This window comes from Numida meleagris, chromosome 5, assembly GCF_002078875.1.
Source record: "Numida meleagris isolate 19003 breed g44 Domestic line chromosome 5, NumMel1.0, whole genome shotgun sequence".
Taxonomy (NCBI): Eukaryota; Metazoa; Chordata; class Aves; order Galliformes; family Numididae; genus Numida; species Numida meleagris.
Window position 1 is genome coordinate 8,228,455 of NC_034413.1, and position 60,948 is coordinate 8,289,402.

Consider the following 60,948-nt stretch of genomic DNA (forward strand, 5'->3'; position numbering starts at 1 on the left):
AAGAAAAGCATATGATGATTCTTTGAAATCCCTTAGTGAAAAACAACTGCAGTGCCCCCATCTTGCTATAAAACAGCCAGAAAATCTGAGACCTAACACCCAGCAACAAGGATGCGGCTCCCGTGAAGTGAGAGCCCATGTGCCATTCAGCAGGAAAAAAAACACATCATTTCCCTCTGCTTTTGTCTCATCTGGAACGAGACAAAAAGAACGCAAGTCAAATCTCAGATGAAACTTATACTGCGAAAACTGTTCTAGAAATGCACTATTTTATGGGTTTTTTTTGCATAGTTTTTAGCTCCCCTGAGTCTAAAACAACCCCCAGCCCCTTCCAGCAGACTTCTGAAAGAGCAACACTGAGATCTTCAGTGAGCTTGGCTTATAACGAAGAGCAGGGTTTTACCCAATCCTCCTAATATTGAAATCTTGATTCTGTCTGACAAGACACTGGGGTTCAGGGAGCAGCTTACCTTGGAGACACACAGTGGACATCCCACATCAGCATCTCTTACGCACTGGCTGTAGGACAATCAGAAACACATTCATCTACTATGGTTGAGCTGAACATTTTCCCTTTTGCCTGCACATCAGCTGATACTGGAATCAATGGAACACAATATAAATGCTCTTCTACTGAAGAGCTCCCTCATTTTCAAGTGCCATAGACATCCAAGTAAGACGTAGTGAATGCTGCGAGGTGCTGTCTCAAAGAAGTGACATTTTTACCCTCCCTGATGCTTGCTGAGCTCCATTTCTGCTTTATCCCACCTATTCCCACCAAAAAGGCAACTTTTTGTGCATTTGTTTTGATTATCAGAAGTGAAAGCTCACAGGCATTGCAATAAGCTCTCAGCCAGGCTGTTCACATGATTACTTTGTGCAAAGCTAAAAACATTTTTAGAATTTGGCAAGCAAAAGACCTCATGACTAAGACATGTATTTTAAGGCTACTCTGTGTTTGTTTGTTTTTTTGATGTCTATAGGAATAGATACTAAAGCACTCAGAATAGCTGAGAATCCTATCATTGCCTAATAATAGCACTTATTTTAACATCCTTGGATATATATAGGATCTTGAGGTTCACATCCAGGGAGAGTTTATTTTGTTTAAACCACAAATGTTGTCCAGTGGTCCAGACAGTCCTAATTTTATTTTGCTTAGGGGAAAAAAAAAAATGGAGACAAAGTGTTTTCATTTTCCAGCATCTTCAATAAAGCCACAGTTTATTGCTAATACCTGACTCAGTGAGTATTGTCTCCAGGCCCAGCGCTGCCATTGATTACTCCAAGGTTTTCAACAAGCTGCAGCCCGTGGTGCCTCCCGAGGATGAGAGCAGACCAAAACAAGGTGGGTGGGGTAAGGAGGAAGGGGATGTTTCAGTTCAGAGGATGCTGTACTACGTACAACTTGGCCTCAGAACATAAACGGCACACTGCCCTTGGCAATGAGAAAGTTAGCAAACAAAATACCGCAGGACTTTTTGCAACAGTTCCTGATAAATATCAGAACAGCTCTGGATTTCTTTTAACGTTAGAACTGAATTTGGATCTGAAAACAAAGGATAAATGTGTTTCTTCTGACATTTTATGTTGTCTGATGACATACTACTTCATTGCTTTTTCTTTATGATGTAATTTTTGTAAGTGATACCAGTTGTCATCAAACGTCATAAAAGCCAGACTTGCCTCAAGTCATCAGTATTTACTGCTCTCCTACAGCAGAGCCTGTTTTGAGTTTGGTGCGCATGGCTTTAATTGTTTAATGGAAGAGAGAGTTAAGCTCAGCTTTCCCTGGTATAAAATATCAGTCTGAGATGGACCTGTTGACATGATGCAATTGAGATATTCCGGCAGCTGGTGCAGCAAATGCTCTTTAAGAATAAACTGAAAAAAATAAGGGAGGGGGTGGGGAAGAGATGGGGATTAGGCTGGATGAGGGGATGAGCAACAGGATACCAAGCCTTTTGCCTTTGGGCCAGCGATTCAAATTCTCCTCAGGTCAGGAGCACCCACCGATGCAGGGTCACTTGGACTGAGGGGCCAGGCCAGCAGGTGTCCCCAGCACTGTGCGTGGCACTGATTCACACTGCAGGTAGTGGGTGAGGCCAGGAGAACCAGAGGGAAACAACCTGCCCTGAAAAGGCGAGTGCTGAGATCTGAGCGATGCCCATGGTGGTCAGCCAGCAGCTCCTGGGAAAAGCAGGCCCTCCAAGCAGACCTCTGCCCCTTCACAGGTTATTTTGCATCTCAAATCTTCTATCTGATGGAGTCATAAGGAAACAAGCAAAAAAAGAAACAAGCAAAACAACAGCAACAACAACAACAAAGACCCACATCCTTTCTTCACTACTTCTTGTTCTTCCTTGGTTTTCCAAACCCTACCTACCACAGAAAATCATGGCCCATGCTGTCACTGACTGTAGGGATACCACATCCCAAATGGAATATCAGCCTCACACAGACCTGTTCTTTCCATTTATTGTCTCCTTTCAGTCAATTTTTAAATCTTGGTGGCCACTCTCCCTTTGTTGAGGGGACGCAGTTTCACTACTTGGCTGGTTCAAGGCTGACTGGAAGAAAAATTTGGGCTATATACGGTCACTAAAACATACACAGAAGCTTCTTTGAAACAGATGGGGACTGGAGCAGCAGAAGTTTGACAGGGCAAGGAAAGTAACAGAGAGCAAACATGGCATTTTTGGAAAGAGCTCTCTGAGCTCATGAGTCTCTAGAGAGCTGCATATAACTCACTGAAACAGCTGAAAGCAAGGAATAAAATTCACCTGCCTTGTTAGGAGAGCATTCTTCACAAAACCCTGCTAATTTGGCTCTTAACATGCCCTCACTAGTGCACAGACACAGGCAGAAGCACTTCTGCTCACTTGCCACATTCACTTGGGCTGGGAGGGTTTATTTTATTTATTTCTTTGTTGCCCACACAGCTGGCAGAGGGAGCCTGTAGCAGCTTCAGCTCACATTTGTCTTTGTGAATATTTAACGCTGCCACCCAGGATACCAGCACTAGGTCACCACACCGCAGTGAAGCACAGGTGCTGTGCTTTTCAGATGTGCCTCAGATTGCATATCCTGAAACCTGCTAAAAATAAATAAATAACATTGAAATTCCAAGACTTTGCTTGCAGTTTTAGTCGGCTCTCCAGGTCTCCTCATACCTGGCATGAGGCAGACTGGATTTTGTGTTCACAGACATGAAATGTAGGGAAGTTTGTTCAGGGTCTATTAAAACCTGTTTTTATCACATGCTCAGCTTTCTTCGGCAGCACTCTGAGGCTGCATTTATTTATTTTGCATATATCTACCATGGGTCCTCTATGCAAATTCATTCATGAGATCTCATATCTTGTCTATGAAGTGTCACTGCACTTCACACGCAGGTAAACCAAGATGAGCAACCACTCTGGATGCTTGGGGAGATCTCTGAAAGCTGATCACAGCTCCTCCAAACGCAACCCAGTTAGGGGCAAGGTTTCAGTAACCAGCTCTCTCTGCACCTTCCAAGGTGAGACACATGTCTCTGTCTGGTTCCCCCCTCCTGTGCACTGAGTCATTTAAGAGGAAGCTGAGCTGCTGTCTCCACTGCCTTGTAGGCTGACAAAGCATCTTCCTGCCTGCAGCCAGAAATTTCAAATACTTGCACCTTGTTCGTGAAATAGATGTGCTTCTAACATAGCTTGATGAGCTGGATTCGATGTGCTTTGCCAGCTGGTCACAATAAGACCAAGACCTAACCTTTATGTAGCTGTATGATACGATCCTCCTCGTCACCTCTCTTTCCCCTCTAACTGGAAGCAGCCCTGCATATTTGCATAGGAACCAGACTGACAAATATAGGAATGAATGCTTTCCTCTGTTATTTGAGCAAAACACCCAATAGTTGATTGCACATAGCACTTTGGAGGGACTAACTTCAGCAAGAGCGAAGGGAGACTCCTCAGTTGCTGTCCCAAGATCAACACCTCAGTACACAGCTTAATATGATTCCAGCAAGGATGCACCATGATCTCCCAACTCCACACACCACTAGGCCCAAACTTCTTACCTTGAGGAGCAGGGTACCCTAAAGGCTGACTCCAACATCTCAGCTACCTGTCAAGCTCTCCTACACGCCTTCTCTGGAGCTCTGCCTCATCCCAGATGAGCAGCACCTGTTTGAGGGTGGAACCCAACTAAGAACCCATCTCAATCCTCACTTCAGCAGATGTAGTGCAGGTACATCCGTTGTGGTTGGAAAGGACCTTAAAGATCATCTAGTTCCAACCCCCTGCAATGGGGGGTAGATTGTGTTTCCAACATTTCAGATCTTCATATTTTAACAGAAATAAAAAACTGAGCAAATGATATGCCCTTTGCTAGATCATCTGGTCCAGAAGATACTGTAATGATAAGATTCTTTTCAAATACCAAAAACCTTAAATAGATTGCCAAGAGGAATGACGTTTGTTACAGCTTATTTTGAATTTTGGTTAGTTTTTGTTTCAATTTCCCATTGCATTGCCACAGAGAAACTCTGTTTTCCTAGTGGGAGAAAAAAGAAGCTTCTTTCTAGTGTGTAGAATTTTCCAGTTTTCAAACTCCAAACTTCCCTGAGTTGTCTGTCTGCATATCTATCACCTCAGAGAATGCATTATACATGATGCTAAAAGACATACCCTGTGGAGGGAAAGCTTAGTATTTAATTTGAAAGACACCACGTGAATAATGTGGGATGGCCTTAAATGTAAGTTTGAATAAAAGCAGTTGAATTAGAGGTGATCCGAAAACTGGCTGCTCTTTGATATTGGTCTGTCCTGTTGTCACTAGTCAGTCAGATTCCAGTCTGTTATTTCTAATGATGAAAAGTCATCAGATTTGTGGTAGCTACAGAAACATCATACAAGTAGAGGTGAAACAAGTCGAGGTGATAACTGGTCATCCAGCATGCAAATGTTTCTGAAACTCTGGGTGGACTAACCATGTGCAGAGAACAGCATGTTGATTTTTGTGTGAGCACTGCATGAAGGAAGGACTCCTTGATATGGTCTATGAATATTAATAGTGCAGGAAAATGCAGAGCACAGAGAGGAGCAAACTGCATCGACTGCTTTTATTTGTCAATATAAATCAATGTTTTCCTTCCTGTTAAGAGATTGCCTTAGTGGAGGAGAGATTAGAATGTGGCAATGTGAGGAATTGTTATATGTGTATCCTGCAGCCCCATAGGTGCACTCAGTCATTTGGAGAAAGAGTGTATGGCAAACCTTTTCTTCACAGAAAGAGAAGAAAACTCTTATCCACACAAATCTATTAAGATGCAAAGACCCTTGTTTACAAATAGGATTTTCTTCTTTTCAGGTAACAACCACCTTCATACAAGGAGAAAGGCTGCAGCATGCATGGGGAGCTGATGCTACATCTTAGAATGATAACTGGCCTTCAAAAAAGGATTTACCCAATGTCAGTTAGATCCTTGTTTAACAGAGCCTGCATATGACCAGTGGTGTTTAATCAGGCTAAGAGGCTTCTGAAGCATTCTTGTGATTGGAGCCCAGTGCAGCGTGGCCAGCCAGCATGGAGCAGGCAGGATTGTGCAGTACATCAGGTGGGCTGAGGAGGAAACAACCTCTTCTCCTGCTCTATGCCTGCAATCTGGGGCTCATCTGGTGCTCACTTAGTTCCCCATCTAGCAGTGCATTTGAAACTGGGTCCTATGGGCTAATTCCCAGCTGAGCCCTGGAAAGATTAGTTTGTACTGGCAGATGCTCGCTCCAAAAGGTAAACAGTGTGCACTGCCTGCTTCAATAAAACAGACCTGCCCATGTTCATGTAGCCCTCCCAGCCTCTTCAGATCATTTCCTTGGATGAGACTGGCTGAGTGCCAGACCTCTGCTGCCCATCAAGCCTGAGGCTAAACCACAGGAGGAGCACCTTGTAGTGCTGATAGAACCGGTTCTGCTGAAACACCCTGAGTCTGGACTTCATCCAGAGCATCACTGAGCTGGGCCAAAAATGCCATTAGGCTATTTCCTTCCACATCCCTCATGTGCACACAGTGAAACGGAGTGAAACACTGTGTTAAGAAGTGATTTTTGAGAGGAGATTTACCCTGAGCAGGACTTGTTCTTGTTGTCAGTTTGCGATATCCATTTCCTGTTTTGAGGAGTTGGTCCTGCAGAGCCCCTTGCTCATGTTCATCACCACGTTTGGCTGTCACATTTTAATTGTCTAATGAGGTTGCCACACTTGGTCCTTCTGATTTGGGCCTCTGCCAGGGAAAGGGAGAACACAGAAAGCATTTCCCATGCAGCCACATACACAAGTTACAGCTGTCCAAAGGAATGAGAGTGGAAAATTGCCTCAGATTGATCCAGGATGCACCCTTGGAAAGATCAGTTTGAGTAGAACTGTTGTTTTAACAACCAGATTTAAGAAGTTCTTATCACAGGTTTCTGATTATACATCTTCCTATTTTTCCCTCAAGGTCTTGCACCTGGGTTGCGGCAACCCTCACTAAAAGTACAAACTGGTGGATGTAAGGGTGGAACCCAGCCCTGCTGAAAAAGACTTGGGGGTACTGGTGGATGGGAAGCTGGAAGTGAGCCAGCAATGTGCCCTCGCAGCCCAGAAAGCCAATGGTATCATGGACTGCATCAACAGCAGTGTGACCAGCAGGGAAAGGGATGTGATCCTGCCCTTCTGCTCTGCACTGTGAGGCCTCACCTCATGTACTGTGTCCAAATGTGGAGTCCGCAGTGCAGAAGAGACACAGATCTGTTGGAATGCATCCAGAGGAGGCCACAAAAATAATCCAAGAGATGGAGTACCTCTCCTACAAGGACAGGATGAGAGCTGGGGCTGTGCACCCTGGAGAAGAGAAGGCTCTTGGAGAGACCTGAGAGCAGCTTTTCAGTATCTAAAGGGGGGCACCTGATGGAGCTGTAGGTGTTTCTATTCATTGCTGGGAAGTTGAACCAGATGGCCTTTAAGTGTCCCTTCCAACTCAAACAATTCTGTCATTCAGAATACTTAAATCCTGCTGTTCCAATAGCAAATACATTTATATAAGTTTTTGTAGTCTGGTATTAATGACTGCCATCATAACCCAAAGCAGCTGCACCTTCAGCAGTGTAACCACACATTCACATGTATTTATAGGTGCTTGCTTTGCCTGAAGAAGTAGCAAAGAGTCCATATGCGCTCATCAATACTGAGTGCAAAAATAGTTCCAAGTGAAATGAAAATGAGAAAAAAAAAGAAGAAAAGCAAGGACAGTGTCTCACAGGGCTGAGGATGAGAAGGGCAAACCAAGAAAAGTCAACAAAATCAATGCAGAACTGTTTCTGGACATTTAAAGTCAGCCAGCGTGTGTGGAAGTGAGCGGTGTGTCCTGTCAGAAGAGATGCAGGACAGAGTTTACAACGTGAATCCCAGGAGCACACAGCTTACCACTAATCATCATTAATCTCCTCTGTTCCTTCCGACAAAGTGTGGGGCGTTCTGGCTAAAAACACTCCGTGGCAGTCTCCGCCTAGGACCAACAATAAGCCATGCAGTGCAGCATTCCTGTAACCTCCTCGGCCAAATAATTACCAAGGTTTCCTGCCTGTAGTCAGAAGAGTGGGCAAAAGAGATCTTCCATGAAGAGAAAGAGGAGAGAGTGACCTTCATGCAAATACTCCTTTCTTCTGCTTTCTGTTTTAGAAAGCTGGGTAAGAGGTTGTTAGGGAATGGAGGTGCTGGGTTTTGTCTTTTGTGTTTTTTTTTAAGAAACGTCTATGTCATCTCACAATTAGCCTACAGCAATAATTAGCCCTTCATGTAGACTTATACAAAAACTGGGCTATTTTTGCAGGGACTGTAGTAAACATTTCTAAAACAGACGTAGCCTGAGGTGAAGCTGTTCTTGTATTTGTGTTTAGAAAAGTGAGGCATAAAAAATTATGAAACGAATGATTCCTGAGTGGTTTAAAAACTGTAAATTCTTGTTTTTAAAAAAAATCTCTGATCATATGGGCATATGTTGCATCCTACAATATCACGTTTCTACCTGGCAAAATAAAACATAATTTAATTGACAGACATTTTCAAATCCACTGTAATATACCTTATGAGGAGTGAGTCAGAGTCTGATGATGTAGCCCTTATTCTTGAGAACTGTCTTTACTCACCAGACAAGTCCACTCTTTCACCTTTTAGCAGCTTTAAACTGGGGGGGAATAAAAAAATTTCCATTGGATAAGTTTTTATCTTTGTTAAGTTGACACATTCTCTTCACCCATTCAAGAAATATCATCCTCTCTTATCACCCTCTCACGGTCTTCAAGTACCTACATGGGGAAGAGATTTCTGATGGAAGAGAGGTCTTTAATCTAGCAGAAAAAGGCATAATGAGATCCAGTGATTGAAAGCTGAAGTTAGACAAATTCAAACTATCTTATCTAGGAACTTGGTAGATTCCCCATCACTTTTGAAGTCTTTAAGAAGATATCCAGTCTTGATGTAAAAGATATGCTCTAGATCAAACAGAAGTTATGGGTTTGATGCGAAAATTATTGGGTGAGGTTCTGCAGTCTGTGTTATGCAGGAGGTCAGGCAAGGGAATCATAATAGTCCCTTCTGGCTTTAAAATCTGTGAAGCCCAAACACGACTTCAATAAGGAAAAAGCAAGCCACCCTCACGACCTCTTCTGCCCACAGAACTTTAATTTTGGAAACAGAGGCTGGTTAAAGCAGTTCATCAGCCTTACCTGGACTCTGCTTTGCACAGTACTCGTAACACCTCAGGTTCTTTCAAAGAAAGGAATTTGAAAACAGTCTAGTTTCACTTTAATAAAAGTAGCTGGAAAACGCTGACTGGTTTCTCAACCAGCATGCAGCTATTTCTTTACAAAGCATAACAATTTTAGTTTTTTCATTTGAAAGTTTCACAGCAAGTCTTTATTTTTTTTCTCATAGTTTTCTGCATCTATTTATTTGATGTAATATTTTCTTGCAAATGAAGAATCTGGGACACTTGAACCAAACAGACTCCTATTTATTTAGCAACATTTGTATAGTTGCTATGTGCAGAATAATTAATGTCCTGTAATCATATTATTTCTACAGCTTTTCTACCATGCAGATAAGTGAGGAAAAAACTTTCAATTTGAGTGCCAACCATACCAGCTTCCCTAGCTTTGTATTGAGCCTTTAATTGGCCATTTCTGGGAGTCATATGAATATATGAAAAATTTGATATTTATTTTTTTAAAAAAGATCACTCATGGTAGTTACCAATAAAGTTCCATAAACATGATACTTTCCCTCCCCCCCCCCCCCCAAAGATCTAAGCAAATGGCTAAATAAATAAACACTTCCACTTGTTTTTTCATCAGATCATTTTAAAGCAGGTCCTCTGCTCAGCCTGGTGAGCATACCTGGCTGGCCATTTCACAGCCATAGGGGGAAAGCGAGCCACCTGGCTTTCCCTTTGGATGGAAGAGGAGCATTCACATTGCTACAGCTGAGCAAGTCTTCAAGAAATCTGCCCCTCATCTTCTGTCTGGCTGGGTGAGATTTGCCATCACTCATGTACACCCTGTAGAGACAAGAGTTCCAAAATTTTCCAGAAGGATTTTACTGTCTCAATCCTCAAACTTTAATGCATTCATCTGAAGTGGAACAGTAAACATGGGCAGCAAAGTAAGCAGAAGCTCAGGGCTTAAGTGTGCTTAAGCATCCATGCAGCCTACTCACACCAGCAGCAGTGTCTGCACATAGGTTGTGGTGCAGAAGGTGTGTGAAAAAGGACAATCACAGCTAAAAGCCTCTTTAAAATCCCCAGTCCTTAAAGAGGCATGGAAACCCTGCAGGCTCTCCAGCTCTCCTCTGTTGTCATCTCACTCCAAACTGTCACAAGATGTCAGTGTTTTCAGATACTCCTGCTATAGCTGAGCAAATAACCTCTTTGTGCTGTCTGGCTGACTTTCAATGGCCTAAAATTCATCCATAAAATTGAGCCATAAGGTTCACAGCAGAGTGGCAATACTGCAAAGAAATTCTGGGCATAGGGACCACAACAGAGCTGCAGCCCTCTGTAGCAGGACCAAAGCACAGCTGCTGTTTCCCTTGGCCCTGAAGTAGTTCCATGGCCACCAGCACTCGAGTTGGGATGGCTGATGCTTATTTGGAATGTGGTGTCCCCAAGGCAGTCCTCAGAGCATTAACATAGCAGGGTAAAACAAGAGAAGGGAATATGGCAAAGATGCACTAAACTTCTCCTTTCCATGCATGTCTTGAAATGTGCTCAGGATTGCCCTTTTGGGGAGATCATTGAGACTCTGAGATGAGCCACGCTCTTGTCACAGCCCCCCATGCTGGTACTGGGACTGCTTTAGGTCCCAATTTGCTCCTACCGGGCATACTGCAGTAAGCAAAAAAAAGACACAAGTAGGAAAAGAGGTGGCTCAGGTTGTTCATGTGATGTTTTCTACCAAGATGGTTCTTAGTGCAATCCTAGCTTTGAAGCGGATTATTTAAAGTAATTCCTCCTGGGTCTCCTTTACGCAGCATGCCAGCCACAATGACCTCTCTAGAGGGTACTTCAGTGACATCCCTACTCATGTCTTCTAAGGTCATTTTACATCCAAAAATCTTAACCAAGTCCCCTCTTCACCCATGTACATGCAGGAGGATTTTCAGGGAACAGTACCATCCTTTCACCCCAGCAAACGCAGAATACACAACTTCCCATCCACAGCCAATCCTGTCACTGCAGGGGCTATAAGTCTTGTGCTGACAGCCCCAGATTTTATCCTCCCACTGATTTGGAATCCCTAATCATGGGAAAAGCCATTTCTTAAATTTAAGAATGGCACTTTCATGTGAAAGGAACCTACCTTTACAAGTTGTCTCTACCATCTGTATGAAATGAATACAGGGGTAATAAAGTAAGTCAGTATAGTCTCCTACTTCGGAAGCTTTGAATTGCCCTTTCATGGAGTTACTTATTGCCATTAACTAAATAACAAGAACAGGATCCTACTGGCAACAGATAGACTCTACATGTCACGCCCACTCCTCCCATAGTGCCTTCCTGCCAGTGTTAAGTGACCACTCCCACGGTGCTGTATAAGAAAATTACCCTATCTTTTTTACTGGTTTGTCCTGCTCAGTGGCTGAAGTGTTTGTGGATCGCACGTGGGAGGCCATGAAAATCAGCATGATTTCTGAAGGAGATGCATTACTGGGAAATAACTGTTCCCATCACAGAATACTCCTACAAAAAACAAATAAGTTACAGGAATGTTTGTAATTCAGACAAACCCATCCGAATGGAGGCTTTCATGTTCATTCCACACTATATATTTCAGAATGATGCTCCAGGTTGTAGGTGTGAGAGGACAGCTGATTTGTGCTGTAATTGCTGCCACCAGGCTGTCCTGCTGCCTTGCCAGCCACTCCCTTCACTGCCACCCCGAGCTTTGGGTTTGGTTTCCCTTGAGGGAGAAGCTTGTGTCCGCATTCCCCATCCACCTGTATTGCCTCAATACAGCATTGTACGTTTCCTTCTTTTCCCTCCCCCTGCCTCTCTCCCCCCCAAGATCTGCTCTCATTGAGTGGCACAGGAGAAAAAAAAGAAGCCCACCTCCTACTAAGAGGACTAAGACCTGGGGAGCCAGTGTAGAGGAGAGGCCGTTGCCTCTAAAGTTCAGAAATAAAAATGACTTGTTCTTTTGAGCTGGCTGTTCCCTGATGTGACACTGTGATCAGTATCAAATGCTTGGTGGCAAGGATTTTTGTCAAGCTTTCCCATCTAAAATAGATTTAACCTACCAGTTGCTCTTTGTGGGTTTAACAATGTGTGTGACAATAAAGGGCTGCTGCCGCTGCATTGTTAATACATGAATAGTCCCAGCTCTCTGTATTTACTATTGTGCGCTTCTGATTTCCAGGAAGGAGTGTTTGGCTCTGATGATGGATACAGGTCCTGTTTTGCAGTGGCAGCTGAATCAGCCCCTTGGTGATTAGCGGTGATGCAGCTGAGATTTAATTGAAATTAAGGCAAACACTGGACTCACTTTGTACTGCTAGCCATGCTTTCCCCTCTGTTTGGGGATAGTACATGGGGTTTGCACTTTGCCATCACTGCCTCTGGATGTAAGGAGCTCACCCTATGGGCAGAAAACTTGCCAAATGCCCAAATCAAGGAAGAAATCCACTCACTGATAGCCCTTCTGTGCTTTGCTATTGGCTAGGGTCAGCCAGCAGAGCTATGGGCCAGAAGAGCGGGGAACCAATCACAGAATCATTAAGGTTGGGAAAGACTCCTAAGATCATCTAGTCCAACTCCAAGCCACCCCCACCATGCCCACTATGTCCCTCAGTGCCAAATCTCCACAGTTCTTAATGCTTCCAGGGGCGGTGACTCCACCTCCCTGGGCAGCTTGTGCCATTGCATCACCACTCTTTCTGAGAAAAATTTTTTCCCAGTATTCAACCTGAACCTCCCCCGGAGGCATGCTCTGGCATCCTAGAAAAGCATGGTTGGGTGGGTCTGGATGTGAGCAGAACCCCTGCAGAGACACCTGCTGACTGCTGAGCATGTCCTTTATGGACTCCACATAGCATTGCCAGCCCCACCAGACATACCCTCAGCAGGAAATCTCAGCAATCTATGGGCAGCCAACTTGGCTCTGCTTGGATGGCCAAAGCTCCCGGGGGAGCTCTGGTGACCTGGAGCCAGCTGCCCAGGAGGGAAATGGAAGTTGCTTTCAGGTGATAAAAAAAAGAGAAAAAAAACAAAGTGTCAAATGGCCCTCCATCCTGGAAGCCTTCTTGGCTGGCATTTTTCTTGGTTTCCTTTCCGTAACAATCAGCCACTTATTATTAAATCAGAGCTGCTAGGGAAATGGAGTTAAATTAAGGGAGATCAGAGGCAGGAACGGAAGCAATGTCTATATAAATATCTGCCTATATTATATGGAGTACTGTAGTTAATCAATTCTGAGAACAAAGAGCTTGGCTTGAACTACGAAGCAGCCCAAGCCAAGTGAAGAAGCCCTGCTGCGGTAAGCAAGCAAACAGTGCTATTGACAAGGAAAATGTTTCTAACGGCTTCTCCCACTGAAGGAGTTGAAAACGAGGGTTTTCAGCCCCTGGGGCAAGCACAGTCCCCTGGCTCTTTGGGCTCCTGCTTCTCTGAAGGTTAGCGAGCGTGGGAGCCAGATGAGGGGACAGCAGCTTCTCTTAACTGAGGCAAAAAACTTATTGATTATACGTTCAATGAAAGGTCAAAACTCCCTTTGAGGGTCACCGCAGTTGCAGCAGAGCCCCAGCCCCTCTCTCTGTCTGCAGAGTGTTTCGTGCCAGTCTCTCCAGGTGGACACCTGGGGTAAAAGTGAGCTGCAAATGAGCTAATCATCATTAATGTGTCGGTAGAACCTGCCAGCCTGACATCCCTCCTAATGGCTGACAAATGTCAGGGTGACTTGTATGCTTTTTTTGTTAATTGAATTGGTTAATTAGGTCCCAGAGGCCTGGCTGCTAATTATTAGCTGCAGTGGAATATGGGTTTCTTTAAAAAAATAAAAAAAAAGAAGAAAAAAAACCCTAAAAACACAACAACAACAAAAAAACAAAATAAATAAAAAAATCCCATAAAATCCAAAGCAAGGAAGTTAAAACAAAAGGGAGAGCTGGGGGGGGGAGCACCCCCTCGCTCACAAACACGCACAAAACCTCCTTTGTGTTCTTTACAGTCTGCACAGTTACCTTTGCTTAATTTCTGACCTGCCACATGCTACTTCCTTCTTGATGTGTTTTTAAAAGGAGGGTTAGAGAAATTCCAAATCTGCCTTTTTTGACGGGAGCATCTGCTCAGTCAGAAACACAGTCATTAATTTTCTGCCAATTAGCAAAAAAAAAAAAAAAAAAAAAAAAAAAGAGAGAGAGAGAGAGAAAGGGAGAGAGGGAAAAAAGAAGAGTGAAAAAACCCCTCCAGATTTGCATCTTAATTTGTTACTTTGTAAAGATGTTGTTTTTTTTAAAAGTTAAATACTCCCTCCGGTTTGCCAGTCATAGAAAGTGAAGAGATGATAGCAACTTCCCACCAAGAAAAGGCAATTAATCATTATATTTTGCACTTCTATAGCAGCTTTCATCCCCTGATCTCAAAGCGCTTTGTGAAATTAATGTATTAAGTCTCCTGCCAAGCCCCAGCGAGGGTGGCAGTGTACCAGCAAACTCCTTGGGGCTAAGGTGGTCTTAATCTGCCTCTGCTGCAATGTGCCAAGGACACTAATAAACTTTATAACAAATAATTACCAGCCTACCTGTTTGGGGAGGGGTACGCCGAGGCACAGGGAGTGCTCAGGGGCTTCCTGCAGCAGCACAAAGCAGGAGCTGCAGGGAACATCTTAAACTACCTCCCTCTGTTCTCAGCCTTCCCTCTCCTTCTTTAATAGCAGCCTCAACCGGCGGCTGCAGGCAGGGAGATCTCTGGCATTAAATGTATTAGAGATGGAGTTTCCGGGAACCACCTTTTCCACTCTGCAGAATGCTCCACATACTGTAAAAAGTATATCCACTCTGTCCTGGAACAGACAAATTTCAGGAATTCAAACATTTCCTTCTATATAAAAGTTGAAAGATGTCTCATCATTGGAAACACCTTTTGCATAAGGCATACTGCTTTGCACCACCTCTTAGCATTGTGAACTTCTCCACCTTCATAAAAGAAAACCTATTTTGCTTCAAAAATGAAAACTATTCCTTCTGAATGAGTTGATTTGTGAATTCACCTTAAAAAAAAAAAAAAAAAAAAAAAGAAATGCAGATGCTTCTCTCCAGAACTTATTGGTGCATTTTTAAAGCAACATGCCAAGACCCATTCACTTCCAAAGAAAAGGAAAAAAAAACTCAACTATCCTTGAACGGCCATCACTACCTACAGCAGCCACTTCCCTAGCTGCTACGGCATTGTGAGGCTTCATCTCTTGCCCATTTCCATATGTACTGTGGATTGATGGAAATGTTTCTTTCCTTCACATCACAGAGGAATCCTATTGACCCAGAATCAGGAAACTCAGCTGGCTGTTCCTCGGTGTTATTTCTGCTGTGGACTTGTTGCATTACCAAGGGCAAACCTCCCAGCACAAGTCACCGTGCCTCAGTTTCCCTTTCTCCCCTTGGCTGGGGACTGCTCCCATCCCAAGGATGCACAACCCCCCTGCTGCCTACTGCCCAGCGGGACCCCCCTCTGCTCACCCCGCAGCCCAGGGCTGTCAGGAGGGGCAATGCATGGGTGCTGGCGGTAGACTTGCAGCCCTCAAGTGAAGATGAAACGCTGCGATTATCCTGCCTGCTTCCCCGCCCCCTTCCCGTCGGATGGCAAAGTTGCCTTACGAGTTAAAATAAATTGCCTCGCGCTCCCCACTGAAAGCATTTTGACTTTGTCTTGAATCGCGTATTCCAGTAGTCATTATACTTCAGCTGCTTCTTCTTCTTCTTCTTAGCATATGACATATATAGCAGTTCAAAAGTTGCAGCGAGCTGCTGCCAGGTCACATTCAAAGGGAAGTATCTGGGAAGCTGGCAGCTAAAAGTATCTGATAAGTTGGCACTGTTACTGCGCAGCAGGGGATGGGGGGAGATGTGGGGGGAGGGAGGGGGAGCCCGGCACCGGGAGCGGGGAAGGGGAGAGATTCAAAGGGCTTTTGTTTCTGGATCAGATTCTTCCAGACTCTGAAACTTTTGCGGAGATGCATGTGCCAGGGATTTTTCCCTCTCTCTCTTCCTTCTCTCCATAGCTTAATGTGTTAATACAACCTAATAAAAGGCTGACATATCTGCTTTCAAGCAGGCTCTGAAAGGCGTGCAAGATGTCACCATTAAAAATGACACTTTTCAGGCTGGGATCTGTGGCCAGGAGAATAGAGCAGAAGTGATCCTCTCCCATTCTGCCAGCATTACGAGGGCTATGGTGTGCCACAAGTAGTGAGAGAACAGAGTAGTAGCCTCATACAAGTGTGCGTTGCTTCAAAACCTGAGTGGAGCTTGTTTTCCCGAAGCCTGACGTTGTTCTGCTGTTCCCATGATGTCCCCACGAGTCCCCTTTCTCTGCATCCTACTTCTCCTCTCTGTGAGTCATTTGGAAAGAGTCAAAATTAAACCATCAGGAAATCATCTCTGAAGCCAAAGAACAAAACATCCTGCTGGGAGGGCATTCGATCCGAGGGGCCACGGGACCCCAGGGTGAACATTGCAGTTGTCGTCCCAGGAGGCTTGTTCCTGGCTACATAGCTGACAATGAATATCAGAAGAAAGGGATCAGCAAATGTCAGCAATTGCTGAAAATGGCCAAAAATATAAAGCCAAGGCACAAAGGTAAATGGAGGATTAGAGCCCTTGCACTCGGCATGGAAATGATCTACTCTGTACCTTTGAAATTAAGGAACCGAGTTAGTGTCATGCCGCGCATCAATCTGACAATCCACCCCTGAGTAGTCATTGTCATTATACCATGGGTCACATGTGTTACAACTCTATTAACGTGTATGAAGTTACTCCCAGTTTAACACTGATCTAAGAAAATCAGACTTAATTAGATTCTCCTTGTAATTAAATGTAATTTATTCTTATGCTTTGTGTCATGCTTCTGGCTTGCCCATACTATTGTCTGCTGATTATTAAAAATGTATTTACGGAAGGTGTAACAACTGTGTAAGAGCTGTGTTTATAGCAAACATTCAACTCCCTATGATTGTACCATTCCCAGGATAGCCAGGGCTTGGTCCCTGAAAACAACTCATGGTGGGAATACTCAAACACAGAGTATGTAGAGGCAAGCCAGATCTCATTTGCCTTGACTTTACCAGAGACTACATCTAGAGCAGTGTGGGAAGCATGCGTCTGCCTCAGGACCCTGTGTTATCCATACCTGAACAACACAGGTGGAAACATCCTATTATCCCTGCACAACCATACCGACAGCTGCACAAGGACCAGCAGAAAAGCAGGTCCAAGGAGAGACAAGGCTATAGGAGTGGGCCCGCATTCTCCTTCCTTGCTGGTCCCTATGCACCTATCTGCTCACCGATGACTGCCAAACCTCTGTTTTTCATGCCTTGTTTTTAAAGAAGTGTTTTCCAAATGTTTCACCCATTCTCCCATGTACTGCTCTTCTTATATACTGAAGCCAATAGAACAAGTGGAAAATAATCCAGTACCTTCAGTAATTTCAATTTAAATCAATGGTAGACTAGGTGCAGAGAAAAAGCTAGGTCTACCTTGTTATATCATAAAATATTTTAGTAGAGGGTGACGCCCCACTGCAGGTGAGTTGGTTCAAAGCAGATTGTGGGGATGGTTTTTCCCTCCACGATGCATGTTCCTGAATAACATGATTCTACTCATTAGTGCTCCATTCAGATGGCTGCAACTAAACAAGACAAAGCAAGGGTGGGAGCGCATAGTAAATCCTCCATATATGAATGCGATGAGGAATTTAGGCAGCTCCCTCCCACTGCCACTAAAAAAAGTTTTAATCTTGGCTTCTCCATGAATATCAACTGGCTGCATATTGACATGCCACCTGCTGGGGCTGCTTCAGCTATTGATAACCAATGCCATCACGTCTAAAGTTCAAAAACCGGCAGGGGGCTTTCATGTTTGTAAACAGTATTGATCTGCATATATAAGCTTGCCATTAGACTGCTGGATTAAACAAGGACGAAGACAGAACATTTGTGAGATTAAATCCGGAAACAGTTAATTAAAAGCTGAGCTATAAACCCAGGCTGTAAACAGCAGCCAATTAATTCGAGCATTTGTAGATCTATGAGCATCCCTCCCCGTTCTCCCGGCCGTGTCCCGTGCTGTGTGCCCAGCCCTCTGCCACCCCACCTGCCACCCACAGCAGTCCGTGATTTGCCTGCTCTAGGTGCAGGTGCCACGTTTTCCAGTGAAGAACAACCCATTTCATGAGATAGAAATGTGCTTTGTGCACGTTTTCATTTTTGAAACAACAACAAAATATTATGACCCAAAAGAACAACCAGTGAGGTTTGAAGATATTCAGTATTTTGCACCTCTTCCCTCTCTGCATCCCCTTCCTTCCTTCTGTTTTTCTAATGGCAAAATGAGAAAGAATAAAGAAAGAAAAAACAAACACTGCTGAAGGGAATAAAGAAAAGTTTTCTTAACTAACTAAAAACAAGCCATCAAATTCATTGAATAAATGCAAAAGTTATTTTAAATTTTGCCTTAAAAACATTCCTATATTTCCTAATAAGTTCTATTAGCTACTTGTACTAAATCCGTGCCTTTTGAAATTACAGTTAAGTTGGCCACATTCGGGATGATTTCATGGTTATTTTATACTGCATGTGGAGGACTTGTAGGCCCTAGAAGTCGGTGCAGTGCCCCTGGATCTGTAACTGTGTGGGATTTATATGGCCTGCATTGTGTTACTCTTACCATGTTCAAGAACGCTCTGCAAACTCCTACCCGACTCCACCTGTGGGAAGTGGGGCACCAAAATCTTGGAGAAAAGCAGAAAACAAACCCAAGCCTCTTGAAACCTTGCCCAGCACTTGAAACGTTCCCCTGTACCATAACTACTGAACTATTGCTGGCCAGGGATTTCTTTGTAAGCAGGGCTAGCTTTCAACAGACCTGCACTACCCCAGGGGCCACTCTGCTTGGCTTTTTTTGGTCCTATTGCTCCCTCCAGAGTCTCGTGATGATCTTCTCCAGGGGAACTGGATCCTGTATTTGTAGACAGATGGGCTTTATGGTTTCGTGGATATAACCTTACACTAGATGGCTGTTCTCATAGGAGTGGTCCAAGTGGATTACAACTGACAACAGACAATGACAGAAACACCTTGACTACCCTGAAGATGGCTTTATGACAGTGCCAAAGCCAAGGCTTCAGCCCTCCCAAGGTTCCAGGAATGTGGCATGTTCTGTTAGGTAAAATACCATGTCTGGAACCTGTGTCTTAGGTTCTCCATTTGATTTTAAAGCATAATCATAAGTAAAAACAAGTTTCTCTCCTTGGGGTATTCCATTTACATCATTTTCTCTCTCATGGGAAGAGTGCAAGAATAAATATCCAATAAACAGCTCTGGAAATTAAGTGCTTGGCAGTCATCTTTCTGCAACAGTGCTGTGAAAATATTAAGACAAATGTTTTGTGTGTTGGCGCTTTCTAAGGATAATGGTTGCCTATCAGTTGTATAAGCAAATAACATGCAGAAGGAAGATTGTACAGAGGATGGATGAAAGTATTTTGTTTGAAGCTCAGCATCAGGAATTATCATTACCTTATCAGCAGTTTCAAACTGGTGAATGGCAGACTTCAAGAAGAGCAAGGGTCACTGTAGGAGGTTGATGCTTACAATACATTTAAGATTTTTCCTGCTTAACTCCTTTTACTGCCCTATATGCAGAAATCACCTCACTTTAACACATAATGTTTGTGCTACCAAGCTTTCCCCAGGCTTGCTGAAATGATGTGGACCCAAACCAAACCTCCCCAAAACACATTTCGAAAAGTTTTAAAGTTGTTAGCTTCAATAGCGCAGTTTTCAATAGCCCAGCGCTGAGCTGCTTCATTGGTATGGCTGAAGATCCATGAGCTGAGGCAGGAAGGAGAGAAATGACACCACAAAAAAAAATAAAATAAAATAAAATAAAATAAAAAAATACAGCGGCTGAAGCTGAAAATGCCTTTAGCATTTGGAACATGAATTTTGCTACCAGAGAACGCACTATCCTAATCCCTAAGCTGGGGGGGGGGGGGGGAACAGTGAAAATACTGTTTTTCTTTTCTTACAATTTTAGGATTTTTTTCCTTCCCTATTATTATGAAAATAGCTGAGATCTTCATAAGTTCTTCCCCACAGTGGTAGGAAGGGGCTCAGCGCAGCAAACAATACACCTGTTCCACTTGAAAAACACTGCTGGAGGTTGGAGGTGCAGCCACCAGCACTCCTTCCTTCCGTGAGTCCCCCAGGGGTGTCCCTAGGGCACGTGGGGTATGAGTTATTTAATGAAAAGAAACACAACCACTGGGATATTAACTTCTCCAAGTCTATGTCTTGACAAATCCCATCCAAATTGCTATTGTCAGCAGTGACCAGCTCCTCCTGACTGGCTCTGCCCAAGGCCTTCAACTGGAGGGAGAAGAGGTCAGGGCTGTGCCTGAGACCTAATAAACCTGAGCTCATTGCTGGCTTTGCTTTGGGCACCCCTGGCTAGGGAAGCACTTGGGAAATGCAAGTGTCATGCTGAATCATGAAGCCTCCCTCTTTTCAAACAGCCTCTGAAAGCACCAGCGACGAGGTGTGGCATTGCTTTGGACTGTCAGAAGTGCTGTGCGTTTACATGAAGAAGGATCCTCCTTTCTTTGACACTTCCCCACTTCAGTTACATTTGAAGACCACGTACAATTCAGGATCATGAGTAACAGCGGACAGCACAGCCTTTGGAAAGCCTTCAAGTTGGCCTCCCTCCAAGGTTTTATTACTACGTACTACCTCATTATGTTATTACTGGTGTATAATGATATTATTGGTATATAATGATATTTTTTTTTTGCACTGCGGTCATCCTTTGTCATGAACCAGGACCCTGCAGTATTAGATACTGTACAACCCCACAGGAGAAAGAAAGGCAGCACTTGTCCCCCAGAGCTCAGAGCCTAAATATGGTATAGCGTTACAGCATAGCATCTTCCTTCATTTATAACCTTTTTTTTTTTTTAAATTCTCCTGAGTTCAGCTTGTAAATTCGGGTGCGAGGACTGGGTTTTTATTCCTAAGAGCTCATGTGCCACTGGCCACAGATCGTAATGGTGACCAGCATTATCACTGTGCTCCCTGCAGTGCCTCGAATGGCAGCTCCATTTGGGCACAGCACAGCAGGACCTCTGAAATCAGCAGATGATCTACCAGGATCCAGAGAGATATGGATCAGGGACATCATAAGATGATTCAGGGAAATTTCAGATGCCTGGTGTTGGGGAGGGAAACATCTCTGGAGATAACAGAGAGTTAAAGATGCTGCTGCTCCTGAAGGCTGGAAGTAAATTAATTCTTCTCCAGCTGGAGAATCTTACCAATGGCCTTCAGTCCAAAGAACCAGATATGTTTAAATTACAGCAATGTATGTGTTACAGTATGTAAGAACCTGTTTGAATCATATGGAAATAACTATTCTTGGAACACCCAGGTCTCCTGACATCACTTCTTTCAGAAATATATCCAATTACTTCCACAGAGAGACAAAAAACAGGGTGGGAAAAAAAAGAAAGAAAGAAAAAAAAGGAAAAGAAAAGCTCAGTCAATGGAAGGTCAGAAAATTCTGCAGGTGGAGACCATTTTTTTTTTTCAGAATTGTTCCAATTCTTCAGTGTAGAGGAAGGAAGGATGGTCTGGTGGATAAAAGTAGAGGTGTTGTTGACAGTTCAGAGAGTTGGCCCCTGATCCAGCCCTGCTGCAGACATCCTGCGCAACCCTAAGCAAGTCATCACCTCACAGTGCCCTTCCTTCTCTCTAAAAACGAGGGTAAAACCGTGTTTACTTGCCCTTTCTGGGAAGGACACACAGCTCAGGGTTTCCATCTCCCAAAGTCTGAAAGGGTTTGGAAGAGAGTGGTTGAAAAAAGTGCTGAGATGCAAACTGCCAGCTGCAAATGGCAGAGCTGCTTCCTGCCACCCCGGGGGGGGCACAGCTCCTTCTGCCAGCCCAGCACCCCAAGGGTCAGCCTGCACTGAGCAGGCTTGCAAGCAGAGGCACAGCAATGGAACCTTGGCTTTGGCAGCTGTGTTCAGAAAGATAAAAGACAGACGAAGACAAAATATGTACAGCTAAAACTATATGCTCAAGCAGCATCAGGGCAGAAAACTTTCTGAACAAGACAGGATTCTGTGTACCTCTCCACAAAGTAAATACTACCACATGTGCATTAAAAAGCTCCCATTATTTACAGAGTGCTGACATGAAACCCCCTGAAAGAGTTAGTATTTTGTTAGGTAAACGTTTTTCCCTCTGAGCATTTTCCTCCTCTCCCTCTCCCCTTCCCCCACCCAATAACTTACAGATGTTAGAACAATAAATTGAATGAATAGTTTCCCACACTGGAATGCCTGCATGCCAAAGAATGCAGAAATGATTTCTGGCCAGTTTCTGACACTGATCTACAACTACACTGCATATATTCTGTTGCTCTTGTATCAAGTCTTGAGCTGCTCCCTGCCAAGAATTAAGTGCTTGTTCCATAAACCTGGTGTAGATTATCACTTAGCTGTATAGATGTATCTAATAGAATTAAATAGTTTGGCTCCTGACCAGTAACAGATGTGCTACATATAATGCAATAATAATGAGACTGAAAGCACCATGTTATGCCAAGGGAACATTGTGAGATAGCTCACATTTCTTCTGTTGCCCAGTCAAAGCTCTGTGAAAAGTAATTCGAAAGTCCCGTGTTTAAATGAACAAAACAAGCTTTGGCTTTCCTCCTTTTTCATTTTAATCTCACAATGGGTTTGTTATCCAGTCCATGCACAAAAGCGAGCGTGGGGTCAGCTTTCGTTTCTATGGAGCAATGGATTTGCTTTACCATAGTTTTGTTTTTCATGAAAGTTCTCCTGTAACTTAAGTGGTTATAATGAAATAATGTTGAACCAAGTTGTAACTATCTGCTTGGGACATCTGAGCCCATGTAACTTGACCCCCTAAGGACACAATGGGTTGGGTAATGTAGGAAGAAAAGCCCAGTGGTATACATAAGCTGATCTTCTGTTTCCTGAAATAAGACTAAAGAAATAAATAAGTTGGGACGCAGTCCTATGTGCTTCTATGAGGCACTTGCATCCTCCTGATTCCTGTCACACTGGAGGTTCTCAGCCCTGCAGCAGGGAGCTTCTTTCTACCTGCTGCAGGGATGGGAGGGGTGACCTCTGAGATCAGGCACCCAGCTGTGCTCAGCTGTTTCCACACCTCCTCCGCCTTCCTTCAAGTTGTGGTGGTGGCTCAAAGATGGGATGTGACCTGCCCACCAGCAGAACTGAACCCATGTTATCCATCAGGGCTTTGATCAGCAGCACCACAGCGACTTGGCAAGGGGCTGGGGGAAGAGACCATACAGCCTATACTGGGACAGCTGGCAAATGCAGGCTATCTTGGAAAGTGCAGGAAGGGGCCCCAAACAATCTATTACTGGATGCTGGTAACCTGGCTGTGTTGTTTCTGTTCTCCAAGTGTGGGCACGGTTAATGAGAAAGTTGTGAAGGGAAGCGAATTCCCTAAGTACTTGACTGTCTCAGCCTTTCTTGACCTGTGTCGGTCTGGGTACAGACAGAGTACAGCACAGAGACTGCACTGCACGGGCAGTCCAGGTTACAGATGAATATCAGGGCTCCAAGATGTTATTGTTAGATCTATCAGCTGTCTTTGATGCCCTGAGGTATTGTTGAGTTGCTTTTGATCCTCGGCAAGAATAGATGGGACTGTGCTCTGCTCACTTTTCCCTTAGCTTTCAGAGAGATCTCAGAAGGTAATTTTGGATAACTGCCCTAATTTATTGACCTTCAGGGAATGCTGCCCGATGTTTCATTGGTGATGTACACAAAATCAGCAGGGGTGATTAATGAATTGATACTTTTTTGCAATTCACTTGGACAGAGCTATAATTAGAATTGGACAAGAACCTCTGAATATATTCTGTGCCCATCCATTCAAACTTGACATTACAAGGCCAGGCTGTCGTGGAGATATTAAGACAAAACTAGTCTCTCCAACTGTGATGGAGAGACCACACAGGAGAGTGTTAATGAGAGTGATGCTTGCAATGGAGACGAGTCAGTCCCTTTGCAGACCTAGCTGACTTGGTGCTCACTGATTGCTAGAGCCTGGACTCAGATGATCTACCCAGTTGGACAGGTATAACTTCACTCTGCAATGCCTTTTTGAAGGGAAATACTCTGGATGACAGAAACATTAATGTGACCATTCTTTTAAGAAATAGTTATGGAAAAATTATGCAAAATTGGATTCCCAGAATTATGATTGATAGAAACACAGGGGCTGGGTCCATGTGACCCCACCTCATGCCTGATTAATGTGAAACCACTCTGCTTGAATTTCTAGGATCAAATGGCTTTAAAGCATTGTACAGACCAAGAACTCATATTCTGCCATATGAGGTTTTGGACCAAGCAATACACTCAAACTATGCTTACAGACAATTCTGAGGCACAGAAGCAGCAGCAGCAGCTAAATTACTCACCCAACTATATTAAAGGAAAAACATGGAAAATAGCCATCTGGGAAGCAAGGAACAGCTCAAGACAATTATCCTCCTTACCATACATCATCCTTACAGTAACACTCAGGGAGAATGTGACAATTGATTAAAACTAATTGGAGGTTAAATTAAATGATAATTAGCATTAATCAATAGCAGCGTTGGCATGCCAGTGCATCTCTCCTTTAGGCAATTCACTTCCAATCCCCAACACACCAATAAGGCTGGTGATCTGTGAGCCCAGCATGTGCTCCTGCCATCAGTAAAGAAGCAAGTCCCAGCAGCACTGACCTGGAGGTTTGGAGGAAAGAGAGCATTTCAATGAAAGACTGACTTGCCATCATGAGAAATGGCTGCTACACTACTCCCGCAGCTAATTGCAGCCAACATCAAAGACTAGGGTGCCCTCAAATGATGGAGGCTGGTAACGACAACTCAATGCCCGCCTGCTTTCAAACAGCACATCACAGAGAGTCTTGCCTTAGCATATTATTCTGCTTTTGTTAAGAACACTCGTTTCTCTTCCTCTTTTTTTTTTTTGCTTTTGGTGGTATATTATTGTGTGACCAGTGTACGAGGAATAGCCATGATTGAACAGTCCCTGCTAAGGCAGTATTGCCTCTTTGCAAAGGGCTGATTTAGCTGGGGAAGAAGAGCTTGTTGCACAGCTGCCACGTGGAGACACACAAGTTTGCCAGCTTTTTGCTCCACTTTTAACATTGACTCCTAATTTGTGGCTGCCTTTAAGGGGAGACAAAGAGCCGCTTTGTCATTCACGCAGCACCCCGGTGTTGTTGGAGCAAATAAAACACAGACACTTTTTATGAGTGCTTGAATGGAGCATGCATACTTGTGCATGTGTGTGTAATGCCCCATGGACAACCACCAGCCCTCCAGCACTCAGCTGCCAACTCACAGTAGAGAATCCCAGTCTGAGGCTGGAGGACTTCGGACCAGCTACACGTGCTCATTCAACTTCCACTTGCCTCATAATCAAGAGTTGCCAGTTCCCACTGCAGCACTGAAAACAATTTCATCTCAAGAAGCTTAGAGCAAGGATTTGTCTAACCAATGTCTACATTTGCATACCAAGTTTGACGGTTCTTGGGGGACTTTTGGCTTCTCACGCTTCCCCAGGAAACTCCAGTCAGAGCCTGGAAGCACAATGCTGTGCTGACCAGGCACTCACCAGAAAAGGGAAAAGGAAATGTTGTAATGCTGCTTGTGCCTCAGGCTGTGCCTTGGGGTGAGCACACAGAAAGGAAGCCCTACCAGTTCCTCCCCATTTTTGCAATCAACACTGTTGGGTACAGGTCTGTGTGGCAAAAATGTGCAGAGCCACTGGTGAGGTTCTCCACTATTGGTACCTTTATTTTTTCCCAATTAGTAATGAGCAAGATGTCCTGCTGTTAAGGGTGGCTCATTCCTACAGTTGAACTTCTAGTCCTTACTTGTCTGTCAACTATCTAGACTTCTCATGGACCATCATAGAATCATAGAATGGTTTGGATTGGAAGGGACCTTTCAGTTCATCTAGTTCCAACCCCCCTGCTATAGGCAGGGACACCTCCCTCTAGACCAGGTTGATCATGTGATCCTATCTTCAGCTGGCCTCCTGAAAGCAATGGAAACAAAACAGTGCCATGGTTCTGGTGGCCATCTTTAGTTATACTAGGTCGGGAACGAGAGACTGACCCCCTTTAGGAATGGATATGCTATATCATCAGAAGAACTCCAGCATCCTTAAAACAGCATTTTCCCTAGGTGGATTTGCCAGTGCAATGGTTCTGATTTTACTGTTTCAATAGACACAAATGTCAGCACATTTATGGCTGTCACTCATGCCCTCTCCCTGTGCCCTGCACACCTTTTTTCATCCTGTCCCAAACCAAAGGCTGGCAGCTGTTATTCCCCGGTGGGCCGCAGAGGAAACCAGGTGCTGCAGTACATCTCTAGACAGCACACTTTGGCAAACTCTTCCCAAGCTCTGAATATCTGGAGAAACCCATTCTAATCTAAAATCTGAGGAGGTATTTTAGTACAGTGCAATGTTTGAGCTGGTAAGCAATCTGGAGAGCAGGTCTTCTTAGCTCCAGATATGTCCTGTGTTGCACACCAGTTCAGAGCTGCCTGCCTCTGAGCTGCTCAGAGCAAACACAGCAGTCAGGAGTCTCTCTGAAACTGGTTGTGGAAGACAGCTATTTTGCCTTCATTCCTCCATCAGCATGAAAAGGAAGAGGCCTGTGTAAGCAACCAGACATTTAGATTGCACCCAAGATAATGGGGAAAGAGGACAAAGAGAAATATCTAAGCAGCCCAGAGGAAAACATGGCTTTTGTTGCACTGACCACACATATTAAGCATCTTTGATCAGAGGAAAAGCAGGTGGTAAAAGGCAGCATAGAAAAAGCTTGGTCATGCCTACCATGTCCCTTTCTGGATCAATATATTCTTGTGAAGATATAATCTTCCTGCTGTAATGCTGACAGGTTAATGACAGCATGGGTTATCTGCTATCTAAATGCCTACATCAGTACCGGACTTAAATTAACCCTGGATAGAATAAATTACTCACGCGTGTGACTCTGTAACTGACCATCACAGCCCTTCACTGATGACTTTTTCCTCTTTTCCTGCTTTTTACTTCTTGGACCTCTGTGCCTTAGGCCCTCACCTCTTCCTGACAGCACGGGGCTGGGGCTTGAGGGCTGGGCTGTTGGCCAGAAAGCCTCTTTGCTTTATGTTTTATTTTTAAAGTTAAGACTCAAGTGTGCGCATATCCATTTTACTGGGCTTGGATTTCAAGTGCAGCCCAGTCCCTCACAAAAAGAAAGGCCAGGCTGTGTGCCATTGCGGTGTAACAGGTTGGAGGAGGGATTGGACATGGCTGGGCAGCATTCCTGGGGCTCTGCCCTGGCTTTGGCCCAAATTTTGTAAAGTAAATTTCTACAGTATGTTCATTAGGGCCTGGTATCACTGCATGAAGTGGTCGGCACCATAGCTGAGCTAGGTATCGAGGGACTTTGGCTGTAACCCTGCTTCTGTCCTGGACCTCCTAGATAACCAGGAAGAGAAAGGCAGAAGGTGCAAAGTTCGAAAAAGGGAATTTCCATCTATTGGTAGCCCTGCCACACTCCTGCCAGCTGCCAGAGAAATGACACTACAGACTTCCAAACCACCCCATTTCCCCCATTTGCCAAATGGAGACAAAGGCACCGCAGGGCCTAGAGGCTGGGATCTCCGTACTCAGTGATCACAAAGACACAGAGGGTGAGATGGGATGGGCAGGGCACAAATAGCCGCTTCTCCTGCCTGCTGGAAAGCTCTCGTGATGCTGCCTGGAAGTATTGGTAGTTCAACACGTAACCGCGTTAGAGGAGAGAGAAAACAAATCGCATGTGACCGAGCTTTCTGACAGAAGCAGCTTTGATGTCTGTCTAGTCGGGCCTGCCTGCTCCTCAGCCCAGTCATCCCCCACCTGCACCCCACCCCACCCCATCAATAAACTGTTTGTTTAGCCTTGCGCAGATTATTCATTTCTTGGCACGCAGCTCTCGGCTCCAAAGAATTAACATTTGGATTGTATTTGCTGGCGAGCAAAGTGCCAGCGATACAGCTGGGATTCGTTGCACAAACTATTTTGATGGGGGAAATCAATGACAAACCAAGGAGGATCAAACAGCAAGCCCTTTTGCAATCGTTGTTTGAAAACATCACGTTGGTGATATATTGAGTTTCTACAGGGAGGTGGGTGGCAAATCTGGTGGGGTAGCCTTCTCCCAGGTCCTCTTGCTGACTCCCACACACCACAGCCTGACCCTGTCCCACTCCTCGGACAGATTAGTCACAGGATATTTCATTTTAAACCCAAGCTCATGTTTTTCCTACAAAAGAGGAGACTCTGTCAATGTTTATTGCTATTTTTGCTGGAATTTCTTTTTGGTCAGAGAGGGATTTGAAAACTAAATACATTTCCTGTTGGAGGCTGAGGGCTGTGAGCTGCAAGGAAAAGCGTAGCCTTTGGCTTGGTTCAGCAGTAAATAATCACTTGTGTTCCAAAAAGTCATTCGCATTGGCAAGGGCTCCCAGCACCTGCAGATAGAAGCGCCCGGGGCAAGTCCAAGCACTTCATTTAGACTGTCCCTTATTACAATCAATCAGACCCCATTCCTCTTAGCCACAGGAAATTCTAGGCTTAACCCACATGCGTTTTAAAATTAAAAAGGTGGAAAGACATGTAGTTAAAGACACAGAAAGAGAGAGATGGGAACGGAGAAAGTTTTCGTATGTTTTCACCAGAATCTTTTTTAACTTCAAACCACTATGAGAAAATTTAAACACATGAGACCTTCAGCATATCGATATTCTGCTGCTTGGGAAGGCCTCGTAGATTACATCTACCCCCATTCTACTTGTGCGTGTTTTGTGCCACCTGGTTTTCCATAACATAGCACCACACAGAGAAAATAAGTATGTTTTCGTGTTCCAATTTTTCTTTTTTTTTCTTTTCTTTTTTTTTTTTTTGCTCTATGGGTTAACCAGTTTGGCAAACTCTCTGAGCAAGAGTGGTGTCAGAGCCTGACAGGCAACATGCTTGTCTTTAGCTCTCTGGCCAACCAGCTAATGTGGCAAAACTAGTAAAAAAAAAAACATATGATATAGATCTTCATGTCCCAGAACTACAGCAGTACATTGAATAACTGCTCTTCAGTGAACCCTGGATCAGGACTTCACAGCAAATCTGGGATGTGTGTGAATCTGGATTAGTGCATGAGGTAGTTGGGAGTCACATCTTGTTACGCCCAATATATGCTCCTGCTTCCTTACATCCAAAAGGAGTTCAGTCTCTCACAATGTGTTTCCTAGTCCAGGTGTCACAAACCACCAAGTGCTGCCAGCCATGACTTCGGGTTCTGTTGTAGCTCCTTGTAACTGCAAAGCTGTTAGCAGAAGAAACAACATTTCTTGAGGTAACAAGAAGAAATGCTTGCGTGGAAAGGCATGAAATCTTTACTTCTATCCATCTGAAAGCTCTTTTTCTGCTCTTAACTTCAGTACCACAGAATAAAACCGAGGTGTGGGCTGATCTCTGTCCCAGATGGAGTCTGACTGTCCTGGTAGCCCCTGGCTCCTGTCAGGGACACCTGGAGCATCCCAGTGCTATTTTTACCAGCATTAGGAACATTGAGTTCAGACTTGCACTGCCACCAGGCAAAGCAGAGCTAGTGGTGCCTCTAGGAGGGTGATTCAAAGCAGCATTCTCAGACCATAGTGTCCCTGAGTACCAAAATAACTGTGGATGTAGGAATGTCCCAGGCTGAAGCAGGGAGCAGTGATTCACCGAGATCACAGTGTCAGGCTGCTTTGCTGTGCAAAGACAGTTTACAACACAATAAAATAGCATCTGCTCCTCCCCCCTCTGGAGATAGCAAAGGTCTTTAGCCCTAGGACTCCAGACTCACTTAATCTGCTGCTGGATTCGGTTCTAATGCAGACCTGTCACCGCAAGCATTCCGTTGTGCGTGCTCTGCATCACAGCAGAAGTTCACTTCAGCAGGCCATTGCCATCGGCAATTAGGCTGGAGAAAAGCTCAGCCTCCATCTGAAATGCAATGAAAACGCTGTGAAGGCAGCACTGGATCCCACTCGGGCAATCTCCACAGGTTCTTCTTCAACCAAAGGCGGGTAAGTGGAGGCTGCCACCACCCCTGCTGCTCGCTGGCCGTCAGGGCACCATCCATCAAAGTAACACCTGAGGAACAGCCCTGTGTCAGCACCAGCTGCCAGGCCAAGGGAAGCTAGCATGCGCTGCTCAACAATACAAAGGGCTTCTTTCCTCCTCCTCCACTAAATAAACTGTTAAAGACCGTGACCCCTGGAAAACATAACAAGAGCTGAGGAATTTACAGTCGCGTGTTACAGGTCAAGGCACTGAGCATTTCACAACCTCGTGGTTCCAGCCAAAAGCTCCTCTGTCTGTCTGCTCTGTGCACATGCAGCTCCCATCCTCACACATAAATGCACACGCTGGATACACATGGTAAAAATGCTCAGTGGAGGCTCAGCTTTTGTTTTCTGACCTTCCTGCCACAGCAAGCAGTGGTGAAGGTATTAGCAGCAGGGTAGCTTCTTCACAGAGACCTGAAGAATATTCTTTGGGCATTTGCAGTCATGAACATCCATGCCCAATAGTGCAGAGCATCCGCCTGTGGCTTTTATGGAGGGCAGTGTTAATATTTGGTTTATAACAGACAAGAAAGCAGATGTTGTAACTTCATTCAAGAAAGGAAGGAGAAGTTTTGGTGGGAGATCTGGGCTGCGGGACAAAGGGAGAGCCTGGTATAACTGAAGCAGAAATGGCTGGTGGCTACTTGGGAGCTTCCTCCTCATCTCCCATTTAAGCCTCACTGCAGAGCAGCACTGGGCTCTCCAGGCATCTTCCCTTGGACAGGGTGCTGGGATCTCCAAGGCTTGGGTGCAGCAGCCCTGTGCTGGCAGCTGGAACACAACCTGAGTCAGGGTTCAGACCCAGGCTTGACCTACATTAGGAAACCTTAAAAAAAAAAAGAGGTTAGATCAGAACAACTAGCATGAGCAAGCTAACAGCTTTTTGCTTGTTTGGACATGACTATTTCATTCAAATACCTAAAAAGCATTTAGGAGAAAGGATTTCTGTGCTAAGGAATGACCACCATTGGCAAACAATAGTAAGATTCCTCTCAATTCTCATCCTAGAAAGATGAGATATTCTCAATTTGTCCGAGAAAAGGAAAATCTTTTCTCTCTCAAATAAACGTTTGTGTGCAGATACACATATGTGTCTTAAGTCCTACTCACTGATTTTTCAGAGGTCAAAGCAGTGCTGCCATATGATTTTGTCAAAACATTGACAAAGTTTCTCAGTGACATTAAATACTTAAGATGCAGTTATATTTGGATTTCAGATCGAGAACTGGATCTAAACTTAGGTGAGAAGCAGCCAGCCTTTCCAAGTATACTCTTGGAAGAAAGTGCTAATATACAGACACGCATATTTGTATTTGTAGTTGTATCCATATCGATATCCATGTTCATATACAAAGGATTAGAAAGGTTTGATGCATAGACCTGAGGATGCACAAGACTGGATCAGCAGATTCCTAAAATCAAATTAGCTAAGGACTACTAACTTCCTTTGCTCAGGCCTATAGCAACGGGAAAAAAAAAAAGCAGTCTGGTAGCAAGAGCCTATGTTTTCATCCCTCTGACATCTCCAGCATCTCCATCCAATAATTTCTAGTAATAAAAAGTCCGGCACCAGCCAAATAAAGGGCCATCTCTATCATAAAGCAAAGAGGAAGCAGAGCCTGTTCTCACAGTACAGATTTAACAGGAACATTTGCCAAAGTCCTCAAAGGAAATATACTGGCAACATCTCAAGGACGGAAAGCAACTCCACACTGTACCTGTTTCCCATCTTCCCCTGCAGGCGCTTCCCCACATGCACAGCTGGGAAGAGAGGGGCAAATTAAGAGAAAACTGACACCTCTTGTAAATTAGGGGAAGAAACCTCTTTTTTGGAACCCTGCAGTGTGACGCCCTAATATGGCTTTTGTTCCATAAATATCACATGAATTATCCATTCGAATGGTAATAACCATGAAAGGAGTTGGGATGATCACTGTGAAATTGGGGAACTTTCCCATTTCAAGTAGAAAATTTAGGGCAACAAGAGAGGAAAGGAGACATGTCAACTACCTGTGGCTGGTTTCATCTGGACACCTCTTTTCCAGCATTAGTTTATATGCTCTTTTAGCTCCAGCAAGGGAGAACAGCCATTTGCACACGGTTTGTGTGCTGCAGACACGTTGAGGCCAGCATCCAGATGGGTTCTCAGCATGGACTGGTGAACAGCTAGCACTCCCCTCCCTTTAGCAGCTCCGTGAGGCGTGACTGACAGACTCTGGGTCCTTGCAGGAGGAGGCCATGGGATGGCTGTGTGTATGGCAGCCAGCCAGGACACTGCTGGGTGCCGTGCCCAGCATGGCTTGCACACATAATTTACAATAGGAAGACAAGCACGTAGATGCTGAACCTCTTCAGGAATCTTCAAGTTTCAGGATCCTAAAAGAGACATGTGTGAGTTGTCTATCACCTGTAAAATCCCTGGGGCAAATCTGGCACTACATTCTAGCCTCCCTCCTTGGTATTGGTTTCAGGCCACCTCCAGATCAAGTTTTCCTCTAACCTCACCTTCTTGCCCCAAACAAGTATGAGACTGAATCCCAGACCCGAGACAAGGAAGACCAGAAGCAGCCACCTGGATGGAGAGAGGCATCAAACTTGATTTTTAGCTAGAAGAAAAGGGGAGTATTTAATGCTCCCATTCAGATCCCAATCTTTCCTCTGTTTCTTTGTCTTTATAAACTGCTGCTGTGCGGGGAAGATGTTAAAAGAAGAGTATCAGTTGTCTTCCAGTGTGCAAGGTCCTATTCAGAAAAGGCACCCTCGTCTGCTGAAGCCCCAGTGCTTTTTCAAATGCTTCTGGCAAGAGTGCAGACTCCTTCCATGAATGCTCTTTATCTGGTGAGATGGAGCTCTGTTGAGCCAAGGGAGGGAAAGCTGCTGTTTAAGTTTCTTGATTTTTTTTTCTTTTCTCTTTCTGCAAAAGGATAATTTAACAAAAAAAAAAAAAAAAAAAAAAAAAAAAAAAAAGAAAAGAAAAAGAAAAAAAAAGCTGGGGGTATGCTGTAATGTACTGCTCTGAAGCTTTGTGGATGTCGTCCTCCTCCAGATCATCTTGGACTGAAGTGGAAGTGCTTCTACGAACCTTCAAAGAGTTTTGGTGGAACGGGATTTTCTTTTCACCTTAATATAAAAGAATGAACAGGTCTCTTTTCTGTAAATGATCTAAGCAACATTTTTTTTCCTTCAGTTAGACAAGCAGTTTGCTATAGCTTGCTTTCTTTTTCTTCCCTTTTTTTTTTTTTTTGGTGGGGAGCAGGGAGATGGTGGTAGTGAAGAAAATCTGAGGGGGAATTTTTCCTTTCTTGCAGCATGAAGTGCAATTCCTAAACATTACAAGCAAGTTGTCACAGACTCTTGGTCTGCCACTGACAATTCTGCAGTAATAAATACTACAGGTTTTTAATACTATGACTGCAGGTGCTCAAGGAAATTTAGGAGATTAGGTTAATCCATGCTGAATAGACTACGAATGCAGTTTGAAGATGAATTTATTCCTAGCTGGTTCCTTGTGGGACCACACCCACTCACAAAGCCACAGACCACCGAACTCCATCAAAGAGCATTGGAACCACCACACCTCACCTTGCCCTATGCTGAAGGCTCTGCTCCTGTTACAAGGACTGGAGACCCATGCCCCTATGTCCCCCCTTGCAGATGTGCATAAGGCTGCACCTTGGCCATCTACACCACATGGAGATTTGAACCCTGAGCTGCTGATCCATCTTTTACTGTCTTTTTTGCCACTTCTGTACATGTTATTTGTTGGTGGTTGTTATTGACCAGGCAGGCAAGATGCGGAGCAGGGTTCCAGGGTGGAGAGAAAAGGGAAGCTCTGAAAAATTCTTCTCCTTGGTTAAGGGTGCACAGAGGCCAACATGAGTCTTTCTCTGGATTTCAGGCAGCTTTGGATCAGGCCCAAGGTGCATCATTATCCCATGACAGAATAAAGAGACATACTCGTTTTTATGAGTGAAAACTATTCTTTCTGTCCAGTGAAAGGCTGAGATGTGAACACAGCTGCTATTTTGCTCTGTGCAGTGAATCACTTCTGATTCTTAAGTACTGAAACAGTGACATGCATTCCCCCGCCCAACATGGGGACCTTTCTCCGTTATTGTACCATGAGAATAATACAGTAATTCATGCAGTCTTTATCTTTTTTTAAATTTGTTATTGCTTGGACTCCTTTCGCTTCAGGCTGAAAAAGCAGGCAACTGGAGCTGACAGGATTGCTGACATTATCTTAAAGTATGAAATGTCTGGGAATCTCCATCTTCTCTGGACCTCCAAAAGGCCAAAGTATCCAGACATCTCTTCTTCAGGCAGTAAGCAAGAAAGGCTGGAATGGCTTTATATCAACTAGCAAAGAAACACGAGGAAAAAAATCCACCTTCTATTAAATTGTGGTAGGTTTTCCTCTCCAGAGGAGTTGGATGTCTTGCTGGCAGATCTGGCTCTGCAGAAAAGCCTGCATCCCTTCCCTTCACTCTGGCACATGCTAGCATTCTGAAAATCTCTAGCTGGTAATTCTTAATATCACACTGCAAGAACGAAGGGGGGCAACTGTAAAGCATTTAGGAGAGAGAAACAGGAGTGACCAGAAGCACAGGGATCCAATATATGCAGAGAGACAGAAAGAATGAGGCTCATTCAGTCTAGAGAAAAGGAGATATAAAGGAGGCAAAGAACCACAGTAAAATAAGGCTAAGGGGCAATCTTTGTAGGTTGGTCCAATCCATTTGTCTTCCTTGAGACAATCTCTGCAGTATCTAAAATCACTCCTAATAGGTATTTCTTTCACCTGTTCATAAAGATCTCTGCCAGTGCACAGTCTACATGCTCCCAAAGCAACCTAGCTTACTGCTTCGAGTCTCACTACTAAAATATTTTCTTATCAGCTTATTCTGAATCATCCTTGATTCATTTTAAGGCCTCTTCTTAGCCACAGTCAAATCCTAACTAAAATCATATTTTCCTTGCTGTTCACCACTCCTGTGTTAAAGGAAATAAGACAACATGATTTTTCTTGACATACCAAGGCAGGCTGTTACTCCTTTCCTTTCCCTTGGTGCTTCCAAACTGCTCAATTTCCCAATATTTCCTGGAGCTGGAGCATATAATTCCCATGATCTCTATTTTCTCCTCTCTTGCACGAAGAGTGGTACCACGTTTGCCCTTTTCCAGTTTTATAGTATCTTGCCTACCTTCTCAAAGATAACTGCAGGTATCTAAGATCATTTCAGTCCACTATCAAAATATCCTAGGATGAAGATCATCAGGTTGAGCCAATTATAAAACATGAAGCTAATCTAATTTTCTAGCTGCTTGTTCCCTTATTCTGTGCTGAACTCCTATCCTTTTTCAATTCAATTTCCATCACGTTAGCCTTCCTGCTCTCAACTGATCTTTTAAATGAACACTGATACAAAAAAAAAAAAGGCTTTAAAAACTTCACCCCCTTGGTATCATCTCATGCTACCTTTCTCTTTTCATCTTCTGATAAATGTATTTGTAGAACAATTTCTTGGTGCTCACTCTTCGTATATGTAAAAGATGTGCAAAGAGAAAAGGAACATGCTATTCCTCATTGCCACCAAGGGCAGAATGAGAAATAATAAGCTTCAGGAGAAGTATTTTAGCTGTTAAATCGGCAAAGAACAGAAATGTCTTATCCTGAAAGTCACTAAAATATTATGTGATTGGCAGTCTTTAAGTACAGGTTGCACAGCTAATTTCCAGTCTTCTCCAGTCTGTGAACTGGCATTGCTCCTAGCAGGGCTCCATATACACCTGGTTTAGCCTAGTGCTAATAGGACTACCGTAGTTTAGTTTTGCCCTCCAAACTTGTTCCACAGAATCACCCAAGTCTGTTGGTTGAAAATCCCTGGATTAGACAAACATTTGTCAGGAACTGGGTCACGGGGTTATATCTGGCTGATTTGCTATAATTCTGTCATCCCCAGATTCCCAGACACTGGAGCTGAGTCCTCTAGATTTGTAATAACTCAGAAGTGAAACAAACATGTTTCGCTGTAGTTTCATTGCTTCCTTTCACTGAACAGTAGCTCTGAAATGTATGTTTTAAATAAACATTTTTTTGTCTGCTTTGTAGACTAAATAATTAGCGGCTATTAACATCCTTTCTATTACATCTACCTGATAGTCCTTGCAGGTCATGCAATGATGCTGTAGCATCACAGAGAGATCTCCTGAATTGCTCTCTGCTCCTCCAGTCTCTAAATCATTCTCTTTTTGTTCAATCTCATCATTCTGTGAACAGGCAGAACTGAACTGATGGTTGGATAATTTGCATATGCAAATCTGAATGAAACAGAAACTCTCATGGCTATGGCATAGAGGGTTCTGTTATATGTTATAAATTGAAATTCTTTCCTCCCCAAGCTAAAATAAAAAGTGCCCTGGAGGGTGTATTTCTGAAGGGTTTGTGACTAACCTGATTAGTCACCCTAAATTGTGATAGATGGAAGGAAAAAGCAGTTGTCAAACAAGAAGGAAATTCCAATAGAAGAGTAAATTTAAGGATGACAGTGAAGATAAATTCTTACAAGCCGTAGAAAAGATCAGCCTTTTGTCTAGCTCTCATAAGGACCATTGAGTGCTCACTGCATAATGGGCTGTTGTTTAGGTAACTGTAGAATGAGGAGATTGGTTTTACGACCAAAAAAAAAAAAAATAGCCACCTCATGCCCAGGCTGATCTCAGTTTCAAAAATTGTAGTGAACTTTATTTTACGAACTCCCCTTCCTCACTGCTTTTGCAGGTGAGCTTAAGATTGGTGGGCCAGAGGGATGTACGGCACGGGAAAACAGCACTCATATTTAGATGACTTCAGATTAAAGCCAGGTACAAATTTTAAGGAGTACTGGGAAAACTCAAAGTTACTCCTTCATTATTGTCACTAATAATTTCTGATCAATGAGATCAGAAGTAGCAACTTCTCCCATCTGTTCTAAATGAGTTTTGTTTTGAGCAATATTTTTTTTTTTTTTGAGAATTGAAAATTTCAAACTGTAGAAATAGAATTGTGGCACCATGGTAAATAAACAATGTTGTTCTAGGGCCTAGAGTCTGTAGTTCACAGCACCTGAAAACCTCATCACCTTCTGTTCCTATCATAAAACTGCTACAGGATGCTCAGCACACAAGTTTTAGGCACTTGTCGTATTGGGTAAAATACTTGGAGCATCTCTGTGGAGATCAGGAACACTGCTACAACCCAAACAAATCGTTTCTCTCTTGTCTTTCTAATTCAGTCTGAAGTAGGATGCAGATCAAGTCACACAAGAGAAGCCTAGACTCAAGCAAAAAAAAAAAAAGCAGTTTGAAGAGATGTCCTCAGTTGCACTTTCTGATAAGTTTATGATATCTTTGACTATTTGATGGACTAATCAAGAACTCTGAATGGTACTTTCAAGCTAACCTGGCTCTTGGCTAGATGGAATAATTGCTCTGCTCCTGTTTCTGAACGCGTATTTTTTTAAATAGCAAATTAAAACAGCATGAATTTCACTCCAACCATGATTTGGCAGGAGCTGCCCAGAACAGTAGATTAAATCAGTATTTCCCAGACTTCCTGCTAGATGTATCCCTCTCTAATAAAAGCTTTTATATTTGTTTATTGCCTTAGCTCAATTCCACGAAGAAAATGTCTCTTTTGTCTAATCATAAATCTTCCAGGACTGTAGTGAGAGGATCCTATGTGTACACAGACTAGGCTATTGGAGAGATTTTTCTCACATTTAATGTGACAACGTTAAACACAAACTATAAAACAGGATCCATGGGATTTCCTCTTACTTTCAAGGACTGACAGTGATGTCTTTTCCAAAGCAAAATTTCTACTAAAGCCAAAAATTTTAGCGAGAAGATTAGTGAAAGCCAGTTGTATCTTGGCTTATGTGAGAACTGTAGCATCAGATACATTTTTTATCCAGGATGGCCATTCCTGTATTGCAGATACTAACTGCAGTTCTTACCATTGGCACGTCTTTTTGTTGTGTTTAATCTGGATGCCAAGCAAAGTTCCCAACGATGTTTGCTTTGAGAGGTGGAAGGACTGAAAATTTCAAGGAACTTTTGAAATCCTGGTCCGCTAAACAGAAGGGTTTAGGAAAAAAAAAAAAAAAAGAACAGAGGACAGCTCTTGTGCTCAAGGAGAAAGCCTTTTTTGACGGCATCTCACCTGAAAGTTCCTGCTACCAGCATTATAAATGGGCAAAGCTACGGGAATACCGGGCTTCCCTTTCTCTCACACAGATACACTGGTAAGAAAGGAGACTTTAGTTCAGTTGAACTCAGCACCTTGAACCTTCTCTCCTAGTGATAAGGTAAGTACCTGCACAAGTTGTGCACAGGTGGATGACCTTCAACAAGTGGCTGAGTTGCAGGAAGTAGTTAAAAAGCTTAGTGGTATTTAAGAGAGAGAGGTTATTTAATAATTATATTCCAGCAGCAGACAACACCGAGAACGAAAAACCTTAGTCCCTAGTGATGCACATAAGCAGGGCTCCACTTCAGTCTCCACCCTCCAGCTTCATTATTAAAAATAGATATGAAACTCTTACAGTTAAAGACGCCCATGACCAAAATCTGCAAGAAGCAGCCATATTAGCAGCTGGCAGTGGACACAGTGAAATGAAACGTCGTGCGTTTGTAGGAGGTAACTCCCAGTTAAAAGACACCAAGGCTTTCCTTTGCCGGCCCAACAGGGAGTCTCGAGAGGTCTGCTGCCTTCTGGGAGCCAAGATCCAGATGCTGCTGAAGGGGTGCTGCAGCTTGTCAAGAGCACAGATCCACTATCACTCTTCCATGTTGGTATGAATGACACTGGAAGCTGGAACGTGGGAAGAATCAAAGAATACTATGAATCCTTAAGAGTGCAAATGAAGAACAGTGGAGCCCAAGTTATCTGCTCTTTTGCCAGTTGGAGGAAGACAGAAGCCAAAAATAGATGTATAATGCATATCAACTCCTGGCTATGTGGCTGGGTGCCAGTATGAAGGTTTTGGTTTTTATGACAAATAGGACTTTCTATGAAGACACTAATCTGTTGGAGAGGGATGGGATCCACCTGTCTAGAAGAGGCAGGGCAATCTTTGGCAGCAGACTGGCCAACCTAGCGAGGCAGACTTTAAATGACCACTTTGGAAAATGACCAGGGTGTTGCCACACAAAGCTAAATGGAAACTTCTGCTCACTGTGTACCAGAGAGAAAGAAATATGCTTCCTACAAATAAAGGTCACAAATTCCTTATGTGTAAACAAACAAGAAAGAACATTCTATAGGACAATTCAGGTGTTTCAGCTTCCTGTACTGACATCTGTACAGCTTTAAAATCAGAGAATATTCTTACAAACTATGAAGCATCTCCCTCCCACAAGAATAGAGTAAGAACTGAACAGAAAAAATAACAGCCCCATCATTCTTGGTAATTACCTAAAATAGTCATATCCATTCTAAAAAAGTCAGAAACATGGCAAAAATGCCTGAATTCCAACATGTTTTTCACCCTTCTCCATTTGTGTACGGAGAGGGAGGGCTGCTGCGCATGCTGACCAGAGGCTTCACTCAGTCAGATCTGAGGCTGCCAGACAGATCTCTGCCTGACAATCGTGCACCTCCCCACTGAGTGTGCAAAGATGATGACACATCCTTGAACAGCACTGTGTTACAACAACATGTCACAAAAGCTAATATTGCCTTTAGCGGTGCGTGCATTAGAAATACAGTAGTTGATATGCTAAGTGATTTTTTTAATAGACCTTGTTAAACACGTTAGGCTTAGAGACCTCAAGCTATCTATCACTTGAGTCTTTATTTATTTATTTATTTTAAGGCTTAGAGAGGTGAAATGACTTTCGTCTGCACACTTGCCCTACAAAATTATTTTCTGTAATACTATGCCCTCTGGGAGGATGTTCTATCCACAGCCCTCTTCCAGAGGGCAGAGAGAACTCACAAATGTCACCACTACTCCCAACTCCTGCCATTACAGGAGAGGGGCCTATGGGACACAATGTGCCAGCTTATAAGGGCAGCTCTGAACTAATGCAAGAGAAGGGTCCTGGGAAAAGGACAAACACAATTCAGAAAAAGTTAAAAGTTTGTCAGAAGCTGGAGAAATTAGAAAGACTCTGGAAAATGCACCCTGCTTTCTTTTTTGTGGGTAAATATCACCACCTCCTTCCCCACTCATGTCCTTAAATAAAGGCTTTCAGAGTGTGCAAACAACACCTCATCACTCCTCAGGCTGAAGCACACCCCTACTTGGATCAACGCAGAACAGACTGGCAAGGAGCTTGTCCTCTCAGTTTCCAAAGCTAACAGCGTGTTTCTGGGAACATGGTGGGACTGGTTGGATTGTGTCTACACTAGAACTTTACAGCTAAACTCAGTGTTAAGTTCCCAAGCATTGACAAGTTCTGAGTCAACAGAGAATCATTCATGAGGGGAAGAGATTGGCCAAGCATTTCAGGATGCTTCTCCACCTGAAGCAAGTGTATTGGTTGTGTCTAGCCCATGAAGTTTGGATCTTTGGCTTTTCTAGCAATAAGCCAAGGAAAAATATTTAGAAATGGAAGCAGGAATTGACTTTAAAACAAACAAACCTACTGGATCCCAGTATACACCCATAAGGGAGGTTGGGAAAGAGCACTTACCTCTGGCCCCTGGAATTGAGGATATGCCTTCAAACTAAATAATGAAATGAGAGGAAAAGCCACGTTCTCCCTGCTACTGCTGACACACAATTAATGTAAAATAAGGAGGTTGTTTGGTGTTTGTTCGAAGTGATCCATCCCCACCGATGCAATGAGAGCTAATGAACTAAATCTGAAAGCATCAGCATAAGATTTTGACAAATGCATTGTTTGCCTATTGAGAGGGTAGAAAATTATTATAAATGACAAACTGGGTTTGTTTTCAGGCATGGACACTCCAGGAGCAGCGGCATTATGGCCTCAGTTGGCTGTTCTCTGTGTAAATGATTTCACACTTCTGCTACTGAATCAATTGGGTGTTTCTCCATTTACGAATTGCTGAAATAAAATATCTCCTGTTCCACAGTCAAGCATGTTCTTGGCTCCCAGGGAGGAGGAAGGGTTTAAACATATCTGGGTTTTGTTTTTAAAAATGAAGTGCTGGTCTCAGTGTAGTGCTCTCTTACTATTCAGAATTCAGAAGAAATAGCAAAAATCCTGAGCAAATTATTAATAAGCACACTGGAAACAGAGTATTTCACCATAAAATTGAAAAAAAAAAACAAACCTGTACTTCATGTCTGATGTCTTTGAGTTCTGGGGAAAAAGTGAGATGTTTGCTGAAATCTTTTGGCTAAATAAGTCCAGAAGCCAAAATAAGTTTAAGATTATACCAGAAGCCACCATTTATATAATAGACGAATGTAAATTAAAATTCTAAAATCTCTTATTCTAGCATTTCTCTCAAGGAAGATAACGACCTACGTAGTCATCTCACAACCTAACTTTGCTGCTTGCTTCTCTGGTCTGCCAGTTCTTGGGCAAAGATTCTGTAACAGCTTAAATTCCCCAATGAGGTAGAAAATGCTATATAGAGAGAAAGAGCAGGAATGAGAAGAGTTTTGGCTGATTTGCTGCTCCCCATTGCTCAGTTCTTCACACATCTATGCCATTATAAACATAATGAATAATAAATCCAAGCTCATTTTTAGGACTGCATCCACTGCAAGTACAAATACACAAGGGCAAAGGATTTCTCCTCGGAAAGTCAGCAAGAGGGAGTTTTATGTAATTCTTATGAGACTTAATGAAATGCTGAAGATGAAACAATTCCTATTTTGCCTTCACGGAAGCAGACTTAAGTGAAATGGTACCTTTCATTCCTCTTTACAGAAGGAGGTTCAGAGCATCAGCAGGTGGGCAGGTTTAAATCAGCAAAGTGCAAGCCTCACAAAAACTAGTGTGTAGGTTCAGTACAGAGAACTCACATGAAGTTTGGATGCTCTCACAAAGCTCCAAACTGCTTATCCTGAAGCTAGGAGGGGTCCCACAGGTTAGTCCAACCCATACGCTCACAAGGACTGGATTTCCCTTTAGGTACTCCTCTTGGTTGTGTTGACCCAGCTAAGGTGACCTCCGGCTCCAGCCCCAGGTGTGAAGTTGTGTCACTCCAGCTCCATGGGAAAGCTGTTGGGACAGCAGCAGCCCCTCTGCTACCAAACACTTCACATATCCCCATCTCTGCTGAGGAAAATTTGGTGGTATCCACAGGACTATATTCAGCCAGATCCAGGCGGTGGAGCGGTACCTGGACCATTTCCACCCCACTTGAAGCTCATTGTGTGCAGGTGCGTATGTGTGCCACTGAATCCAGTTCACAGCACCCAACAGTAAGACCCCATGCAGTGCTCATCCAGTACCATAAACATCGGTCACTAAACCCACATTCTTTCTCTGCCCTGGAGTCCTCCTCCAGTGGTTCAAATTTAACTTTCAGTTAACCAATTAATGATGACTAAAAATATTCTTAAATATTAGGATCACTGAAGCAATGCAATTGCTAATGTATCTTTTTAATATATTAACGATCCTTCTTGGACTTGTCAGAATCTCATAGTTTTTGCCTTTATAATGCATGGTTTATTATTGTCCCTAGACCAATTTATTTATTTACTTACAGCTACAAATTGAGGGCCATTTCTTTTTTTTTTCCGCCTTTTAAGGAAAATAATTTTTTCCTTGAGTATGGAAAGCTTGACAGCTGTCCAAATCCCATTCAAGCCTGTGTGCCTAATTATCCTCAGATTCCTTTGCAAAACCTACTGCTAATATTTATAACCTCCCCTGTAATGGTACCCATCACTATTTTATTCATGGTGTCGAAGTAGTCAGCTTAATAATCTGACCTTAATAATCTGACCTTAATAATAATAATATCATTATGTTCTATTTTGTATGCAAAGAAACAGAACTGTGAAGACACTTAAGAGAGATCCACTTTCCCTCACCCTAGTCCTGATTTCTGCTCAGTTCTTTTGCCCATACATTTTTTATCACTAGCATCTCTTTGGCTATCTGCTTAGTATGGAGGCTTGTCATTTGCAGGAACCCTTCACTATTTTTTCCAGAAATTTTATCTGTTTGTTCAGTATAGTATCAAGTAAAACCAAGCAAGACTTGACAAGTAGATAAGTAGCAGGAGGGGATTCTTGAGAGAAAAAAAAAAATCAATGTGGTACCAAAAGGACCCAATGCTGGTTACTAACTGGTAGTGCACACCAGGAGATACCACCCCAAATAACTTCCTAACTGGTTGTACATTCTGCAAGCCATTGGACAGCACAATGAAGATGTCAAGCTGTTGGAGTGGGTCCGGAGGAGGACCATGAAGACGATCAGAGAGCTCCTCTCCTGTGAAGAGGGATTGAGGGGCCTGGAGAAGAGAAGGTGCAGGGGAGACCTGATAGCAACCTTCCAGCATTTAAAGGGAGCTTATAACTGGGAGAGAGACTGACTTTTTACATGAGCAAATAGTGACAGAAGAAGAGGAAATCTTGTGTTGGCTTCCCTGAAGTGATGGACAGCAGCACACAATACTGAGCCAAGAAACATCAACTTGCTTTAGCTTTAGGTAATCCAAATGAAGCTACTAAGGAAAATAACCTCCTGAGAAGGTTTGTCAGAATTTTTACGCATGTCTGAAATCCACTTGAAGCAAGATTTCCTACTCCACATAATATGTTCTGGATACAATGGCATCATCCATAAGATCAAAAGATGGAAACCTCTTGGCTTGGCTCTCAGACATAAACTTAGAGTTTGGCCTGTGGACTGTATCTTGACAAATATATATAACTAAGGGAAGAATTTTTCCTGCAAAATTCACACTGCTTCTTACCATTTTCTAGTATCTCAGGTTCTGACACAGAGTCCCTTTTCTTACACCCTCTTTTAAACCATGCAAAACAGGCAATGCAAACTGCACAATGGAATGCAAACATCTTTTCAAATCAGTGCTTCTGAACCCCCTTGAGAAATCCATAAATGCCCTCCCTGGAATATTTAACAGATAATGCTCCCTCTTTCTGCCTGTGGTGTTTTGAAAAATGGATTCCATGAAATGTGTCTGACACTGTACAGCACACCCAGCTTCCCTGCAAATGTCGTGGCCTCCTTGGGATGAACACGGCTCTCATTATTAGCACTGACTTCTGAATACAGCAAGGCATGACAAGATTTCTATGGCCTCCACAGCAATAGCACATGACTTGGAAGGGAGATTCTTGATCAGCCATAAAACCTTCCTGGAATTACATGCTGAATGCTGTGTGTATTATAGCTGGCAGTGTTAACAACACCTATTGCTAAGCTCGCATGATGCTCTCTCAAGCAAGACCTGGTTCAGTTACTTATAACCTGTTTGATCAGGCCATTTGATCAATCAGTTTGAACTGACCTTTTTCTTCCATGCAGAGTAGTTGCTTTAGGAAGAATATACATTGGAAAATTTTGCCGAGAAAGAATTGTTTTATTTTACTTTTTAGATCAAGGTTACAGGAAAATGCGTTATTTTTTGCCCGTTAAGTCTTACAAGGATTTTATTGAAAAACTCTTTCCTACATCATTGCTTTGGTATTTGTAGGAATGGTTTATGTTCTAGAGACATGCCGCTTTCAATATTGTTGTTAACCCTCTGTTCCCTCCCCTTACTGCTGCAGAACATGCTCCACAGCGCCAACAACAGGGATGCTCTCATCCCTGCAACATCAACCACTCAGTCAACCCCTGTTCCCAAACAGAAACATGCAGGAATGTAAGATGAACTCAGGAGAGGCAGGGCTAGCCTTCGTTTCACCTCTCATCCATTACTTCACTTCCCTCCTATCTCAAGACCATAGCCTTTACCAGCAATGGAACGAATTGCATGAGAAAGTTGGGGGGATGGCAGGAACATCTGGGCCACATACTGTACGTGCCACTGTAAGCTAACCTCTCACATGCTGTTGGATGCTGTGCAAAAGTATGTCAGGGCCACAGCTGTGCATGGGGCTTCACAAGCATACATGGCTCCGGAGGACAGGAGCCACCTAAGGAGGGAAGAAAGAAGAGAGGATGGGAGAGAAGAGAATGCGAGAATGGAGATGGGAAGAAGGTGAAGCAAGACACGATTTTGTGCTAAACGGATGGTGTTCTACAGCCAGTTGGTGCAACAAGTCCCACCCGTGCGCCCTGCAGTGCAATGGCACTGCCCCTCATGAGACACATCTGTGTTAAATGATAACACGAGGGGCAAGATGCAGTGGGAAATGTGAAGCAGGGAAGGTGCAAAGGGAACGAGACTCTCAGAGCACTGAGTTTTTGCAGGCTCTCTCCGACCCACATAATCAGCAGGGCTCAGGCTTGACAGCAGGGGATTTAAGCACTTATAGGGGGAGCTCAGCTGGGCGTCTCAAGGGAAAAAGGGCTGGGAAATACAGTTCTGTAGAAAAGGCAGAGAGAGAGAAAAGAGCTGTTAAGCAGAGAGTGAGACATCTGAAGCGTAGCTGTTCATTTTGGTTACTCTCTGCTCTGAGCTGGCAATGGAAATGAGTGTGCAAGCATTTTTAGCAGCTTGATTCCCTCAAAAAGAGCCCGATGCTGCCCACAGGACAATGTCCCTGATCTAGTTTTCCATATCTTTTAGCCTCGATAGGTGAAAAACAGGGCACAGGTCCTACAGAGGGACCCTAAAACAAGGCACTCTTGAAGTGGTGGGACTCTGCACTGTATTGCTAGGGTGAGATATGCTCCATTTTCCAGCTAACCAAGGAACAGGATGGTATGCATTTCCACATCAGAGCTCCGCAACACAAGTAAATCACAAATTTTGGCAGTTACACAACTGGTAGTTAAAGATGTATTAGATTAATGGTGTAATCAACAAACAGCTCTGTGAATGATCTGAGAAAAAAGGTATGGCCACAAAGAAGAAAAAATATTTGCAGAACCTCTGAAACCTGCTTTCCCTCTGAAACTGTGCCCTGGATGGAGGGAATTCCCAATTTTCTCAACAGGAACAGCAAAGGGCAATGATCATCCTGCCCTGGTGCTGCCCAGTAGCCTTTGCCTATTACTCACTATCTTCTGTATTTTGATTCATTCCTTTGCAGAAAATAGTAGGGTTGAAGACTGGAGAAGGAAAGGAGAGAGTGACCCAAGTTTGTTTATTTGTTTCTTTTTAAACTGTTAACTGAAAGCATCAAAAAAGCTTCAGATTTTATGGAACCTCAAATCTTTGAAAACTATGTGTCATTTAAAACACGTTAAGAGATATTTAGCAGTTTTACTACTCATTTAAAAATGTTTTAAAGATACAAGCCTTCCAAACAATGCATTCATATCTGCTATTGAGGATCCATTATAAGAGAGTTTACCAAAAATGTTTCCCAGATATAGGATTTTTCTGGCATTTCTCCTTTCTGTCAGTAGTACAGAACTCATACGCACTGCAACACTGTTACACAAAGGCAGGGCTAGAAGAATTTACCACCTCCCCGCACATGCGCGATTAATTTCCTGCCTGTTAAGCAAATGAATGCTCTATTATTTGTCTTTTCTGCAGCTCAAATAACTCCACAGCGCTCATTCAAACTGACTTTTCCTACCTAGCGCATTTCAAAGCGACAGAATGAAATTGTGTAATGACCACAATCAGCTAGAGGAGGATGACTAAGGTACTTGGAAGTAGTAGCAGAGATTCCAAACATTCCAAATATTCTTTCCTGAGGATTCCTGGTCTCACCTTACAGATGCAGATTCCACCTGCCTGAATCTCTGTGAGCCAGGCAATGTTCCTTGCTCACCAGCTGTAACAGAACCCAGGCTGTGCTGTGACCCAAAAGGACAGCTTTTGCGGTCAGTCACTCGCTGCTATTGTAAATGTGTTCTACTTGCTGGTGGGGTCAGTCAGTTCTTGTGTCACAAGATGGGAAGCAATCCATCTAACAAGACTGACACGTATTTTTAGCTTTCATAATCAGTTCCTTTGCAAAAACAGCTGAGTGAAGGAGCAGGAGGTAGCCCCAGGACATTTTTCAAATGATGGACCTTCTCTTTTGGTAGGGCTTTAAGATTTTATAGGACACCAACTCTTAGAGAATTATTTAGATTGGAAAAGACTTCTAAGATCACCTAGTCCTACCATCAACCCATCACCACCATGCCCACTAAACCATGTCCCTTAGTGCCATATCTACATATTTCTTGATCACATCCTTGGGCAGCCTGTTCTAATACCTCACCACTCTTTCACAGAAGAAGCTTTTCATAAAATCCAAGCTGAACAACTTGAGGCCATTACCTCTCATCCTATCACTGTTACCTGGGAGAAGAGCCTGCCCCCTATCACACCACAACTTCTTTTCAGGCAGTTGTAGAGAGTATTAAGGTCTCTCCTGAGCCTCCTCTTCTCGAAACTGAACAATCCTGGTTCCCTCAGCCGCATCCTCATAAGACTCTTCTTACGTTACATCCAAAATACACTTAAGTGTACTACATGCTGTTTAGAATTTATGTTTTCTATTTGTTTATGTTGTTTACACCGTGCCCTACAGATGCAGCACGAACACATCAGGTATGGATTCCACTCCCCACTAAGAGAGCCCAAACATCAGGACTGTGGCCACAGCACACCTGCAACCCACACACAGTCCCTTCACAAAGATCAGGCTGGTGTAGTCATACAGATAACCTCCTTGGCTTAAAGACTACTTTATATTCAACAGCAAAGGCAATACCTCCCTTGTCACCAGGGTCACCCTACTTTGTACCGAGACCTCCAGAAGCATTTAGATCTCTGCAAACCACCACACATGGTTGGGAAATATTTAAAAACAAACAAGCAATCAAACAAAAAAAGCACAGAATGAAACCAACAATCAGTCAACATCCACTTGTTTACTTTTGCACCTTTCCTGCTTCCTCCTGGACGAACATAATGCAACTTGGTAAGAGCAGCTGGATCACAATGCTCACTAGCATCACCTTTCTTTCCTCTACCAAATCCATTGTATTAAATAGGCAACATCTCCTACCTGATATCCTGAGTGCAGGACTAGTAAGAGCAGCAGGGCCAATCTCATGCTCAGAGTAGGCACAGTGATGTGGGAGTGGTAGCCAACTAAAGCTGCCGACAAGAAGCTCAGTAATTATTCCCACCTGAGGTGGGAAATGATCTGAAGAAGGTGCGGGGTATAACAGCTGCTACTTCTCTTGGCCATATCCCACCTGGGAATGACAGCATCCATACAGGGACTGGTATGAGACAGGCTGCATTATGCCTTATGTATTGCACAGCTCAATCCAGATTAAATGCATTTTGCCTCATGCTACAATTAGTATCATTTCTCTTAGTGCTGACTCTAAAACCCCCTGCTCCAGAACTGCATGATCTAGGGTGAGAGAGTTGGAACAACACACTCTTATTCTGGCATATATGAGCACGCACACAAGGAATTAATTCATTAGTAGTTAATCTGGAGCGATGCCATGAGCAGGCAACTCCCCTGCCTGGGAATGTGACAAATATTAGGGGAGAAAGGGGGACTGTAAAGGGTCTTTAATTTCTTCTTCCCCTACTGCCTGTATTCTACTGCAGCTCTATCCTCAATGCAAGTGAAAGGGAGTGGAACAACAGCTGCTTCCTCCAGCACCCCACGCTCTGCAAAGAGACCGCACTGCACGTCCCAGCAATTTGGGGATGGGGAGATGGGCTAACATGGAGGTCCTGCAGAAAAGCACAGATGCAGGTTGGAGGGCAGAGCTGGTGAGGGGCGTGCTCAGGGGCTGCATTCTGCTGCCAGGAGTGCAACCCGGAGGGCCCCAGTGTTGATTTTCCGGGTGGGTGTGCTCAGCTGCATGTTTCTCGAAATGGCCACCGAAGCCTGTGCCTGGCTAAGCAGCGAGCCAGTTGTTACAGGGAGGGATTTTTCCAGCCTCTGAGGCATGCTGTGTTCATCTGCTCCTGGATGCTGGTGCTTGGGAGGCTGTTTTTTTCCTTCCTTGCCATGGTTGCTTTGGAAGAGTCCCAGGAAGGCACTGCAGTGTTGGTGTGCACAGCCCTATATCTCTGTTCACAAGTGGAGGGGGCTTTGTGCCGAGCTACCTACCTCCCAGCAAGGGAAGCCTGCTGCACAATGGGAACCTAACAGTCTGCATCTGTTTTGTCTTAGTCTAAAGCATTCCTTTCTGGTGCTAACTGGGAACAATTTAGCTGGAATTTCCAATTGAAATGAGCTTTTTAACTTCTATATTGTCGATTTAAGTTGTTCTCAGGCAGGGGATCTGCCATATATTTTACAAATAGGCCAAGCCAAATCTTGATGTTTTTACAAGGCTTTGCTTGGACCAAATCTATTTATTTTTTTAAACTACTTCTCTTTCACTCAAGCACAGATTTTAATGCAGTCCTACATAGGGTACCTGGTAACAGCCTGTGCTGGAAGAATTGTATCAGTACCTAAAAGGGGACTATAAGAAAGAAAGGGACAGACTCTTTAGCAGGGTCTGTTGTGACACGACAAGGGGAAATGGTTTCAAAATAAAAGAGGGGAAATTTAGATTGGATATTTAAACAAAAAAAATACAATAAGTGTGGTGATGCACTGGAACAGCTTTCCCAGAATGGTGGTGGATGCCCTGTCCTTGGGGACGCTCAAGGTCAGGCTGGACAGGGCTCTGAGCACCTGATGGAGCTGTAGGTGTCCCTGTTCATTGCTGGGGGGTTGGAGCAGATGGCCTTTAAAGGTCCCTTCCAACTCAAATGATTCTATGATTTGATTCTATGAATTGGTATTTCCTTCAGTGTGAAGGGGTTGAGGTAGTGGGGAAAGGAGCAGACCTGGAAGATCCTCCTTAGAAAGCTGCATCTGCAATTAAATGCAACATAACTTGAGCAAATAACAGAACTTCTCAGGTCATTTCCACAAGACGCAGCTAAAGTCTGCAAACATGCCCACGTACCTATCATGATGGACTATGGACGAAAACCCCTCAATACTGACAACTTGTGCCATCTCAGGGGAGGCTCACACGCTTCTGCTTAGAATCTCTGTGCAGAACCAGGCCCCTACCAGCAAGAGAACACTCAGCATTGGAGCTGAATTGGGGCAGAATATGGGTTGAAAGGGTGCCATCACGTTCAATAAACCTATTTAAAGTCAAAAAGGCCAATAAGCCTCTGCAGATGGGGGGCTGAGAATACAGTTCAGCTTGTGTGTGATGGAAAGGAATGGACACCACAGGCTTAAAGTGATCTGTGATGCATCAGTTTGGGTAAAAAGGGGATATAGCAGACTTGTAGGAATAAATATGTCAAAGGCTGGGGGCACATGGGGACAAGTAACGTAGAAAAATGATACAAGGTCGGAAGAAATGATAAAAGCTCCTGCAAGGGAAAGCAACAAGAGGAGGAGATGGACAGCAGAGGCTGTAGGAACAGACAAAGGGGAGGGAGGCCCCACTGAGGGATTCAAGAGGTCCTTGGTAGCTCCTGTCCATGAGGACCTGGCAATGCGGTGAGGAGACCTTGTGTGTCTGCTGGGAGCCCAGTGTTCGGGCTGCTCCTCAAAGCCCAGTGGGAAACCCAAGGGGTCAGAGGGCTTCCTGCTCTTCAGTGCTCCTCTGACACTTTCAACTTTCCATATTTTCCTCTCTGCTTTAGGTAGGAGAATGTGCTGCTGCCCTGCCAAGGGGATGGCAACTGGTTACAAGCAGGATTCATACTTGAAAAGCAGAGGGTCCAAAGGGTCACCTCTCCTACATGTCTCGCACTAGGACCACTCTCCAATGACTTCTGCAGCAGTGGCAGCAAGTCCCAGGCCCCTACCTGATTCACTGCCCACACGTGCTGAAAAAAAACAACCTCCCGATGCCAAAAAATTAAGTAGGTCATAGGCACCAATCACTCCATAACACGCACGCTTTTATTCTCAAGCAACTTCATTTAGAGTGTTTTATTATAGAACAGACTGACTGAAACAATGCCTCCTCAATAGCTGTATGGGACTCTTTAGTCAATAGTACATACAGTAAATATTTATTATAACGTAACACAGGTTCTGTTTGTTTCTGTTTGTTTTTGCTTTTTATACTTTGCATTTGATGTGAGTGGGAGACACACCAAATACTGTAAATATTTATAAAGTATTCAGATTTGATATTATTTGCTCAGGTACAAATGGCTCCAGTTACTAGACTGTCACAAATGAGAAAACCACAAATACAGAGCAGCACTGAATGAAAACACAGTGGAAACATGACATAACCACATCTACGGACGGCAGTAAACATTCTTCACAAGAAGGAACTAAATAAAGGTGCAAATATCTTTTTAAGGAGCTGTTTTGGCAGATATTTTAGAGACGTCAATTTGGCGACAGGGTTTTTGTTCCCCACCTTCTGAATGTCACAAAAATATCTCAAGTCTAAACTTACTTGCAATTAGCTGTTGGCTATTTTGTTTTTAAAGAAGACCTCAACACAGAGAGTGCAGATAGATGGATAAGATGAGGTGGGTTTCCTTTCTAAGACATCTCGTCTTGCTTTGCAAATTAAATATTCCCTTTAGAGGTATTTATTCTGCCTTAAAAGAAGTGAATTTTGTTATTTGCTTAGGACAGACCATCAGGACAGACCATCCCCCCATGGCCTGGGGGAGCACTGTTAGACACGTATTCCAGTTTTTGGCAGCCTTAGTGATTTAGGCCACCTCTGATGGCTGTACATCTTTTATCATTGCAGTGACGCCCTTTAGGCCAGGGTTGAGGCAGAGGATCTGGCACAAAACTCTCTGATCTCAAACAGTGGGGCAGGGACCCAAAAGAGAAGTGCAGGAGAGGGACAGGGGTGGCCAGAAGGGACAGTCAGCAATGCCCCAAAGCAGCCTGAGAAGGCAGCAGGCACCCAGCTGTGAACACGTCTGTTTCTGTAGCTGCCTCACTAAGACACACTGGCACCACTCGCCTGATTGTACCAGCGGGAGAAAGCAGTGCCCCTGGGGTTCAGCCCAGGCTGTCCCCACCAAAGCCCAGCAGCACCAGGGACACGCTTTGCCCATAGATTGCATTTGTCTGTGTCCACAGTTTTCATCATCCACAGCTCAGAGGTATTTTTCTGAGGCTGGTGGAAGGTTGACTTGAGTTATAACCCAGGGTCTGCGCTGCAGACAAAGTTTGGGTCTGTGTTTCATTCTGAGCTGCTTGCCCAATGCTAGCTTCCCTTTTAAACTCACTACAATCAATATTTTTTTCTCACCGATCACACTTGATATATCACTTATTTCCATGGAATAACCCCTCTGGATAAAACATGATGAAGTAAATACTGGAGACAAACACAGAGAACATCTGGAATATGTTTTTCTCTCCAGCTGATTCATCATTTCAAAGTGTAGTTTAGGCTGAACTGGTAGCCCAAACAGGCCTAAGTTTTGATCATTTTTTCCTTCTTTTTTGTTATTATTCTTTTTTGTTTGTTTTGTTTTATAATAAAACTCCTTTCCCCTCTCTTATTTTACAGCTTTCCTCATGATGTAGCCATGGTAATGTGTTATTGGCATGGCCTGTAGCTTGAGGTCGCTGGCATTTTTTTTTCAAATGTATCCTTTACACCATCCAAAAAAGAAGTTAATAACAGCATTAGAACCACCTGTGAACAGTCATTTAAATGCCACTTTTAAATTAACGATAAGTAATCTACACCATCAAAAAATATCCTGACTGACGGACTGGTTGGCTTCCCCTTCCCCAACTACAGGCTTGGTACTAAAAATAAAGTGAAATAACACTCAGGTGCTAAACAGATTATGACTCACAGCTGGAAGCAAAGAAATTGCAACTCTATCCCAATTACACTAATTTAATTGGGTGTTAAAAAAATCCTGGGTTCCCAACAGTAGTAGCCAAAGCAAGGTTGTAGACTTCTGACAGGCAAAGGAGCCATCTCTCAGTTGCTGGGGTTATTTTTAAGGTTTTTCTGGTGCTATGGGAAATACCTGCGCAAGCATGAGCTCTTTCATGTGAAATTAGTGCTTGAAGTGATGTTTCTCTGAGCAGCAGAGAGATGCCTTGTGTGGGAGTCCCAGCCCCACTGACACCTGCTACTGCTGGACTGTGTGTTGTAGGGAGGGGTGGCTCATTCCCTTGTCTCCCCAGCATCCCCTCCATTATTCTCTCCATCCTATACATGTGGGATGCTGGAACTGAGCCCCGGTACGAGGAACACCACAAAAAAAGGGGGGGGAGGGAGGCAGGCTGCTGATGGCACACTGTGTGTGGGCATCGGGACACCTGTGCTTCCTTGCCCTGCCCAGAAAGTGAGGTGATGGCCCAAAGTGACAGCTCACCCACACTGGGGGTGAGCATCCCTGTCCCATCCCACAGGGGCCAGAGGGGCTGTGAGGGCCTTTAAATCCAGGCACTGAGGCCTAGGGAACATTACGGTGAAGGCTGGAGGCATCTTCCTGCTGGGTGGAAGAAAAGGGAATTCCTTCCTCCCTGGAATGCCCTCCTGAGGCTTTTTCCTTCCCCTTTGGTAAAGATGAAAGAAATATCATCCACCTCCTGTGCAGAACTTCCCATCCCTCACTATACCTCTTTGCTCGCCCTGCTGAAAGCAGTGAGCTGAGGTGGGGGGCTGACGAGCAAATGGTGAGGGACACTCACCAGCTGCAGCCACAGCCACACTGTGACAGTGCCCATACCTCCAGATGTTCTTTCAGTCTGGAGTGTGGATTTAGGGAAAAAAGCCCAATATTAGTTCATTCTTTCAGATTATAAACAGCGCCGATCAAACTTTCTACATCACAATTTAAGGGGAATAAATAGCTTCAGGCCAAACGTTCTAAAAACCCTGCAGTTAAGAATTACTTTAAGAAAAAATAAAATTAACAACAGACTGCACCTTACACAGAAGTTCTGCTAACGAATGGCTTGCAAAGGGGCTGTCACACAGATGCCAAATTTCAGAAACGAAGGCAAGAAGAGACCTATGGACCCACTTCCCAGTTTGTCCCACACTGCGGGGCAGCTCGGGGTCTGCTGGTGGATGGGGTCTCCCACCTGTGCCCACGGGCAGAATTTTCAGAGGATCATAGAATTGTTTGAGTTGGAAGCACCCCTTGAAGGTCACGTAGCCCAATTGCCCTGCCATGAACAAGGACATCTACAGCTCGATCAGGGAGCTCAGAGCCCCGTCCAGCCTGACCTTGAACATCTCCAAGGACGAGGACCAGAAGGTCCCACGTTCCCTCCAAACCTTACAGCTCTTCATCTCCCCCTGTTAATAACGACGAAATCTGGCTTTCACCCAGCAGCCGACACCTGGCGAGGAGCAACGCTGGCTTCCCCATGAAATAACCCCGCAACATTCCCTTCCCGAAGCGATTACCCCCCGAGCTCTTTAGCGCACGGCGCTGCGCGGAGCGGGCGGGCGACGGCGCAGGTGTGCGCGGAGCGGCGCGGAGCGACGGAAGGTGGCAGTGCAGCACCAGGCAGAGGCCGCGGCAGCGCGGGGGAGAGCCCGGGGTCCGCCTGGATGGAGTGCCGCTCTTCGCGTTCGTTTGCGGTTCCTGAGGTCTGGGCTAACAAGTTTAACCGTATGAAAATGCCTTTTTACTTTTTTCTTTTCTTTTTTTTTTTAATAGATCAAGCTAAAAATTAAGGGAAAAGGAGGCAAAGCATTTAAGAAGACAGCAGCCAGAAATACAAACAGAGCCGTGGTCTGCTTTAGGCACGCACGAAACCTAAACAAACAAGACGTGTTTCATCGGCACGAGCTGAAAATGCACAAATTCCCACACATTGTCATCTTTGTTCGCCTCTCTCTGCGCTCCTGATATTTTACCTGAACTATCCTAAATATCATTTAAAAAAAAAAAAAGGAATCAGCAGTGTCCATGGGCTGCTTTCACACTGCTGCATTCCTTCTGCGTTTGTCTATGTACTGAGCTCATTCTCATTATTTCCCCACAAAGTACTGTGTTGCAGCATCCTCACCTTTTCTTTCACAAATAAGGGCCGGCGCACATTCAGAGTAATGAAGGAAAACACTTCTGGCTCTGTTTGCTTCCCACAGTGAGCCAATTACACACGCAACCCGCCGGAAAGGGAACGATTTGTCATTAGTTTTTAACTTCCTAAATCTACAATAGCTGTGGTGATTTTTAAAAAGGCTTATTTCCCACCAAAAAAAGTAAACCGGACTTTCACTTTGTATTCAGTTTGCAGCATTCAATATTCATAAAAGCTGTTTCAAAAAAAAAAAAAATTAACTTCCTAACCTTAAAAAGTGTGTGTATATATATATAGTATAATTATATTTCCACATTCTGCATTACTTGATCTATGAGATGTCATGAGGATAGTAAATTTAGGGCCCGATCCCATCAGTCTTCCTGCAGAGAAACGCTGCTCAGCACACATTTCCATGAGCAGGGGGCAGATTTTGGTCAGGGGCTGGTTCTGTGCTCCCGGCGGGGACACAGGAGTGGCATTATCAGTGCCCCATTGGTGGCACTTGGAAAGAGGAGAAGGAGTGAACTCCCAGCTCCGCTGCCTTAACATTGAGCGTTCAGGGCCGAGTTCCTAAAAATACACGGCACAGCTTAGCATGGGGGTACCCTCAGCGTGAGCATGTGCAGAACGTATAGAAATAAAAAGGAAAAGTATTAAACAGTTTTTATAATCTTACATAAAAATGCTTTGTGAGGAAGGAAACAAAAAAGAAAAAGGTCTGAAGCGTGGATGCTTCTCCAAAGCTTAACGTGAATCGCGTTTGCTTGAGGAATCGCACCCCTTGGCTGAAGATGTTATTTGTTTTAGGCTTTTTCATAGAGTTTCTTGGAAATATCGTGCAGCAGAAGGGAGGAGAAAACATCAAGAAATATCACAAGTGTGCACGGGCTGGGGGGAGGGCGGCCTGACAATAACACAGATCCCACGCTAAATGCATATTCTTCTACTTATGTATTTGATAATGAGACAGAAATGCCCTTGGCACTCTGTAAACAACAGCTCCGTAACCAGGAGGGAAGGGCAGAATAATGAACATCCACGTCTCAAATTATCAACTATTTCAAGCACTGTTAGCATGCCAGCCTTGCCGATTACTGGGGATTTTCATTTTATTTTAAGCAAACGTTCAACATTCCCAGCCTCACCTAATTGCTGGCTGGGCAGAAAGTGTGCTCCTGGTGAAGCTCCTCTCCTACCCAAGTTCCCTACAAGAGAAGCGATAGATTCAAGGATAAATACATAAAAGAAAAACACTTTGGTTTGTATCAACTGAGCAAAATGTTTATGTGAGCGTATTTTACAGCACAGAGCTAAATTCAGAGCTTATTCACCACAACGAGTTGGCAGCGCTACCCCGAGCCCACTGCCTTTAGTTGGATAGGGAGATAGGGGAAGGACAAATAGACAGGTTTTTGCCATGCTCTTAAAGATGCTTTTGTGCGTTTTAGAATACCATGCCCTGATGATAACAAGTGTTTGTGCATCATGCTCACGGTGTCGGGTGGTAGAATTCTATTGTATGTCCTAAAACTAAACAATATAATTACCACTTGGCAGCCGGTAGTTAAAGCTGAACTGTTCCCTCGGACATTGTTTGGGCTGCATTTAAAAATATGAATGAAAGTGATGTATTTGCTGTACATTCATTTCAAAATCCTGAAAGCAGAGCGTTTCTTTCTTTCATTTTTGTTATGTTTTTCTTTCTACACAAAAGAAACCAAACTAGTTCTGAGAAAAATGGTTTCACAGTGCCTCACAAACGGAGCTTTCCTACAGCTGTGCGAGAAAATTACTACACTGAGACCGTAAGTCGCTCTCTGCAGAAGGGGGGATACCTTCGGCTTCATTCTAAAACTGAGTTTTGTCCTGTGTTCTGATCACCGGGAGCAGAGATGAGAGCAGGGATGGCTGCACCCGCTGGAAACGAGCAGTTCTGCCCTCACCCAATTCACTGCCTTTAACAGTTTCTAAAATTAACACCAACAACTGTAAAGAAAAACAACGCTCCCTTCAATTACGCTGCGCATCCAGGCATCTGGTTTCCTTGGATGTGGCTCATTACCAAAATTTAGCACAGCTTTTTGCTGGTTCTCCATTAATTAACCAAACCGTCATTATCTGTGAGTTACAACCAGTTTTTCCAGGATCACGGATATGTTGAACTGTACGTATTTATTTTTAGCGGGCCATCACATGGAAGGGAAGGGAGATAAGCAGAGTAGGGAATCTCTCCTTGTAGCTGCAACACTGTTCCGAAGCTCGGGCTGCAGAAAACAAAGGCATTTTCTTTCCACGAATCTAGCGCAGCCAAACCAGGATTCAGGAAGGTATTTTCCTTCTAAATACCTGCATGAATTCTGAACCTGATTTTCAACCAGATGTATAGAAAAGTCTATTCTCTTATTTTCTTGCTTAGCATTATATTTAACTCATCGTTTTCGCTCTCTGTAACGGATTTTTTTTCCCCACATTGATTTCTAAGCAGCTTAATTTTGTTAAAATAAAGCAGCACAGATTCCTTATTGTAGGAGGAGACAGAAGTTCCCCTGCTTTCCTTGAGGCACGCCGAGCTCCGCAGCACGGATGGCAGCACGGAGCCACGGGCAGCAGCGGTCCCTGCAGTGGAACGCGGCGCTCCAGCCCCGCTGTGCTGCGAGCACAGAGCCTTCATCCCGAGCACAGCTCCCCAAACCAAAACCACACTGCTCCTAACGCTCCTCTCGGGTGGCAGTTTGGGACAGGCGAGCGCTGCTAAAAACATCTCATTAAAGGGTTGGAGGGGAAGCGATTTTTATAGGGGGCGAAGGAAAAGAGACAATGAAGGAAGAAACATTCTTACAATTCTTCTAGATACTTGAAGACTGAGGCACTTTTGTTTCATTTTGTTAGCCTTTTCTCCAACATTCGGCGTTTTCCAGCCTGAGAAAACAATTTTATTTCTATTTTATATTTTTACTGCCTCATCGTGCCTATAAATGTTGAGTTCCAGGGATTTCATAATAATAAAAATATCAGCCAGAGACATCAGCACTGTGGAAGTTTTACAAAATTCTTCTAATAATGGATTAAAACCTTCTGATGCAGACACTAAAATCCAGCAATTTAAATTACATTCAGCAATATCACTTGCGTGCTAGCTCACCTAATAGGAAAGACTTAGTGCACTCTGACAAAAAACATTTCAGCTCTGAGAAACTTCACTTGCTAACGGCAGCGAGAAATAACCCACGCGAGTAATTTATGTTACTGCTCTCTCTTCTCCCTACTAATCATTAGCATGTGTATTCCAGGCTGGTGCGAAGTGCTGCTGTCTCCTAACATGCTGCGGAGCTATCAGCCTTTTCAGTGAGCGTGTGAATCATAAAGCTGTGTTAGCATGAATGTCTCTAATTGCATGAAGAGGGTATTTCCCAGCATTTGCTTAAACCTTCGAAAAACAGCCCCTCGCTTGCCGATTGTCTGTCAAGATCATAGTGGGGAACAAGCAGCAAGCAGGAGCACAAAAGAGAAATATTGCCGGGAAGGGATCTGGGGGTTGGTTCAATGGTACAACTTTAGGAAAAATGCTGACAATGTTTTCTTGTAGTTTAATTTCTCGTTCCCCGAAGCGTGCTGATCGCTGCTTTGCAGATCTGAGGCCCGAGGCCAGACAAGCCTTGGAGCTGCTGGTGGGAAGGAGGGATCCTCCTTGCTCGTTGGCTCGGATTTGGCTAACTGGAGATTGACCAACTCATCCAAGTTGCTCTCCATGAGGGGTGGAACACATAAGCACACAAGTGCCCTACAGAAGGGGGGCAGAGCATGAGGCTATGTGTTGCTGCCTGTGGGGCTGCTCCCCTTGGGCCTGAAGAAATGGGTTTTGTGTACCCATGTCACCCCTACAGCAACCAACCATACAATGTCTACAACTCAGCCACGCTCAGGACCCCTCACTCCTCCCACCCCGGGAGCTGTGGCAAGAAAACCCAACAGGATTTTGTCCCTCAGCAGGGAACAGGACACCTCAAGGCACAGGCTGCACACTCACCCCTATTAGAACTGCCACTGTCCCCAGTACAAGGAAGAGAGGCAAATGGGGCAGGGAGAGAAGAACGGGATCCCACCGCTGCTCTCTTGCCTGTTCCAAGTCAAAAATGCTTTTCCCCTTTTCATTACGTAGGTTTCTTAATAAAGACTGAAAAAGTTTGGTTGTTTTTTTTTCCCCTCTCCAGAAAATGAACCCCAGGGGTCCAATCAGTGAAATACATTAACCTTTCAACTGTCAGCCCCGCTACCCTGAAATTAAGCAATACCAGCCCTTGGAACAGCTAAATTACCTTCATGTTTTTAATTGTGTAATGGTGGTCCAACAAAAAAGGAGCAAGTCAGGACTAGTAAATATTCAATGAAGAAATTTATTGTAGTTCTTAAAAAGGGAATACCCACAGCTTTCTTCATATGGACTTGAAACAGGCAGAAACTAGAGCGATAGGCATAAAATGAAATAACGGATGCATTATTTCTAGTGGGATTTACATCACCATTTGGTCTAATTATTCCTGATATTTCACCCATCATATTAGAAGCTTCTTCAGGGAAGGAAATAACAGTTTGTCTCCTTGAGAACAAAGAACAAAGTGTCTCTTTGCTCTCAAGAAGCTCAGCTATCATTATGAAGAGAAAGAATCTGTCCATTATCAAGAAATCCCACTAGAAATCTTGAATATCTTACCAAATAATTCCTGAGCACACTAAAAATACCAGCAAATGAAAGAAGTGGAAGTGGTGGGACCTTGGAAAAGAAATGAAGTAGATAGCATGGATGATCCACAACCCACTTATTTTTGTGCCACAAAACAATATTAATCCAAGAAACAAACTATGCCTGGCATATTCAATTAATCTAATCAAGATAGCCACCTCTCCTTCCTACTCCTTTTTCAGGGAAGCACACTTTCTGCCGTGTCTGTGGCCCTGGATTAACTGGTGGGAATGCATTTACATACATTTGCACGGTGAGCAATCTGCCGTGAGTGATTATGTACGGTAGCCACTCGCAGGACATATGAACTCTTTTAGATTGGATTTCACAAGGACTGGATGTTAAGCCTTAGGAGGAATTTAATACAGATGTAGGACTTTGTACAACTTTCAAGAATATAATTTCTTAAGCCATATGCAAGAATTCTATGTTCTGGATCTTGCATTTAATTCCGCAGTATCTAGAGAGAAGCATTTTAAAGGAACGTACGAAGCCTTGGGGTTCAGGAGCACTATTTTGACAGCTTCCAAAACAGGGTCTTTCTGGGCCAGCTTGTGAACTGGGAATGTCTCTGGGTCTGAGGAAAAGAGCAAGTGTTTCCCAGCATCCTGCCATGACCCTGAACCTCTATAGACAATCGTACCCCAAGAAATGAGGAAAAAAAACAACAAAAAACACCTTAGCCAGAGACAAGGGGACTCAACAATTCCAGCTTCAGAGAGAAAAAGTTCTCCCTTCTTCTAAATAAAGGAACCTGTCCAAATCTTTCCAAGGGCCTTTTCCAGTCCCTAAACACAGACATATGCCATTCAGTCACTGCCAAAGAGGATATTGAACATATATGACCTTGTATGTAGTTATTGTTTAAATACTTGCGGCTGTATTGCTTGTGAAAATTATCAGTCCTTGAAAGCATAGTCCTTGGGTTTAGCTGCAGCATTGTGATTCATACCAATGCGCAGTGCCAAGCATCTGGGAAACTCTGCCAGTTCACTGGGGTAAGGATGCACCAGCAGATGCCTGGTGCAGGGTCCTGCCCCAGTGAGGGGCTTCACAGTAACATGCTGCCATGTTACGAAGAATTAAATACTCCTTGGATTATTCACACAGTTCCTGTTGAAGTCGGTAAGAAGTCTGCTC

General features: G+C 43.9%; 1 long non-coding RNA gene across 1 annotated transcript; it reads right to left on the reverse strand.

Annotated features, from left to right (window-relative positions):
• Positions 28,784 to 48,263, reverse strand: LOC110400682. Its single transcript, XR_002440027.1, has 2 exons — positions 48,090 to 48,263; positions 28,784 to 30,844 (listed from the first exon to the last, which is right to left on the reverse strand). It is a non-coding gene; the product is annotated as an uncharacterized LOC110400682 (long non-coding RNA).